The sequence below is a fragment of the Antechinus flavipes genome, chromosome 4 (genome assembly GCF_016432865.1).
Source record: "Antechinus flavipes isolate AdamAnt ecotype Samford, QLD, Australia chromosome 4, AdamAnt_v2, whole genome shotgun sequence".
NCBI lineage: Eukaryota > Metazoa > Chordata > Mammalia > Dasyuromorphia > Dasyuridae > Antechinus > Antechinus flavipes.
In genome coordinates, this window is record NC_067401.1 from 243,096,938 (window position 1) to 243,169,026 (window position 72,089).

Below are 72,089 nucleotides of genomic sequence, written 5' to 3' on the forward strand. Positions count from 1 at the left end.
TTTTATAAGGTTTAGTCTGTGATATTGTAAGAGTGTTCTAACATCATCACTTCTTTTTGACTGATTTTCAGCCTTGTCTATTCATATATGTTTAGAAAGAAATCTCAATTTTTTTTTCTTTTTTTGCTAATATTTTTGTTGTTTTGTTGCTGACCCCATAAATATCTTTCTCTTTTTAGTTCATCACCCTTATCTTCCTTGGTTTTTGGGTGCTTATACCTTTCATGCCTTTTTATTATCTGGGATGTTAACAAAGCAAAACCATTTATTTGTGATTGGTTTTCTTTGTAGGAATACTTACAATACCTTTTATTGAATTCCATCTTTTCTTTTCTATAATAATTAGACTCAGTTATGTAGAATATGTCACCTTGGACTTTATCTTGATCTCTTTGAGCATCTTGTTGCTCTTTGGAACACATTGATCCATTTTCTTTTTTTTAGTTTCTGGTAGGTGCAGTACAATGCCATATTATTTGAATCTACTTTTCTTTATATTAATCATTAGAACAAACAATGCTGTAATTCATTAGAACTATTGAATTTAACTACTATGTGTCCTGGAGTTTGCAGATTTTTTTTTGTTTCATTTTAAATAAAGGCAATCTATGCATTGTTTCAAGCAGTACTTTGTTGTCTGAGTTCAGAAGTTCCAGGAAATTCTCTTGCATTGCAGTGTTCAGATTTCTTTGTTAGTTTTCTTATGGAAGACCAATAATCCTTAAATCATTTCTATGCATCCTACCTACAAGAGAAAAATTCTTTGGTTATATACAATTCCTGTTTTCTTTTAATGTTATTCCTTTCTGCTTTTCTTTTTTTAAATCATTCCTTGTTTCTGTATATTTCCATTCCTAATCATATGTTCTCTTTTTTGTTTCTTTGGTGAGATGTCAGTGTGATTTTAAGTTTTTATATTCTGTTAATTATTTTTGAAGTGCATGCCATAAATTTTGCTTTCACAATTCTTATTTGTTTCTTTAACCATTCAGAAATACTTTATTGTGGCTCCATGCTCACTATACATGCTGTACAAAATCCCCCTCCTTTTCCTATGTTGATTCACTTTTTCTTTGGCTTGCAATGTTTATTCATATGTATCTGGAGTCATTTAAATGATCTAGAGCATATTTTTTTTTCTGATAATAATATTTTCCATGTTGGTTTTTCTGCTAAAGCTGTCTTTAGTTAATTTTTTTCCCTTCTGAAATATTTGTATCTTCAGACTTTTTTCCTTATTGCTTATTTATTTTATTTATATTATTCCTTATTTCCTCATTGCTCGCTTTGATTCACTCCTCTTTGCTAAATATTTTCCCAAGGGAAAATTCACCAGTTGGGCAATTTACTGGCTTCTTTGGGAAGAAAGAATTGGTCCCAGGAGGATATCAGTACCTTTTTTCTTCCTGGTTAGTGGGATCAACACAACAATATTCTACCCCAATTCCTTCTTCTGCTGTTTTATAGCTGAATGGTCTCTTAAGGACCATGCCTTAAAGAAAAAACATTTTGATTCTCATTGATTGACTACCAATAGATCCCAGGTCAAACCTCATTGGTCATTATTTGGATCTTATTTGACTCAGAATGAATGTAAATTGCAACCATTTCTACTTTGTCCAGAAACCTTGAGGGTTTTCCTCTCCCAGATTTATCTATTTAACTTTTTTTTTTGATTAGGTGAAAGAGGAGATTCTTTGTCTCAATTAATACCTCAATGGCTACCTACTGAATAGGTGCAACCTAAGTCAGACTAAGATCTGTTGAAGACCTTAGCTTAAAAAGACCAAGGTCTTCCATTGCATCCAGGGCCATCTCCAGTGATCCTGATCGATATCTTGCCATTGGATCTAGATGGCTTTGCAGGGGAAAGTGAGGCAGGTGATCTTACACAGCCTTCCTTCACTTAAATCCAATTCACTTGCACATCATGATATCACCTCCCTGTTGTCATGGTCATCTTAAAAAACAAAGGATAAACAACAACAACAACAACAATCTAACTAAATATTGTTATTGCAAAGAGCACTGACATACTATGCTCTAAGACATAACAAGGTTCTGCTTTTTGCTTTTCTGTGGCATGAGGGTACAAGTGGTAGTAGGGAATAGAGTTGAAGTCTTTTTCAACTTCTGGGTCCACTTTTGCATTCATACCAGAGAGTTGGTGTCAGGTCATGAGTGAACATAGTGGGGATTAGAGTTTGTCCTTCTCTGTTATTAGTTCATTGGATTGTTATTTCATTAATTTCTTGGAGCACACAATTTTTATTGTGAAAAGGGTTTGATAGGTTATAAAGATGAGACATTTCTATGCTTCCGTTTTGTTGTGATTTATGTGACCTTAGAAATTGTTTGATCTTTTTCGGTGTGTCCCTTGCTTCTTAAAGTTCTTTCCAAGACACATTCTTGACACCATCATTCAGCATTTTCTTCTTCTTTGAAGTTCATATTATCTAACTAAATAATCCAGTCCAGAACTTGATTGCTGTCATCTCCAACCTCCTCGTCATTTTCCCTTCTTTCTTAAGAAGTCTAATACCTGGTTTCTATTCCTATATGCAAAGACATCTGCATATATTTTGATGTTTCTCCAAATATTCTGGTCTCTGGCCTCTGATTTCATTAGCTTCTTAAGCTTCCTGAACATACAAAATACACAAACATATATATAATCAAGTTAAAGGAAAAAAAACTGTCTTTTGGCTCTGGAGTCTCTCTCTCTCTCTCTCTCTCTCTCTCTCTCTCTCTCTCTCTCTCTCTCTCTCTCTCTCTCCTTTTGCAGTTTAGTTTCTGATCATATCACTCAACTGAAATTGTTCTCTCCAACATTTCTCCAAAGATAACAATGATCTCTTGTTAAACTAATAGTTTTTTCCTCCTCTCATTCTTAATTCTAGTATTTTTCTCTACTTCTTCGATGTCTATCTAGATAGATAATAGATAGATAGATAGATAGATAGATAGATAGATAGATACCAGTCTCTTCTATGAGCCTCAGCCATTTATTACTATTTGTCTATTGGATATGTCAAACTGAATATACAGGCAGTTCAAGCACTATTTTTCTACTTGAAGCTTTATCTGATGCTTTCAATTTATTGTATTCTCCCACCCAAATTATATTGCATTTAACTATTTCGTGTATATTTCCTATTTATTAACTTTATATTTATGTTGTATATATTTTTATATGTACTTATCTCCCCTTTTAGAATGTAAACTCTTTATGAGTAGGGTTTATTTCATTCATATTTAGATCCTCAGCTTTTAGCACAGGACCTGGCCTATAGGAAGCATATAATATATATTGATTGGTTGATTGATTGGTTGATACAATTTTACTCTTTCACAGACAGAATTTGGGGCAGGCATACCTTAAAATCTTACAATTACCCTTAACAATTCCACTATTAAGATTTTGAATTTTGAAATCTTTTTTTAATCATAATATCCTTTTTGTTCATCTCTCCCTATATATTACTACTATAAATATATACTTTAATTTCATATCAACTTCTAATGCATTTATCCCTTTCTCTTTTTTCAATACATCTCCTAGATTTCGGCTTCACCTCCCACTCTTAATGCCATTGTTGACCAATCAAGAATACACTGTCCTCCAACCATGGCTTCCTCACAATAAGAATCTTAAATAACATAGTAAATAGCTTCATCATCTACCTTGTCTCTTCCTTTTTTATTTCTGTTGAGCACTGTGAGGGAGAGCCCTATAATCAAAAGCAAATTTAGTTTAAGTAATAGCAAGCAATTCTTAATTTCTACATAACAGTTCTTTTATTCTTCCCTGCACAGAGACACTGCACAGAGAGAATTCCAAATCTTTTTTTTTTTAATACCACAAAGTCCCCAATGACAAACCTTTTCACATATCTCTTAATAGCTGATTTTAACTTCTAATTATTCAAAGAATTCATTATAAGTCATTTCTTCTTTCTTTATCTCTACTTCAAATCCATTCACATCCTCAACGAGTCTTTCCTACTTCACCTTTGTCTCTGAGGAAAAGGAGAAGTTTCCTGTGAAGGTCAAACCCTCCATCTGACTTTGCTCAATCCTTTTTTCTCTTACATTTTATACTTCTGTCACCTAGCTTTTTCAATGTTTTCTCTTACTCCCTTGATTATGTAAATATGTATTTAATAATTATAAAATGGGGTTACTATGAATGATTTAAAAGGGCTTCAAAAAGAGTTTTCAAAAGTCAATAGAGCTATAACAGTTTTATTGCTCTACATGGAACTTTGGAGTATCTGTATCTATCCTTCCTTTTTTTTTCTGCTCACATTTTTATGAATACTAACTATATTCAGACACTTCCTTAATTTCAAAGTTATATTCAACTTTCAATTCTCCAAGTTTTGTCATTTCTCTCTACAACATTTTATCTCTTCCTTTTTAACACAGTCAACAGCTTAGTTTAAGCCCTCATCATCTTTTGTCTGGACTATTTTAGTAGACTTTTAATTGGCCTCCTTGCTCACAGTCTCTTCCTTCTTCGATTTATCTTCCACAAAGCTGCCTAATTGATATTTCTAGAATATAGTTCTAATTATGGCATTTCCCTGATCAAGAAATATGAAGGATTCCTTATTGCATCTTAGATTAAATAGAAACTTGGGGACAGGGGTGTCATTTAAAGCTCTTTATAGTGTGACTTCATGTTATCTTTCCTAATTGATTTCCTCTTGCTTTTCCTTATGTGCCCTGTTACCTAGCTAAACTGGAATAGCTTCTTTTGCCTATAAAAGACCTTCCATTATCTACCTTTGTTCCTTTCCTTGATTCCTCACAATAAGAATCTTAAATAACATAGTAAATAGCTTCATCATCTACCTTGTCTCTTCCTTTTTTATTTCTGTTGAGCACTGTGAGGAAGAGCCCTATAATCAAAAGCAAATTTAGTTTATGTAATAGCAAGCAAATCTTAATTTCTACATAACAGTTCTTTTATTCTTCCCTGCAGTCTCCATGCCTGGAATGCTCTTTCTTCACTTCTTTGATTATTTTAGCTTCTTTTAAAGTTCAGTTTAAATGCCACCTTCCATAAGAAGTGACCTTTCTTAATTCACTTAGATTTGATAGTATCATCCCCCATACTTTGTATTTATTATTTAAACATATTGAAATAACTTAATTGCACTTGCTACATAAAAAATGTCATTCTTGTCCATGTATATATATGCGGATATATAAATGCTTATATGTTTACATGTACATATATATTGTTTGTCCTTCATTCTAGAAAAGTACTATGACATCAGGAAGATGATGCCATGATTTACAAGTGAATTGGATTTAAATGCTGTACAAAATAACCAGTTTGACTTTCTCTCTCAGTACCATTGGGTTCAGTGCCCATATCCAGCTGTGCTTATCTATATCTTGCTCAGTGTCATAGGAATAATAAATGTCTAAAATAAGATGTAAATATAATTTTTAACTCCAAATCTTATACTCTAATTGAATTTGTTGATTTTCCATATACTTAAAAAGACAGAAATAGGGACAAATCAGTTATACAATTGAAGTTTGAATTCAGAATCCTCAATAAGTCAATGATGTTGGGGGGGTTTGTTTGTTTTTCTTAAATTTTTGCATAGTGTTTTGAATATTCCAGTATTTCTTTAGTGGAATGAAATTATATACCACTGAGAGAAGAGATAGGAAGTTTTCTATAAGGGACAAGGCAATCAAAATTGTGAAGTTGTCAAACTTGTCCTCTTTCTTTTCCTCGTATTGTTGCTAACAATACAATTTTCCTGTAGTGCTAACTGATATAGACTTAGGTTGCTACTCTATCTCAGCAATTTTTGTACTTTAACAGAAGAATCTTTGAAGATTATAAAACGTTTTATACTAAAATAAATGAATCTCTAAAGGAGGAATTATATGCATCAGTGAGGGATTTGAGATTGGTAATAAAGGGGAGCAAAGATCATATCTCTCAATACCTTTCAGAGTATCTGTAAGTACCCAACCACTTTGTCATATTTTGAAGGATGGCCTTAATACTGGAGTTGACATCTATATCTCTGAACACTGGCATTGATTTTCCTCTTAAGGAGCTTGGTAAAGTTCCCCAGACTCATTTTCTTGCAAAAGACAAATATCATATTAACTCACAATAATGTCAGAATTATGCTAGGCAAGAATGTTTATTAAATCTAATTAGCTCCTTGGAACAAAAATGTTCTATCAATTAAAGGAATAATCCCAATTATATCCCTAGTCTTTGGTTATCATTCCCACAAAGAAGAGAATGTTCATTTGTAGTGGCAGTCTGGTCATAACCCCCATGGGTGGCATATATGCCATCTTCTTAGTAATTGTCCCAGTGACTAATTATGGTTTTAAAGTCATTTAAATTTTTCAGATATTATATTTTCATAAATTTAAATTAAGCACCAAATGCTGTTTATCACAGTTATCCTTTATAATTTGTGTTGTTGTTGGCCTAGTTATATCTGATTTTAAAGACTGAAACACGGTCATAGACCTTTTTCTTGGGGAGGAGAAAAGAAAACAAAAATACCATAACCAAAAGCAATAAGAGTCATATTCAAAAAAGACTTCCTATTCCCTAAAGAACTATCTAATATGAGTGCCAAGAAAAGAAATATTTCATATAACAATGTTGCTATTCCATTATCAATGTCATTTATTAGGAGGGGGGAAAATATTTAAAATTTGTCAAATACAAAAAGTTTGTATGAGGACATACAATCCGACTATTTTCCCAGAAGGCATTAGGATACAAGCTGTGTGACTTTGACAGCTGGAAAAGGACTTGAATAATGATTTGTTATTCATGAACATCAAGAAAAATGAAAGTAATATGCCAAATTCACCATTTCTATAATTTCTTTAGACACTTCCTTTCTTGCCTGTCACTCATTTATTGTCTCCATATTTAACCTCTCCATTCCTCAGTTTTCTCATCTTTAAAATGAAACGGTTAGACTATAAGTTTCTAGAGGATTCAAAGGTGTCCTCCAGTTCCAAATCTATGTTCCTATCCTCCTCCTTATCAGAATATAATCTCCTTGAGGTTTTTATATTTACAATATTTAGTGCCTGACAGATAGCAAATTCTTATTAAGTACTTTTTTCATTCATTTACTAAAGGCATTTTAGGTCTATAAGTCCAAGCATGGATTTGGCATAGGCCTTGTAGAGGAAGCTGCACAGTACCTTCCCTCTCTATCCCAAGGAGAGTATTTCTATTGCCCACTATTAGTCAAATCTCTAGTCACTTCTATCCTACTCATGGTTTTTAGACCTGATCAAATCAAAGTTATTTTGGGGTGAACTGGCAAAGTTAGATAAGATAAGAACAGTTGACATTTACCTGGGAAAGTCATTTAATGCTGATACACACACACACACACACACACACACACACACACACACACGCACACACAGTCAAATACTACAAATGGTCAGGGAGCACAGCCCGGAAATCAATGGGAAAACAGGAAGCTGAATAATCTTTTGGAATGGATTTTTTAATGAACTTAAACTTATGTTCCTGAAACAAAGACCTTGAAAGAAAGCCTTATGATGGGTAGCCATGGAACACCATAGTCTCCAGAAGACAAAGAAGATATACAAGGTGGTATGATATTTTAAAAGGTTTGAGAGACATAGTTTCTGGATAACTTATTCATTATTAATAAAGCCAGCTGATTATTATTAAAAAAAATAGTCAGTTGGACATCTCTCTTAGACCAAAGATGACCATGGAAGGTCCTTTATATACCTTTCAAAATAATAGGTGGTCCATCAAATAGTAATTAAATTTAATTGGTTAATGTAATTGGAGGTGGGCTATATTAAAATGAAAAACTGAATATTTTTTTAATAGGGAAAGTATTGCTATACCAGACCGGCTGTCAATTCAAAGAATGTATCCCCCCATCCAAGCTTAAGCAAAATACAGTGGATTTCCCATCTTAGATTAAATTACTTGAAAAGTTGTATGGGATCTGACCAAGATTGAGCAGAGTTAATGCAATCTCATTATTAGTAATATCCTATAAGAAAATTGAACTTAAAGTCAGGGACTTTGAAAAAAGAAGGGAGAGCTCCAAATCTCCCCAAGATATTGGTTATTAATGATTTTTCTCCTGTGGGTATAAGAAGATAATATTAACAAAGAATCATGTAAAAGAAGCCATGCACAGGATTCCATAAAAGATATATGTGACTGAAAAAGAAGATTGTAGGTGTTTGAAAGATTTGTGACCAACTCTGGAAAAAAAGGCACATTCAAAGAGAAGGTATGGATAGATTGTGATCTGCATTAGTGAAAGGGTACCTTTCCCACTTAGATCACTTGAAGTTTCAAGAATATAAGTAATTATCAGATTTTATTCCAAGAGAAAAATTTTGATAGTAATCACAGTAGAGAAAGATTAGGTCAAAGAGGTTTAGCAAAGAGGTATCATGGATGACCTTAAAAAGAATGGTATTTTAGGCCTAGGAAATAAACTTCATAATTTTGCCTAGGCTCTGCCTAATGGAGGAAAGAGAAAATCCAATTTGCAAATTTCTGTTTTCACTCATATCTGCTTTGATCATTATTATGAAGTGCTGTACAAGGCAACCTGACCTTGACTTGCGTCCTTACACATCAGACAGAAAGAGAACATGGCTGCTTTTCTTTAAAATTGCTTAGATTTAAACTGCATTTTACATCAGGGTCATAGACAGATTATTTTTCTTAATAGGATTCCAGAAATACTCCTGTGGCATTAGAAATGTTGAGGAAAAAATGGTAGGGAGGGATCCTGCTTCTCATTGGCATTTAAGTATTGACCCCCCAAAAGCGGGTTGAGGCAAGAAGTTTCTTATTTAATGACTTTTTACATTTTAAGTTTCATAAAATAGTCCCAACTTACATATGCAAGATTTAAAAAAATATTTCTAGCTTTTAATATTTGATTTATTATGATCATTGCTTCAGTGGAGTTCAGAGAGAAGTGGTTCTGAAATAATTTGCTGTCTGGATATCATGCCCTTGTTTTTAATTTTCCAGTGGATAAAATAGCTACTTTTTGGTAATGATTGAAAGTATTCTGATATAAGCCACTTTCCATAATATGTTGAAAGTATGAATATTCAAGATAACTCCAGGAGCAGATAATATGGCAGGAAAAATATTCTATTCTCAGAATTTTGATATATCATCATCATCACTATTGTTATCATCAGTTATTGACAGCATCACTAGTAGCAGCAATACCAGATAAGTAGCATAATGCTTGAGTTGGAATTAGAAATACCTGAGTTTAAATTCAGTCTTAAACCTTACCAAGAGTATGACCCCGAGTAAAGAACATAATCTCTGCATCCTCAGTTTCCTTTCAGTAAAATGGAGGTAACAAAAATAGCATCTACCTCACAGAGATGTGAAGATCAAATGAAATTATTATTTCATAATAATTATGAAATTGTTGTACAAAGTATTTTCTAAACCTTAAAGTGTTATAACAGTATTAATTATTGTCTTTGTTCATTGTTGCCAGCTCTTTTGCGAAATTTATTTCTACCTCTTCTGTCTTTTCTTTTGAGACTCATCTCACTGGTAGCTATGACCTTAAGATTAGTAGTTGATTCTCAAGCCCCCCAGGACAATGGCTAAAGAAAAAGAATCAGGTTGACCTCATAGGATCATTGGGAAGTTGTTATAGATACAGATCAGCAGAAGCTGAAGAAGTCTTAAATAAATATGCATTTAAGTGACCTTGAAGGTTGAGCAAAATAATTTTAGAAAAATTTTAGTACACGAAGTATAAAGTTTCCTTTGTTTTTGTGCTCAGCCTTCCCTCTTCCCGAAGAGGAGTGGAACCTATTTCTGGCCAAAAACATAAAGATGATTCCTTAAAATTGTTCTTTAAATAAATTTTCCTTGGTACCTAAAAAAAAAAAAGAAAAGAAAAAATTTCAGCTCATCCAAGAGTGCAGAATCCATATGTGGTTAGTTTGGGATTTGCCAAGACCTAGTTTCTAAACACAGAGTTTACAAGGATGTGATAATAATCTGCCTTTTGAATCTCATCATTCTGTGCATTAAGACAAGCTTCTGCCACAGATAGTTCTGCTTTTGTGGGGATAGAGGTGGGGGTCAGATTGGAAAGGAAATATTGCTATAAATGTTGACTCGTGACTTTCAGCCCATTCCCTCTTGGCCAGTCTCTATTCAGTCAACCAACTAGTTTATATACTTGGCATTTAGTTTTATTCATTCCATCCCCTTTTTTAAGTCAGAGTTCACTTACTATTCTTACTCATTACTTCTAAGCATAATACAGACAAGTAAGGCAGGGGACCAGAGATTGTTTCCCAACTTGTAGTTCTTGTACCACAGAGGCTTTTGCAATGGAAGTTAGTGCTTGCATGAAAACATATCTGTCTACATCATCTTGAAGCTTTGTTAGTTCAGAAGGAGGAATTGATTTACTCAAGCAGCATGAAAAGTCAAAGTTATATCAAATACTTTTCTAGAAAAAAAAAGAATCTTTGTTTATGTAAATTGCCATTTGTTGATCAATGTCTCTCTTTAAATTACAAAAACTATTTCTATAGAAAATTCCCTTAGATTCCTAAATTTATGTGTTTTTAAATAAATCTGGTTCAGGAATTTTGCAGCTTTATTCAATGAAAAAGCATGAAATAACTGCATATTTTCATTCTTTCTTATATTTAGATTATTTCAAAATTAGAGTTTTATTGAATTTATTTAGCTAGAATAGAGATTTATAATGAACAGATAACTATTGTCTAACAATAATAACTCATTCAATAATAATTTTTTAATGTTTACTATAGTCATCCACAGTGCTAGGTGTTGAGAAAATAAAGACACTCAAGGATAGAGATAGATAAATAGATATGTAGATAGATAGATGATATGGTAATAGATAAATAGCTATTTATATAGAGATAGATAATTGTACATGTATTCGTACACACACATGTGTGTGTCTATGTATACCATGTATATATTTTTAACCAAATCAGTGATTTAAAACTCTCAGTGAGGAAATTGTTTCTGCTTTGCAATTCATGACTTCAGAACAAAGATTCCATCACTCTTCAATCCCTATCATACCCTGTGGGCTTTTATTAAATTTCTCCTTTACCTGCTCCCCATCAAGCATCCCTATTCAATAAGACAAGAAATAAATTCTAGAGTTCACTATGCATAGACTCTGAAAGTCTTCCTCCATATAAAGACTTATTTCAACATGTGAGATGTAAGTAACTTAGAGAAACTATAGAGCATGCATAAATATTCTATTTCTACTTCTGGTTTGTTAATCACATACTTTACCCTTTTGCATCTGGCTTTGTAGCCAGAACTGGGGCCATTTTTGAAAGGCTTTGAGTCATGCTTAGTCTGGACTTTTTTCTTATTCTCTTGGGCCAATCTCTGTTTTCTCAACTACTGGGTGAGAGACAGTGATATAAGGAGAGAGATCTTGGGTCTTTCTCTCTGAGGTCATGTGGCCCTGTAAAATATATCTTAAAATTATTACAACTATTATTTACACTATAGTAATAACTATTGGTAATCTCTCTGACACAACTTCTCCAGTTTTTCTCCTCCCAAGTTCATCATGGGACAAAGGAAAGAATAGATATTTTTAGACCCTGGTTTAAATTCCTGCCTCTGACACTTAAGAGATTTTGAGCAAATCAATTACTTTCTACAGAACCCAGTTTCTTCATTTGTGAAATGAAGGGGTTAAACCACATGAACTCTAAGGTCCCTTTCTAGCTCTAATTCTTTAATGTCATCTTTCTAATGGCATTCTTTATATGGCTTGGCTTGGCAAGTTTCTCATACTGCTTGGAAATTATCTTTGTGAGGGAAAAAAAAATCAACTTGCAATTCACAGGACTGAAAAAAACTTGTCATTTCTGAAAACAAAGAGGCTATCATCAAGCCAAATATCAGTAGAAAGATTAAACAAAAGAAGCAGTAGCATCTTCATTCTTTACAAATCATTCCCTCTGAAATCAACACTTTTCTAGGCTTGTGAAAGAACCAAGTTGGATTTTTTTTTTTGGTGGGGGCAGGAGAAAGCAGAAGAGCTAAAATTAGGGTGGGTGAAATGAGAAATGTTTTATTCATCATTCCTAAATGAAGCAATTTTCTTGTTCTAGAGATCCCAAGAATCACAGAGTGTCTCCTCTATATTTTGGGCCCATGCCAGGGAAGTTTGTACCTTATGTGTCACTTCCTCCACAGAGATACTCTAAAAGTATATTCTTTTGTAAGATTGTAGAAATCTGCTACTACTTGTTCCATATACTTTTCCTCCAGTGTTGAATCTATATCTTGGATCATTTTTGGAAATGATCTTGAAGGATAATAAGTGCTGCAAGTATAGTAATAGTTTCAATAATAGAATAAATTTCCTTAGACATAGGGAAGAAAGTAGTAAGATGTGATCAAGAAAATGTGATGATATGGTAGCAGTGATTATTGTTTTAATGGAGAACCACGGAGAAAAAGTTTCCATCTTTGAGAGACTCTTACAGATAAAAGATGCAGGCTGGGTCTTGGAGTCAGAAATAGCAGACACTTTCTCATATACTTACTGGTTATGTGATTCTGGGCATATCACAACTCTGATGCCTAAATTTTCTCATCTTTAATATCCTATATGTTTTGGTCACTTTCATACATACTATAATTCCTTTTTGAGTATATGATTTCTTTAACTCACTAAATATTAGTTTTTTAAAATGTAGATTTAGATAGATTTTTCTTTTGTTTTCATATCACTTGTATTTCCAAACACATTCTTCCCACTTCTGTCACCAGAGAGTTATCTCTTATAACAAATATGAGAGACAGACAGAGTTAAAAAGATAGATAGTAAGAGACAGAGAGAAGAAACAGAAAGACAGAAAGGAGTAGAAGAGAGACAGATAATCAGACAGGGACAGAGAGACAGAAAGACAGATAAATTTAATAAATATAATAATAAATAAAATACATAAGATATGACACATAATTGTGTCATATATTATATAATACAATTAAATACAAAATGTAATATAGCTAAATATTATATATTATATGTATGACATTATATAATATATATAATACACACACATAATAACTGATTCTGACAGAATATGCAATGTCCTGCACCCATAGTCCCCTATCTCTGCAAAGAAGACATTTGCATTTTTCTCACTTCTTTAGGGATAAATTTGATCAGGACAATTATCCAAAGTTCCAATTACTCCAATTTAGGATGGTTATTGTTGCTATCACTATTCTTTTTCTTTACATTATTATAGTTTCTGTAGATATTTTCCTGGTTTTGCCAACTTCACTTTGCTTTAATCTATGTAAGTCTTCCTATTTTATCTGTATTTTTTATATTTGTCATTGTTTACAACTCAGAAATGTTGTTTTATGCTTACAAGTATTATATTTAGCCATCTCATAAGTAATGTGCAGTTACTATGTTTCTAATTCTTTGCTATTTTTTTAAAAAAGGTTGCTATAAACTGTTCTAATTTTTCAATCGCAAGCTCTTTAATTTCTTCCCATATATGTAGACAAGTTAAATAAGAAATTTTAAGATGAAGCAGGAAAGCAATTTCGAGACGATAATGCTGACGTGTGTGTGTATGTGTGTGTGTGTGTGTGTGTCTATGTGTACTTTTATGTGTGCACAACTGTGAAGAAATCACCTTCATGGGATATCTAATACTGTACTGTTCAGATTTGCTGGTTATAGAAAGAATGGTGCTAATAAAACTATCTCTTTTTTTTTTAGAAGACATAATATATTTGGAAAATCCCAAAGACTCAAATAAGAAGTGAGTTAAAACAATAATTTTAGCAAAGTACCAAGATATAAAGTAATCCATGTATATCATTAGCATTTTTATATATTAAAAATGAAACTGAAAGAAGAGATAATAATAACTACTCCATTTAAAAACTCTATTCAATATAAATATCTAGTAGTACACCTGTAATAACATACCCAGGAATATATAAATAAAAATTTTTTTAATTATACAAATAAAATCAGATTTAAATAACTGAAGAGATAATGCTTATTTATGGAGAGACAGTGTCAATATAATTAAAAGGATAAATTTACCTAAATTAATTTATATATTCAACATAATCCCAATTAAATTTCCCCAAAATGATTTTTTTGAATTAAAAAAATAATGGAAAAGCTCATTTGAAGAACAAAAAATCAAAAATATCCAAGGAAATAATAGGGAAAAATTGGAAAGGAGAAAAGGTTTAGTGGTACCAAATTTTGGTACTGTATTATAAGACTGTAATGATCAAAACTATCTGGGACTGGCTAAGAATTTAAAAAGTAGATTAATGGAATAAAGTAGACATATAATTTACAGTAGCAAATAAAAACAATAACCTTATATTTTAAAAGAACAAATACTTAACATTTGGGGATAAGAATTCATTATTTGGTAAAAAAAATTATTGGGAAAACTGGAAAGCAGTATAGCAGAAAACAAGCAGACACTAGTACCTTATACCATTTACCAAGAAAAGAGCAAAATGTACACAAGACTAGACATAAATCATTATTACAAGAAAATTAGAACATGGAACATATTACTTATCAGACTTATGGATAGGCGAACAATTTATAAACAAAAGAACAGAAAGCAAAAGTAGATATGAAATGGATAATTTCAATTATATCAAATTAATAAGCTGTGACTATTTGGTGGTTATAGGGTTTTTTAAATAAATAAAACTAATGTAGCCAAGAACAGAAGGAAAGCAGAAAAAAATTGGGGGGGCGTGAGTTTATAGACAGGTTATCAGATAAAAGTCTAATATCTAAATTGTATAAAGATCTGGGTCTAATCTACAAGAATACAAGTCATTCTTCAACTGATAAATGGTCAAAATGAAGAGGCAGTTTTCCAAAGAAGACATCAAATCAATTTTTAGTCATATTAAAAATGTTATTGATTAAAGAAATGCAAATTAAAATAACCTTGAGAAATCTTTTACCTCTACCTAATGGGCTAAATGGTTGATATAGAAAGCTTCAAATGTTTGAATGGATATGTAAAACTTGGGACATTAATTCATTGGTGTAACTGAAATTGATCTAACCATTTTGGAGAGCAATCTGGAATTATGTCCAAAGAGATGTTAAACTACCTACACCTTTTTACCTAGCAGTGTATGGTCTATTTCCAAAGATGATTAGGAAAAAAAGGAAAAAAAAACTGATGCATTCTAAAATGTTTATAAAGACTCTCTTTGTGATGACAAAGAACTGAAAATTGGAAGGATGCCTCAATTAGGAAGTAAGAAATGGTTAGTTCAATGATTTTAGGAAAATAATGGAAGCCTTGAGCAAAATAATGAATTGTGAAAAGAACAGAAGCAAGAGAATGTTATGTATAGTAAAACAATATTTTTTTAAAGAATGATTTTGACTAAATGAGTTATTTTGACTTATAAATTCTCAAATTAATTTTAAAGAACATATGAAGTGAGACATCTGCATCCCTGGAAAGAACTGATAAACAGAAGTATATATAGAATAAATTTGTGTATGTATATGTAGGTATATATTCATATCTAATGATAACAATATCTAAGGCAGTGGAGAGAAGAAAAATAAAAGAAAAAAAGAAATTTGTGTGATAATTTTGTTGTATATTTGAAAAAGATAAAAGTTGTGCATAATAGATTTACAGTTTCATATACAATCTTTTTTATTGTGCTGTGTAATTAAAATGTTTTTTTTAATTCCTTAAACAAAATAAATTTTTAAAAAAATTTAAAAGAAAGATTGTTGAACTTTAGAACAAGCTTATTAGAAGCATTTTTTTGGTGTCTAGTGCTAAGTTCCTCTTGCCTCACTTTGGTTATGATTTGGTATAGATAGATAGATAGATGGATAGACACATGATAGATATAGATAGATATAGATATATATATATGCATGCATATCTATTGATAGAGATACCTATTTTAATAGAAATACATGTAGATAAAATCTATATTTATCTCTATAGATAGAAATCTATATTTATACCACTATATAGAGATAGAGATATATGACTATGCTATCTAGCTGTCTATCTAATTGTGTGTGTGTGTGTGTGTATGTGTGTGTGTGTGTATATATATATATATATATATATATATATATATATATATATGTCTTTTATATAAGTGTGAACCTATTCATATTCACAAAGATATCTCAAACCATGACCAGTGTGAGATAAGAGAGACTGTCAAAAATTGTACTGTATTATAAGACTGTAATGATTAAAACTATCTGGTACTGGCTAAGAATTTAAAAAGTAGATTAATGGAATAAAGTAGACATATAATTTATGCTATGCTAAATGTATAGAAAGGCTTATGCTAAATGTATAGATAGATAGATAGATAGATAGATAGAGATATATGCACCAATTGCATATATATTTATAAATAAGATATAGCTCCTATATATTAGAAATAAAAATCATTATCATTATTATTAATATTGTATACATATTTTTAAAGCATTAAAATTGGAATCTGAATAGTTTTATTTAAACCTTAACATTCCTGGAACCCTCTACTTTGGTCTGCTGTCCTCACAGGATTATTATGAAGATTAAATATCAGTTTCAGTGGAAAGAGTATTGTGTGAACATTATTCATTAGTACATGTATGACCTGAGACCTCTCTGGGCTTCAGTTTCTTCATTTGTAAAATAAGAGTACTATATTAGATAATCTATCAGGGACTTTCTATATTTAAATTTCATGAAAAATAGTATATTATATATATGTATGAAGGAAATGTATTAATCATAAAACACTATATAAAAATTTCTTGATATATCATTGGTTTTATTAGTTATGAGTCTTGCTACTGTTCATTTTATTGTATTTTGGAAACAATTGGGAATCCTTATGGTATGAATAACAGAGAGGATACCACTTGTTTCTCAGAAAGGTATCTATTCAGAAAGAGGCTTTTTATGCCTAAGAAATTAATTGCTGAGCACTGTCCTTTTTGTTCATTCTTATCTCATTTTAAAACTCTGCTCACAAATACTTAAGTAACCTAGTTACAAGATATTCAATAGAAAAATAACCAGTTAGTGAATCTAGCTGCTGATCTTATAAGAATTGAAATATGAAGTAGAATCTTAAACTTACTATTATATGCAAAGTATATGCTTTTGTATTGTTTAAAATAGTATAAAAATGTACAGAAAACTATCTGAATCAACAATATATCACTCATTTTTGATATGCCTTAACTGCTTAACTTGTTTCTCTAAGATGTCAATCACTGTTTGAAATAGGATTGAATATTCAGTCATCCAGACAGAAAGTCTGAATGATTAGATTTTTAATTTTAATATTTGTCTTTTGGCATTAGTCAAGAGGCAGTGTGGCATAATAATTAGAGTACTGCATTGGATAAGAGAAAGGCTATAATCAAATCTGGCTCCACCATTTGTAAACTGCATGTGTCTTCTTGGGCAAGTTATAGATTTGTTCAGTTTCCTTAAGTATATATATATATATTTTGCACAAGAGCCATGATTTCATTGGCATTTGAAAATTACAATGAAGAATTGCTTCTATCAGCAGAGATCAATATCTGCTGAACAATATATAGTCTTCAAGATTTGCATTGGGCACTAAAGAATTAAAAAGTTTTGTCTACTATATATCATAGACAAGAATTGAAATGTGGGGCTTTCTGAAAGCAAAGCCAACTCTTTATCACATTGATTGTCATATGTAATAGGAGGGATAATAATGCTTGTTATATATTCATAAAACCATAAGTTTAGGGCTATAAAAAGCATCACATTTTACAGATGGGTAAATGGAGTAGCAGACTTACTCCAGATAAAACAACCAGTATGTCTGAGATGAGATTTGAATGTATTTTCAAGTCTACTGTCCTGTCCCACATGGCATGTTACCTGTCAATGGAGAAAGAAGAGGGGTTTCTCTTTACTGTGTTATTGTAAAGATCCAGTAAAGTAATGAATTACTTTGTGAATTTTAAAATAGTAAACAAATGCCAAATTTTATTATTGGAAGCATCCTTTTTTGTTCCTTCCTTTTGTACCAGAGTCACATATCATAGAGTTAGAATCGGAAGGAACATTAGAAGTCATGTAATTCAAACTCTTCATTTACCTGATAAAGAAGCAGGCAGGGAACAGTTAAGTGAACATGTTTTATATTACATTGATTTTAAGTGGGAGAGTTAGAATTAAAATCCAAATCCTCTAATTTCCATTCCAGCAATGTTTCAACTCTATCAACTTCTTTCTGAAAAATGGGCTAGGATGTAGAATACAATAAATTTTCATTTAATTCCTCAAACTTATATATTTCTGAAGCCTAGAAAGCTCTTTAGGGATAGGAATATTATAAATAGATTGATATTAAAATTTATAACTAATGTTTGCCTAGGATCTTTCCCTCCAAAATAATAAGCACATAATTGGCATGGGTTTGGAGTGGGAAGCCATGGGAGTTTCATGTCCAGATTGGATGGGAGGATGGGAAACTGTCAATTGTCCCAGATATGTCTATTACAATTCATCTTATTTCAATAATTGGCATGTATCCTGGGATAAGTTCTCATTAGCAAACTGTGTAATGAAAGTATCCTTTAAAATGTAAGAACTCCATTCCTATTAATTTACAGATTCCAGTATAGGTATCCCAGCTACACACTGAGTCATTTCCCTCCCATGTTGGAAGAACATTACTGTTTTATTCAAGGTGATTTTCATAATCTTTGCCTTGATGTATGTTGCATACTTAGCCTTTTAAATATTTGTCTGGCAATTTCCCTAATCAAACTTCTACATCTTCCAAATTCTGACAATGTTTTCTTTAGTCTATTTTTTAAAAGATTGGATAAATGACAATTTAATTCACTGGCTCCTCAGTCTAACCCAAAATTCATTTTACAAATGTCCTAATCTGTTGTTTTAGCATGGTATAGAGATGAATCTGGATTTTCAAAACATGCCTTCAGAACAACTTGGGCAGAACTCTGCCAGAAGGGAAAGGTTTCAAGTGCTATGAGTCTTTTATCTAAGGACTAGCCAATTTGGAAAAAAATTCTGAAGGCCAAACAACAAATGATTATTTTTGGCTATGGCAAATGATCTCCAAAGGCCAAACATGGTTGTTATAATGAACCAATAGAGGGTGTCCCCATATCTGTAAAGTCTCAGATAATAGTAACATATATAAGAGCTGGAAGGTGTCCAAGAAGTTATCTAATATGACTTCATTTTGAAGCATAAGTGGCACAGGTAGATAGTGCACTGAGCTTTGGAATTAGGAAGACTTAAGTTCAAATTTGGTCGCAGACTTTTACTAGTTGAGTCAAGTTGGGCCATTCACTTAGGTGTTATTTGCCTCAGTTTCTCAACTATAAAATGGAAACAAGAATAGCAAAGGTTTGTTGTGAGGATCAAATGTGATAATATTTGTAAAATATTTAGCACAATGTCTAATATACAGTAACTCTACAAAAATGCTTTCCACATCATCATTGTCATTGTCATCATCATCATCTTCTTCATCACCACCACCACTACAACCATTATCATCATCATCATCAATCATCAATCATCATTATCATCAAAATCTGAGACTCAGGTAATGATTCAAACAAGTGGAAAACATCAGAAGCAAATTTGAATTCAAGTTCTCTGTCTCTAAAACTGATATCATTTTCAGTACACTGTATAAGAATAATATCTCCATCTGACATCTATATTCCAGGAAATAGTATTGCTAACTATAGCATATGGCAATGAGAAGTATAACTTCATGAGTTTAACTATTCTGATTCACTAAATTAAAAACAAGGAGATAATATCTTTCTACCTACAGAGTCAAGATTTTCATATTAGATGTTCCTAGATTCATTGAATGTGTGTGTAATTATTAAGCATTTATTTTAGGGGCAGCTATGTGGTGAAGCAGATAGAGAACTACCCTTGAAGTCAGGAGGACCTGAGTTCAAATCTGGTCTTAAACACTGAACACTTTCTATCTGTGTGACCCTGGGCAAGTCACTTAGCCCCAATTGCCTCAGGGGGAAAAAAGCATTTATTTTCTTCTCCCTTCCACCTTTCCCAACTCAGTGGAAAAAAAAAAGAAGAAATGAAGGAAAGAAGGAAGCAAGGAAGGAAGAAAATAAGGGAGGGAGGAACAGGGGGAGGAGAACCTTTGTGAAGTAAAAGTAAAATAAATCCCCTCATTAGCCAATTCCAAAAATGTGTTTCTTGTTCTGCATATTAGTCTAAGCTTTTTTCTTTTAAAAACACTGTTCCAAAATAGTACCTTCAAAGAAAGAAACCAAACTTTGTTTCACAGATCTATAATACATGATTTATATATGTGTATATTATGTGTATGTGTGTATATGTATAAATGTATGCATGTGTGTGTATATATGTATGTGTGTGTGTGTGTGTGTGTGTGTGTGTGTCCAGAATCCCAAAATTTCACTTGGAAAGACTCTCAGAAGCCATCTATTCCAATCTAAACTTAAGTAAGAGCCTCTCTACAATGTGATCAATACATGTTCATTCAGTCTCTACTCAAAGTCTTCTAACCCATTTCACTTTGATATAGCTCTAATTCTTCCTTTTAAAGAATTTTGTTTTCATTTCTCCATAGCTAAATTTGTTTCTTTTTAAGTTCTACCCACTGCCACTATGTCTGTGCTTTGGAGCCTAGAAAAATGAACTTAATCCACTTCCATCTGATAGCCCTTCAAATATGCAACTATCATGTTCCCCTGATTCTACTCAGTCAGTCAAATAAACAAGTATTTATTATGCATTTTCCATGTGGCAAATATTTATTGTGTTAGGGATTTTAAAAAAAGGCTCAATAACCCTAATTCTTTCCACTAATTCTCTTTTGGCATTATCTCAAGACCCTTCATCATCTTCATCATCTTCTCCTCTACATGTTCTTTAGTTTTTCAATGTCCTTTCTAAAATATGCTCAGAAGAGAATATAATACTCCCTATCTGATCAATGCAGGATGCAACAGGATTTTTTCAATTTCTAGATACCCTGCTTCCCTTAAAATAGACTTCTACAATTATCCATTTTATATCACAGGGGTTAGGAGTATGCTATCCCCACAATCTGGAAAGTCAGCATAAAGTTACTTGATCTTTAAAGAAGAGAAGATCAAATAACTTTATAGCTTCATAACAGTGAAGAAATCTAAATTTTTTTCTTTTTATTTTAGGGGTATTTATAAAACCTTATTGTAAACTTTGGGTGGTGTTTGTTCATATGTTCTCTATCATCTGCTGGCCTTTTTGTGTCATCTGTGATTTTCATAAAACTCCTCAAAAATTCTCACATAATTTCTTATGCAACTCATGATATAATTAAACCATAATGGAGAAAATCACCATATCCAAAGGATGACTGTATTATATTACCTTAGCTTAAGTTAACATTAATAAACCTTCATTATCCTTTTTCAAATGAACAACTGCTGAGTCATGTCTTTTATATTAATTAATGAATCAACAAGGAGAGAAAGGAAACAAGCATTTATTAAGTATCTGTTAAGTGCCACATATAGTGACACTTTACAAAGAGTATCTTATTTGATCCCATTTTATCCTATGAATAATTTTAAAATGCTTAATATTCTAGTCACTGAGCCAGGGTCTAGGGGTAGGCAGAAAAGATTGAAACAGTTCCCAATCCTTAAAAAGATAAAATGATTTTTTTTTCTAACCCAAGGTAAATTTTTGTATTTCTCCATTAACTTTTTTTTCTCTTTTAAAATTGAGCTCAAAAATTTAGTCTGTCACAAATTTTTTCAACATTGATCCTATGGTGTCAAATGTATTAATTATATTTCACAGTTTAGTCACATGAGAAAAATTGATGTGCATGCCTTCTATATCTTTGTCCAAGTAATAGATAAAATATTAAATAGCACAGGATCTGGAACACTTCATTTAAAAAATCATACACATGTGTATATGTGTACATATGTGCATATACACATATACATGCATACACATATATTTATATCTCCTTGCACTTTATTACCAGTCTATTAATCTTATTTTTAAGAAGCAAGCAATTTAACAAATATTAAGTACCTACTATGTGCCAAGCACTATGCTAAGCACTGGAGTTACAAAGCAAGGGAGGGGGGGAAGTGCAGTGCATGATCTCAAAATCTGATGGAGGAAAATCATGTGATCTTGTACCAACAAGACATATGCAAGATAAACTAAAAATAATCTCCTAGAGAAGACACTACTTTAAAGGAGACCAGAAAAAGGGTTCTTAAAGAATGTGGGATTTGAAGGAAGCCAGGAGACAGATATGAGAAGGGAGAGAATTACAGGCAAGGGAGACAGTCAGTGAAAATGCAAAGACAAGAATTGGAGTATTTGGGCTGAGTATCAAGCAATCCATTGTCCTTGGATTATAGAGTACTTGGAGGAGATTAAGATTTGAGAAGAATGAAAGGTAGAAAATGGATATGGTATAAAAATCCTTAAAAGCCAAAACAGATTTTATATTTTTTTTCCTGGGTTTAATAGGGAGTCACTGATATTTCTTGAATGGAGTTATGGGATGTGACAAGTCAAAACTATCCTTTAAGGAGAAGACTTTCATAATTTAGTGGAGTTGGGAAAAGATTTATGAGGTGATAAGAGTCTGCACCAAGGTGCTGCCAGTATTAGTAGAGAGGGCGAAAAAAAAAAAAGGAAGTAAAATGAATATGTAATGATTTCTTCATGATAAGACCATGATCTTTTTGACACAATTTCCTTTTGTGTGTCAGTCAGTCAAAAATTAATTAAGCATTTACTGTATGCTGGGAATTATACATAATTTATCAATTATTCCTAACAAAATATTGAGATTTTTAGGAATTGACACCAAGCTCACTAGTCAAAGGTTTGAAAACCCCATTCTTTTCTCTAAATGTTTTTTGATTATTCAGATAATAACTGTTTTCCATTCCTGTGTTATGTCTCCTATTCTCTGTGATCACTTATCATCATTGATAATGACTCAGAAGTCAAAATCTGATTCTTTCAGCACCCTTAAGATGTAGTGTATTTGGAATATTTGTCTTAAACTCATCAAAAGTAGCTAGATTCCTTCTTACTCTTCCTGCTTATCTTAGGTAGGTCTGTCAAGAATGGATCACTGAATGGATAATTATGTTTTTATAGGGGAAATTAGGATCAGAAAATATTGGAGTCACTTTCACCCAAAGATCCCAAGGCTAGGAATATACCACAAGAAGGTCAAGGTTTGCACTAACAAAGAACTAGAAATAAAGTAGATGCCAGTTAACTCTAGAATATCTAAAGAAATATGATATAAGAATATAATAGAATATTACTACCCAACATAAGAAAAGATCAAACAAATAAATGAATGAAAACATTTTTAAGAAATTTATTGCATACAAAGAACAGTGATAAACACTGGGAATACAAGTAGAAAATTGAGGCATTCATAAACATCAAACATCTTACATTCTAATTGGAGAAAGACCACACAAATAAGTTTGCTTGTCAATGGTATAGTGGCACAAATTATGACAATGACTTTTTCTTAGTACCATTTCACTGGATAAAATTATATTTGCTTTTCATAGTGAACAATGTTCACTATGAGACAGTGGCAAGGATTTTGGCAATGAGAACTTTCTTTTTTTTTTTTTTTTTTTTCTTTTTATATTTTTTTTTAATTTTTTTATTTAATAATTACATTATGTTTACACTCATTTCTGTTCCGATTTTTTTTTCCCCTCCCTCCCTCCACCCCCTCCCCTAGATGGCAAGCAGTCCTTTATATGTTGGATATGTTGCAGTATATCCTAGATACAATATATGTTTGCAGAACCGAACAGTTCTCTTGTTGCTTAGGGAGAATTGGATTCAGAAGGTATAAATAATCCGGGAAGAAAAACAAAAATGCAGATAGTTCACATTCGTTTCCCAGTGTTCTTTCTTTGGGTGTAGCTGCTTTTGTCCGTCATTTATCAATTGAAACTCAGGTCTCTTTGTCAAAGAAATCCACTTCCATCAAAATATGTCCTCATACAATATCGTTGTCGAAGTGTATAATGATCTCCTGGTTCTGCTCATTTCACTTAGCATCAGTTCATGTAGGTCTCTCCAAGCCTCTCTGTATTCATCCTGCTGGTCATTTCTTACAGAACAATAATATTCCATAACATTCATATACCACAATTTACCCAGCCATTCTCCAATTGATGGGCATCCATTCATTTTCCAGTTTCTAGCCACTACAAACAGGGCTGCTACAAACATTTTGGCACATACAGGTCCCTTTCCCTTCTTTAGTATTTCTTTGGGATATAAGCCCAATAGAAACACTGCTGGATCAAAGGATATGCACATTTTGATAATTTTTTGGGCATAATTCCAGATTGCTCTCCAGAATGGTTGGATTCGTTCACAACTCCACCAACAATGCATTAGTGTCCCAGTTTTCCCGCATCCCCTCCAACATTCATCATTATTTTTTCCTGTCATCTTAGCCAATCTGACAGGTGTGTAGTGGTATCTCAGAGTTGTCTTAATTTGCATTTCTCTGATCAATAATGATTTGGAACACTCTTTCATATGAGTGGTAATAGTTTCAATCTCATCCTCTGAAAATTGTCTGTTCATATCCTTTGACCATTTATCAATTGGAGAATGGCTTGATTTCTTATAAATTTGAGTCAGTTCTCTATATATTTTGGAAATGAGGCCTTTATCAGAACCTTTAACTGTGAAAATGTTTTCCCAGTTTGTTGCTTCCCTTCTAATCTTGTTTGCATTAGTTTTATTTGTACAAAGGCTTTTTAATTTGATGTAATCGAAATTTTCTATTCTGTGATCAATAATGGTCTCTAGTTCATCTTTGGTCACAAATTTCTTTCTCCTCCACAAGTCTGAGAGATAAACTATTCTATGTTCCTCTAATTTATTTATAATCTCGTTCTTTATGCCTAGGTCATAGACCCATTTTGATCTTATCTTGGTATATGGTGTTAAGTGTGGGTCCATGCCTAATTTCTGCCATACTAATTTCCAATTATCCCAGCAGTTTTTATCAAATAATGAATTCTTTTCCCAGAAGTTAGGGGCTTTGGGTTTGTCAAACACTAGATTGCTACAGTTGACTATTCTGTCTTGTGAGCCTAGCCTTTTCCACTGATCCACTAATCTGTTTCTTAGCCAATACCAAATGGTTTTGGTGACTGCTGCTTTATAATATAATTTTAGATCAGGTACAGCTAGGCCACCTTCATTTGATTTTTTTTTCATTAATTCCCTTGAGATTCTCGACTTTTTATTGTTCCATATGAATTTTGTTGTTATTTTTTCTAGATCAATAAAATATTTTCTTGGAAGTCTGATTGGTATAGCACTAAATAAATAGATTAGTTTAGGGAGTATTGTCATCTTTATTATGTTCGCTCGGCCGATCCAAGAGCACTTAATATTTTTCCAATTATTTAAGTCTGACTTTATTTGTGTGGAGACTTTTTTATAATTTTGCTCATATAATTCCTGACTTTCCTTTGGTAGATAGATTCCCAAATATTTTATGGTATCAACAGTTATTCTGAATGGAATTTCTCTTTGTATCTCTTGCTGTTGGGTTTTGTTGGTGATGTATAAAAATGCTGAGGATTTATGGGGATTTATTTTGTAGCCAGCTACTTTGCTAAAATTATGAATTATTTCCAATAGCTTTTTGGTAGAATCTCTGGGGTTCTCTAGGTATACCATCATATCATCTGCAAAGAGTGATAGTTTGGTTTCCTCATTGCCTACTCTAATTCCTTTTATATCTTTCTCGACTCTTATTGCCGAGGCTAGTGTTTCTAATACGATATTAAATAATAATGGTGATAGTGGGCAACCTTGCTTCACTCCAGATCTTACTGGGAAAGGTTCCAGTTTTTCCCCATTGCATATGATGCTTACTGATGGTTTTAAATATATGCTCCTGACTATTTTAAGGAAAAGTCCATTTATTCCTATGCTCTCAAGTGTTTTTATTAGGAATGGATGTTGGATTTTATCAAATGCTTTTTCTGCATCTATTGAGATGATCATGTGGTTTTTGTTTGTTTGGTTATTGATATAGTCAATTATGCTAATAGTTTTCCTAATATTGAACCAGCCCTGCATTCCTGGTATAAATCCTACTTGGTCATAGTGTATTATCCTGGTGACAATTTTCTGTAATCTTTTTGCTAATATTTTATTTAAGATTTTAGCATCAATATTCATTAGGGAGATTGGTCTATAATTTTCTTTCTCTGTTTTCAGCCTACCTGGTTTAGGTATCAGTACCATATCTGTGTCATAAAAGGAGTTTGGTAGGACTCCTTCAATCCCTATTTTTTCAAATAGTTTATATAACATTGGAGTTAATTGTTCTTTAAATGTTTGGTAGAATTCACATGTAAATCCATCTGGTCCTGGGGATTTTTTCTTAGGGAGTTGATTGATAGTTTGTTCTATTTCTTTTTCTGAGATGGGACTGTTTAGGATATTTACTTCTTCCTCTGTTAGTTTGGGCAAGCTGTATTTTTGGAGGTATTTTTCTATTTCATTTAAGTTGTCGAATTTATTGGCATAAAGTTGGGCAAAGTAACTCCTAATTATTGCTCTAATTTCCTCTTCGTTAGTGGTGAGTTCTCCCTTTTCATTTTTAAGACTAACAATTTGATTTTCCTCTTTCCTTTTTTTAATCAGATTTACTAAGGGTTTGTCTATTTTGTTGGTTTTTTCATAGAACCAACTCTTAGTTTTATTAATCAATTCAATAGTTTTTTTACTTTCAATTTTATTGATCTCACCTTTTACTTTTAGAATTTCAAGTTTAGTGTTTGACTGGGGGTTTTTAATTTGTTCCTTTTCTAGCATTTTTAATTGCAAACCCAATTCATTGACCTTCTCTTTCTCTATTTTATACAAATAGGCCTCTAGAGAGATGAAATTTCCCCTTATTACTGCTTTGGCTGCATCCCATACATTTTGGTATGATGTCTCATTATTATCGTTTTCTTGGGTGAAGTTATTAATTATGTCTGTGATTTGCTGTTTTACCCAATCATTCTTTAGTATGAGATTGTTTAGTTTCCAATTATTTTTTGGTCTACTTCCCCCTGCTTTTTTGTTGAATGTAATTTTCATTGCATCGTGGTCTGAAAAGGATGCATTTACTATTTCTGCCTTACTACATTTGAGTTTGAGGTTTTTATGTCCTAATATATGGTCAATTTTTGTATAGGTTCCATGAACTGCTGAAAAGAAAGTGTATTCCTTTCTGTCTCCATTACATTTTCTCCAGAGATCTATCATATCTAGCTTTTCTAGTATTCTGTTTACCTCTTTGACTTCTTTCTTATTTATTTTCTGGTTTGATTTATCTAATTCTGAGAGTGCAAGGTTAAGATCTCCCACTATTATAGTTTTACTGTCTATTTCTTCTTGCAGCTCTCTTAGTTTCTCTTTTAAGAATTTAGATGCTACCCCACTTGGTGCATATATGTTTAATATAGATAGTGCTTCATTATCCATGCTACCCTTTAGCAAAATATAGTGTCCTTCCTTATCTCTTTTAATTAGGTCAATTTTTGCTTTAGCTTGATCTGAGATCAGGATGGCTACCCCTGCTTTTTTGACTTCACCTGAAGCATAGTAGATTTTGCTCCAACCTTTTACCTTTAACCTGCATGTATCTCCCCACTTCAGGTGTGTTTCCAGTAAACAACATATTGTAGGATTCTGGCTTTTAATCCATTCTGCTAACCGCTTCCTCTTTATGGGGGAGTTTACCCCGTTCACGTTTATGGTTAGAATGACCAATTCTGTATTACTTGCCATCTTGTTAACCCCGGTTTATGCTTTCCTCCCTTCTTTCCCCTTTCCCCCCCTTCCAAGTATTAAGCTTGTGAGCACCCCTTGCTTCTCACAGCCCTCCCTTTTTAGTGTCCCTCCCCTCGCCTTAGAGTTCCTCCCCCTATCTTACCCCTTTCCCTCCCAGTTCCCGTATTCCCTTCCGCTTAGCTTATTCCTTCCCTTTCCACTTTTCCCTTCTCACTTTTCAATGAGATGGGAGAAGTTTCACCATAGATTGAATATGTCTTAAGATTTTTCACTTAAAGCCAATTCTGAAGGCAGTAAGATACCCACTATATTCATCCCCCTCCATTCTTTCTCTCAGATATAATAGGTTTCCTATGCCTCTTCATGAGATGTACTACCCCCACTTTACCCTTTTTCTGGTACAATGTCCTTTCCACATCAATTTCTAGAACAAGGTATACATGTATTCTTTATACATCTATATAGTCAAAATATAGTTCCCAAGATTAATCTTTACCTTTTTAGATTTCTCTTGAGTTCTATATTTGTAGATCAAACTTTTTGTTAAGTTCTGGTTTTTTCATCAGAAATAGATGAAATTCGCTTACTTCGTTGAATGTCCATCTTCTTCCCTGGAAAAAGATGCTCATTCTCGCTGGGTAAGTTATTTTTGGTTGCATACCAAGTTCCTTAGCCTTTCGGAATATCATATTCCAGGCCCTTCGATCTTTTAATGTGGATGCTGCCAGATCCTGGGTGATCCTTATTGTGGCTCCTTGATACTTGAATTGGGTTTTTCTAGCCGCTTGCAATATTTTTTCTTTCACCTGAGGGTTCTGGCATTTGGCCACTATATTCCTTGGTGTTTTGATTTTAGGATCCCTTTCAGTGGGTGATCGATGAATCCTTTCAATGTTTATTTTTTCCTCTGTTCCTATGACTTCTGGGCAGTTCTCTTTGATAATTTCCTGGAAGACAGTGTCCAGGCTCTTTTTTTCATCATGTTTTTCTGGGAGTCCAATGATTCTCAGATTGTCTCTCCTGGATCTGTTTTCCAGGTCTGTTGTCTTCCCCAGAAGGTATTTCACATTTTTCTCCATTGTTTGATTTTTTTGGATTTGCTTGACTGATTCTTCTTGTCTCCTCGAGTCATTCAATTCCACTTGTTCAATTCTGATTTTCAGTGAAGTATTCTCTTCACTCACTTTTTTAAAATCTTTTTCTAATTGTCCAATTGAGTTCTTTTGTTCTGTGGAATTTTTTTCCATTTCGCCAATTTTGTTTTTTAGAGAGCTGTTTTCTGTTTCCAGTTCACTAATCCTATTTTTCAAGGATTTTACTTCTTTATCCACTCTCTCTTTAACTTTCTCCAGGCTCTTTTGCCAAGCCTCCCTCTCCTTTTCCCAAGCCTCCCTCTCTTTTTGCCAAGCCTCACTCTGCTTTCCCCATTTTTCTTCTAGCTCCCTTGTGAGAGCCTTTTTAATCACTTCTATGAGGTTCATCTGTGCTGAGGAACAGACGATCTCCTCCTTTGGGGAATCACCTGGGGACTGCCTGTTTTTAGTCTCCTCAGGATTTAGAGTCTGCTCTCTATCTGTGTAGAAGCTGTCAAGGGTTAAAGTCCTCTTCAGCTTCTTGCTCATTCTGTCTATTAATCAGAGACAAACTACCAAAGAAAAACAGAAAAAACTGGAGTCTTTCTTTGGGGGGGGGGGACTGGGTGTGTTATCGAGCTTCCTCTACAGACTGCAGGGGGCAGCAGTGAGGCACTAGCAGGACTGTGCTGCGCCTGCGCTCTGAGATCCCAAAGCGTGCTGAGTCACTGAGGGGGGGGAAGGGGGGGCGGCCAGGTCCTGAGAGACTCCAGCTGTTTGCGGTTGTGTTCTTCAGCCCCGGTGTTTTTAGCTTCTCTGCTGGGCTGTTGACTTGCTGCAGGTTCCAAACCTGTAGCGAAGCTCTCCCCGCAGAGACGGCTACGATCACTCCCCACCCCCTCTCAGCTCTGCTCCCGTGCTCTCACTGCCGCTGCCCTCAGCCTGCGCCCGATCTAAAACCACCCCAGCCCTCCAGTAAAGACAGACCTTTCTTGGTGGATCTCAAGGATGGCTTCTCTTGGTAACTATTTGTGGGTTTTTTTCAGTCAAGCATTGATTCAGAGGCTTGTAATGAAGTGGATAGTGAGAGAAAGCGTGGAGCTTATGCAGCTGTGAGCCTCCTCTCCGCCATCTTAACCGGAAGTCCAATGAGAACTTTCATATCTAAGACTTTAGTTCTATGGTTGCTGAGCAGACAGTTTCCAGACCACACCACCACAACAATTGGTTTCCTTGATGATGGCTAAGAGTTAGATTTGGGGACTAGAATGGAAGCAGAATTGGTAGTTTTGGGGCAAGTAGCTATTTTAAGGTTTTTGAAGTTATATCTATTTGGATCTGAGTGTTGATGAACTGGAAAAGAATTCAGAGAAATAGAAAGATTTACATAAATTGATTCAGAATATCTCTCTTTCTCTTATGTGCATGCGTGTGTGGGTGTGTGTTTGTGTTTATGTGTCTATGTGTGCTTATACAGTATTAGTTGCTGAACATGGGAGTTGGAAAGGAATGCTTTCAGGAAAGGAAATGTTTTTAAAATAAAAATCCAATACTTTTTCCCCCAAAAAACTGATAAATAACACTTGATTATGGTCAATTGATTATAATACAAATAAATGGAATTTTGCTAAACTTTAAGATAAAAGTGGCCTGTTATTCCTTTTTGCTCATAATATATACTTATTTTCTCTCCATAGATTCTTTTTTTTATTCGATTGCTATCTCTTAACGAAATGTATTTTCACAATTTCTTTCATAAAGTTAGAATGAAATTTCAATCTTTTATTTCCCCTTATTTTTCCAAATTTTCTGGCAGCCACAAAAGCTAACATATAGTAAACTGGATTAAGTGGGAATGGGAAGGGGAGGGGGAGGGAATGAAAATTTATTGAATACGTACTAAATGCTAAACAATGTACCAAGTACCTTATTAGGTCATATCATCCTCACAATAATTCTGTGGAATAAATATTGTCTCCATTTTATACTGAAAATGAAATATTTTTATTCCTCCTAAAATATTATATGAAATAATTATATGTATAGATAAATATATGTGCATTTATTTATTTATATATGTAAATGTGTATATGTGTATATGTACATACACACATGCTATACACATAAGATGTTTACATATATATGTGTGTGTATATATATATATATATATATATATATATATATATATGTATAAACACAAACACACACATTGAAACTCAGATATAAGTGACTTCCCTATTGTCATACATCTCACAGATTACATCTCATCAATTCCAGGTTTCAAACCTGATTTCTACATTCTGAAATAAGCGATCTTTCATTTTTTCTTTCAAATTGTATTAGGTAAATGTAATTAAGATTATCAAAGAAGCAGAGTAGAGCATATAAATGTTTGAAGTTCTAATAGTCATTTTTGAACTCCATATATAAAACTTTTCTTGACTGGAATCCAACATGACCTTAAAACATCCATCATTCTTTAAGATTACACACTTCATCAACTCTCTCAAAATTATCTAACCTTCTGGCTGAAAGACTAGAAGATAGAGTCCCAAAGTCCCCTCATAAGAAGGGATCCAGGATAGCCTTCTCTTTTCTCACTAGGTACACATTTTTGTAATGGATTCTATTATACACGCTCCTTGAACTTTTTGCCTTCTTGCCCTTTTCATCTTTTGTGTATGGTCTTCATTCAATTGTAAACTCCTTGAAGGCAGCAACTTTCTCTTTTATCTTTGCATCCTTAGCACTTAGCAAAGTGTCTAACACACAGTAAGTGCTTAACATATATTTTTTGATTGTCTAAAATAATTAGAGAGTAGTTCTAAGGCATTTAGCATACCAGTTTTATGACAAATTACATATGGGTACACATATTTACCTGTAAAGTTTATAAATATGTATGCATGCATACCTATGCACATGCATATACATATGTATATGTACATGTGTGTTGTGTGTGTTTATATTTAGATTGATAGATATGTAGCTATATCTGAAGACCATGGATAATATAATGAATGGCCTCTCCATATGCTTTTTTTTTTTTTTTTTTTTTTTTTTTTTTTTTTTTTTTTTTTTTTGCTGCTGTATGGAATTTATATTAAATGAAAAGTCAAAAATACAAGCAGGATCCCTGAGTTAAGAAAATTCCTAAAATGTAGATGCTTAACTCAGCTTTAATTTACATTTATACTTATCTCTAGTTAACTGCTGGTTTTTGTGAACAATGAAAAATTCATATTAATGGAAATCTTTGAATGAGTTGCTTTTCAAAAAATATATTATTATTTAAAAATACTTGTAAGGGAAGTTGTGGAAAGAGCAGATCTTTCCTTGGAACTTTTCTCAATCATTGTAGGAGGTACAACTGGTATTATCAGCACAAGAGTTCTCCAAAATACACGTAGAGCAATTTCTCCCATTTCTGCTATAATTCATTAGTATCCTTTTTTTTTTCTCCTTCGCTAACAGTGTCTGCTCTACCAATTCTTTCTGACTCAGCTATTTACATTTCCCTTTCTTTTGTACTGCTGAGTCCTTGAAATCTATCACCACCTGAGATATGCCATTATTTCATACAAAATTTTTATTCAGCTACTACTAGTGGAGAACAATCTCCCTAAGCTTACCCTCTGGAGAAATATATGACCTTATCTGAGGAAGAGGAAGAGAAGGGAGTTTGATAATTCTTTTTTTTCCCTTTTGTTTCAGAAAACATAAGAGGAAGTGGGAATGGAGCATAGAGGGAAAATCAGAAGAATATTCTTTTTTAAGGTATTTCCAGGGGTAGAAGAGATTTATATATTACAAATAAAATATTTTAAAATGAGATATACATTCATATGTCACAATTTATTTAACCAGCCATTCAGCCAGCCATTCAGACATCCACTTTGTTTCTATATTTTTCTCAATCAAAAAGTGTTACTAAGAATATTTTGATACAATTGAGACCATTCCCTTTTTGTATTATATGTTTATGGGTCCTATCATTGGATTAAAGTGACTTTTGGGATATAGTTTCAAATTGTTTTCCAGAATGGTTAGGCCAATTCCTAGGTCTATCAAGAAGATATTACTGTGCCTATCCTCTCTGACCCTTCTCAATACTCATCATTTTCATACTTTGTCATCTTTGTCACTCTGATGAATATAAAGTAAGATATCAGGGCTGTTTTAATTTTTTTTTCATTTCTCCTATTAATTAATTCTTCTTGTTAACCTGATAAGCTGAATTATTTCTGAAAAAAAGGTCACAAGTACTTTCAGTGACTTTTATATTTAATACCATAGGATTCACCTCTAATCACCCTGTGCTTATTCTAGATATTAATCTTTGGAGAAATACCATGTATTTTTAGCCTGTTCCCATCAACCTTGGTCCTAGGACGAGTTTTCATATAATTAATAACATTTCAAAAGCTATATGTAGAGTGAGGGGGAAAATTCTCCACATGTAACTATGGATTCATTGGTCAAATGCCATATAAATAGGACATTTATTTTCATTAATTTGGAATGTTTTCTATTTAGTGCTGTATTGGACTCTTATGGATAATTGTTATTTTATGCATTATTTTTATTCTTCTTAAGCCAAACATGAATAACATTTTTCAACAATTTTGCAATTTACCATATGTCATCCTTGGAGTTCTTGTAATTGTTTGTATTCAGAACTTCTTGGTGTTAATGTTGAATAGATTTTCTGTTGAAAATTGAATCAGACATCTGAGGAAATTCTTGTACGATTTTGGTGTCAAACTACATAAATTATTCAGTGGTTTCTCCTGCTTCCATTTATGGTTAAGTCATCATAATATATCACAGTTGCCAAGGAGATTATTACATTTCTAAGATCTGAATTATCATTTTCTTTTCATATCCTTTTTATACATTATATTAGCACACATGTTATATACTAAAACTTATTCTTAGTGTCAAAGAATTATTCATTTAAAAAGACATTTTTGGAACCATAATTTTATAGGGAATATAAATTGCAGATGCCCTATACTTACATTTGTAAACTTTAGTTTACATGTCATTTTGAGTATCAAGAGACAGCATGTCATATTAGAAAAGCATGGGATTTTTAATCAGAAGACCATGATTTGAATTCTACTATTCATGCTCAGATATTGGACAAGGGCAGCTAAAATGGCAGAATGTATAGAAGCTCAGGCCTGAAATCAGGAAACTCATCTTCTTGAGTTCAAATCTACCCTCAAAACTTATTAGCTCTGTGATCTTGGATACTTCACTTAACCATTTGCCTTAATTTTCTCAACTGTAAAATAAACTAGAGAAGGAAATAGAAAACCAATATAGTATCTTTGCCAAGAAAACACCATATAGGTGTCACAAAAAGTTGGATACTACTAAAAATATTTACTTTTCTCTGTGTATATTATATCCCCCCACTTCCTATTAGAATGTAAGTTTTTGGGGGAGTAAATATTCTTTTCACATTTGTTTTTATATTACTAGTACTTACTAAAATACATAGGACATACTTCTTTAGTTGAGCATCCTCATCATATTAGTGCAAAAGGTTGCATCATCATTTTCTTAGAGAATTTCTTAGAAACATGTATTTAGTAGGCCTCCAAAATTTCTAACAGTTGTAATTAGGGAGTTCCTCATCTTCTATCCAAAGAGAATACTTAGCTATCCAAAAAGCTACCAATATTGTCTCTTCAGAGGTTACTATGGGGCTAGTGGTATGGAATGAAGTCCCTGTTGAAATGTACAATGGTAGGAAGGTAGTTCAAATGAAGAACAATCAAAATATTCAAATCCAACCTCAGACATAAATTATGTGACCCTGGACAAACAATTTAATCCTGCTTGCCTCAGTTTTTTCATCTATAAAGTGAATTGAAGTAGGAAAAGGCAAACCATTTGAGTACTTATGCCTTGAAAACCTCAAAAAGGGTCACAGAGAACTGAAATGACTGAACAACAAAATCCCTGGGACTTACCACAGTGCCTTACTCATAGTATGTGATGGATAAATAAAAGAGAAAAATAATTGTTACATCTATATGCTTCACTACACATATATAACACTTAGAATAATAGGATCATAGATTTAGAATTAGAATTGATGCTAGAGGCTGTTTGAGGCAGCCAGGTAAAAGGTTAGGGGGAAGTTGGTGTATAGAATTCTGGGATTGAAATCAAGAAATCCTTTCAAATATTGCTTCTGTGACTTACCCAAAGTGGCTCTGGGTAAATAACTTAACCTTTCAGCCTCTGTTTCCTCATTTGTAAGATGATGGGATTGGACTAATGGATACTAGTCCCTTATGGCTTTAAATCTATAAGATACTTAGTCTAACAACCATCTTTTATGAATAAGAAAACTGAAGTCTAGAGAAATCAAATCATTCTGTTATCTCATTTAGCCCCCATCCCAACCCTCAGAAGTAAGCAATGCAAGCTTTCTCTTCTTCCAGATGAAGAAACTAATACTCAGAGGTTTTGTCTCACCCGTGTTCATACAGCTAAGAAGTAGAAGATCCAGGAACTGACTCATATTCTGGCTCTTGTGTCTTTCCAATACAACATACTTTTAGAACTGATCTTGAGTAAAAATTTTAAGAAGTTTGAGGAAATTTTAGAAGGGAACAACAAACCCCAAAAAGGTCCTTTTCTGTCATTTATATGGCTATTCTAAGGAGAAAAATTGTTAATTTGGGTTTAAGCTGATTATTTTAGGAACAGTGTTTCATCTCCACTCTTTAGATGAAAACTCATTCTAGGTAGTTAGGACCATATTACTCCTCATCTGCAAACCCAGAGTTAGACTCCAATAAGGATTTCTTTACAAGCATCAATGTAAAGAGGGGAGGAAAAGTTCTGCCTTCCAAAATTTGTTTTACCATAATGTTTAAATTCAATAGAACGAATAGGTGTCTTCTGTTTTGTTCCATCCTGAAATACTCTAGTAGAGAGTTCAAAGGCAAACTGGCTTTCTAAGGAAAATAATGACAGCTTTTAACATTGGTAAAATGTCAACAGTAGAAGGAAAAATAATTCTGAGACAAGAGAAATAAATTTGCTATTCCCTTCTTCAGCACTTCTACTTTTCACACTTTGCTCTCAGATATTCTTATCCCTTCACCACTATTTAACTTCTAGGTCCAGGGAATAGGGTATTAAGCCCAAAGTCAAAAAGACTTGAGTTCAAATATGGCCTCAGATATTTATTAGTTATGTAGCCTTGAATAAGTTACTTAATGTCTATTTGCCTCAGTTTATTCCACTGTAAAATAAGGAACATAATGATATCTATCTCCTAGAGTTGTGAGGGTCAAATTAAATTATATTTGTGAAATGTTTAGTACAGTATCTGGCATATAATGATTGTTATATAAATGCAAGCTGCTGCTGCTACTACTACTATTACTATCTCTACTACTACTATTATAAAAATAACAGCTGCTACTATTACTATTACCACCACAACTATACTGATTACTTACTACTACTATTACCATCACCACTACTACTGCTACTGCCAACATCAACACACAAAAATCTCTCCTATTATTCCTTCTTCCCTTACTAATACTTACTACTACTTCCCTTACTACTGCTACTACCAGCAAAATCACCACAAATACTCCTCTTTCTCTTTTTTCTTTCTTCTCCTCCCATTATTCTTCCCCTTCTATTACTTCCTCTATTAATATAAGTGCAACAACAAACACTACTTCTACTATTAGTGTACTATTCCTCATCCTCCTATTACTGTTACTGTAACAGTACCATCACCACTATTACCATCAGCATCATGTGGTCACATCAGGATCAGCACAACCTAGTCAAGATTAGAATTTTCTTTATTCCTCAGAATCAATGGCAGTAACATATTTAACATATATAGGACTGCTTGCCATCTAGGAGAGGGGGTGGAGGGAAGGAGGGGAAAATCGGAACAGAAGTGAGTACAAGGGATAATGTTGTAAAAAATTACCCTGGCATAGCTTCTGTCAATAAAATGCTATTATAAAATAAATTTTAAAAATTAAAAAAAAGATTCAATGGCAATAGAAGAGCTGAACAAATGCGATTGGACACGATAGGAAAGTCTCATGCATCTACAGAGAAGGGGAGGAGATAATTAGAAAAAAAATTGAGTGAAAGGAGTATTTTAACATAGTAGGAAGCACAGTGATTTCATCATTATCTGCCTAATTTTCCTCAAATGTAAAATGAAAATAATAGCACTACAATATTGTGAGAATCAAATGAAATATTTGTAAATGTATTTAACACAATTCTTGGCACATAGTATGGCATTTAGTTTCCTTTTGGAATCTGATATTCCCCAACCCAATGAAGTCTCCCTAATAAGTTACCAAACTGAAGCTTAGGCAGAACATGGAGAGATATTCCCATAAAGAACTAGATTTGATCTCTTCCCAGGGAAAATTTTCTAGTAAACGAGAAACTTTACAACAGATCCCTCAAATGCAAGATCATGGAAAACTAAGACTCTAGGACAACACACCAAAGTTAATTAAAATATAGAGATGCAGGAAGCCTATGTTTCAAGTGTTTTCTACCATCTGAGCACATCAGAGGATATTTTAATGTTTATGGTTATTCTTAAAATGATATTATTATTATTTTATATCCAATACCAATTTATGAAGCTATGAGATCCGTATTAGGTAATGTCAGTCAATGATGTTAAATCAGGTTAAATTTTATACCACTGGGATGCTGTCTCTGAATAAAAAAGGAAAAAAAAAAAGATTTTCTCATGATGACAAGGTGATGTTAGACAGGGTACCAGACCCAAGAACTATTAAAGAATGGGGTACTTATATGTATACATAATTTTAAAAAGACAACTACATACACAATTTATATCACAATTTTCTATCACGATATTTTGCAAATTCTGTTCTTCCTGGTTTCAATCCCATGCATTGCATTATTTCCTATTGCCCCACCCTGCTTTTCTTCCTTCTTTTGTGCTTTCTCTCCCCTTTTATATTGTGAGCATTTTGTGGAAAAGAACTGTCTTTATTTTAATTACTTGTATGCTCAGCATTTAGCACAGTATCTGGCATATAACTGACTCTTAATAAAGGTTTATTACACTGGATTAGATTAAACTTCTCTGTCTCTCTCTGTCTTTGTCTCTGTCTCACACTACAAACACACACACACACACACACACATACACATACACACACATACACACACACACACACAAACACACACACACACATTGCCTTTAGGGAACAGACTCAATATTTAGATATGGGTAGATGTGTGCATAGATAAGGAGAGAGAAAACTCTCCACATGTCCCCTACTCCAAGGAGATGAAATGTCATTATGATTGCTCCACAAATAACATTGGTTTCATTTCTCAGGATGAGTTCATTTTCTATTGTCTTGATAAAAACAAATGATTATAAGGTAACTAGTGAGGCTGACCTCATCACACAGTTTCTTCTTGGTCACATTTTTTTCCTTATTAGGAAGTTCTAAGTGATTTAATTTAGCTATACAGAAATAATGATCATCTAAAACTTTTCAGTGTTTTATATATAAACTGAATTGAATTTGTTTGTAAGCTCATTAGCAAACATCTAGAAAAATCAATGCATTGTGTTTGAGTAACCAATGGATTAAATAGGCTGAATGTCTACAATTGGGAGATGGGTGGAAAAGTGTGTAATATGTTAATAATAACAACAAAAACACTTTCCCAGATTGTTGTGAGGATCAAACGAGATAGCCATTATAAATATGCTTAGCATAGTCCCTGACATATAGTTATCATTTAATAAATATCTCCCCTCTTTGGATTCTGATGTCCCCAATCCAGTGAACCCTCCTTAGCAAGTTACCAAATGAATATATGATTATTATGATTAATGTATGCCTCCTGGAGAAACTTTAGCTCTGATGACCAGATAGCATTTGCATCTCTATTTGTGGAAATGGGAAGATGGGTTGTAAAGAAATGGTCAATAGAGACCTTTTTGCTTAAGAAGAAAGAAAGTTTTTGATTCAGACCTTGGACTGATTACCCATTAAAGGGAAAAGCTATTTAATCCTAAATAGTCAATCTACATACAATCTGTATTGATCATCTGCAAAAAGATGTGATCAAAGAAAGGTACAAGAAGGGATGTAATGCAATATGAAGAGAGTAAGGAAAGAGAAAGTAGTCTATAGAACAAAGAGAAAGCTTCTCAAAGAGAGTTTCTTATACTGAAGAGATGACAAATCCAGACCAAAATATTGGGAATGATAAAATCATCTAGCTTATAGGATTTTTATGAAATAATCTGATGCTTTTGTGGGGTGTTATTAGTGTTCATGTTCCTTTAGTATTAGTATTCAGTGTTCCTTTGTGAACAAAAAAAAAAAAAATAGAAGAGTGAGTGAGAGTGGAAGGCATATTCAAATTCTTATTCCAGTGAGAAAGATAACCAGTAATGGCCAGTGGGTCAGACTATTATTTAACACTTAAGAACTTACTAAGTGGAAAGCACTGGGCTAAGAATAAAGGATATAAAGAAAGATAAAAGACAATTCCTCCATTCAAGGTACTCAGTCTAATGGGAGATATAACATTGAAACAACTGTCTGCAAACAGGTTATATACAGAATAAACAATAATCAAGAAAGGAAAACACTAGAATTAAGGGGGATAGAAAATAATCCCTGTAGAAGGAAGAATTTAATCTAGGATTTGAAAAAAGCTAGAGATGAAGAGAGGAGGAAAGCTACACATGGGGAAGTCAGTAAAAATGCTTGGAATCCAGAAATGATTGTCTTACAAACAATACCAAGGAGGCTTTTCACAACCACTGATAACAGAAGTCGGGGGGGGGGAGGGGTTGTAGGAAAGAATTGAAGAGTGGGCTTTAAAGTATGAGAAAACCGGTCAAGTTATGAAGGGCTTTGAACACCAAAGAGAGGATTTGATATCTGAATTTAGAGATGAGAATAAACTCCTGGAGTTTATTGAATAGGGAAAGAGTTACATGATCAACTTGAGAAACTTCCCTATTTTTTCAGGGCAAGGGAAAGACAAATAGTTTTAACTTATAAAAAATTACTAATCAGCCCAAAAGGCATTATTTCATCATTTGCATCATAATAAGCGATATTTTATAGTGATTTAAGGTCTATAAAGTGGTTTCCTGACCACAAAGTTATGATACAGGTAACGCAAATATTTTAAAGATGAGGAAATTGTGGCTCAGAGAAGGATGTGATTTCCCTCTGGTTTCACTAGTCAATGTCAGAACTAGAACTCAAATAATCTAACTATAAAGGTGATGGTTTTTCTACTACCCTAACAATCCTGTCTCTCTTCATCTTGCCTTCAGAAATGATGTACACAGAGAAGGATGATTAACAAATGTACATTTTGGTTTTTTCTTCCTTGCTGTAGACTTCAGCCATGATGAATGTAGCTTAGAGAATACTTAAATTATATTCAAATACAATATGCTCAATCAAATTAAGAAAATAAATTATTTCTCCAAAGTTGGTCATTTTTAAAATTGTATCTACTATATGCCAGACATGGGATAAAGTATTGTGGCCTCAGAAAAAACAAAGAAAAATCACATATATACCTATATGTGTATATTTGATTAAGAAGTCCTAAAACATAATTCCTATAATTCATAAACATGTGAAACTTTAAAACTCTCTAAGTAAGATTAAACTTTTTAGTATACTTTTTAAAATCAAAGTTTTCATTTTGCATGGTAAATTTTTATCTTTAACATATATTTTTCCCTAAGAAATATTTTCACAGTATTAATTTCTATTTTCAGGTACTCACAAAGTTTTGTATCAGAGTAAAGCTAAATTTAAGACAACATTTTAAGAGGATAATTAGAAGAGGGCCATAGAAAGTCAAGGGACCAAAAAAAAAAAAAAAAACAACCTCAGAGACTGGTGTTGTGTCAATATTTGTGTTCTCATCCTTTATCACAGTGTCTGTCAGTAATAAGTGCTTAGCAAATGCTGAATTTATTTAATTGATACACATTGTTTCAAAGTATTTCTAATAATTGGCATTTTTGAAGTTAAAATAATCATCAATTTAAGTGTCCATTTAATAAGATTGGCCAAATTAGATTTGTTGTAAGAGATTAAAGTAAAAATACCTTTCAGTAAGCATAGTTTTTGTCTCATTTTTCTTAGTAGATACTAACGTTCCACAGGAAGGCCAAGAGAAAAAAGGCTATAAATCTTTAAGTCACTGAAAAAGCAACACAAATAAGGAAAATGTGGCCTAAATGATTTTATTCTGTGATATTTCCCAGATTATTACAGGTTAAGTTGTTATCAATGTTATTTTTTTCTCCCCCTTTTCCCAATCATGATTCAAAATAAGAAGTAGTATTGTAAATTCAAATGTTTATGCAGATCTATTTTTTAGACACTGCAAGTGGTGCTAGGGAAAGCTGAATCTAAATATTGAAAGAATTTAATAGACATAAATTCCAAAAGATCAATGTGTCATCTAATCACTGTGCCAACTTCCCAGTTCAGTGCTTTGCACATAGTAGGTACTGAATAAACTTTGTTCACTTGTATTTACCTTCTTCTGTTTCTCTTTATTTTCATATTCATATTTCAAATTTTGTGCTCTCCTTCAAGTATTTTCTCTCTCTCAGGAAAAATGTTCATTGCTTAGCCGCATGCTTATATAGTTTTTTCTTTGAGAATGTATATTTTATCATCTTTACCCCTTTCAGGGGCAACTGATAAATCTTATGTCATTACACCTATAGCATGTCTCTTCCTCCCAATAGCATGTAATCTCTTAGTACAGGGATTATTTGTTCTATGATTCTAGAACATAGGCTCTTTCAGTCAGTCAGTCAACAGAATCTATTAAACACTTACTGTATCCATATTGTCTAGATCTTATTAAAGTAAAATAACATATTTTGAGATGATGTGGTTTTTTGAATCTTCTAGTTGAATATCTTCATTTTATAGATAAGGAAATTGAGAACCAGAAAGGTTAAGAGATTGCCCATAATCACATGGATTGTAAGTGATAGAACTAATTCATGAATCATATTTTATGGTCCTAAATCCAGTAGTTTATGTCTCTTGAATGAAATCAAGTTGAATCTTTTATTTTTTTTTTGATGAGAGGTCTCATTACTCATCATAAATTTCTAATTCCCATAAATAATAATCTTCAGGATTTTTCCCTCTTGAGTGGTTTCTAAGTTTACATATAATTCATGTTAATAACAGGAATGAAAGTCCAGCAATTAGCTAGAAGTTACCAGTTACCAAAATTGTAGTTCAAAAATTTTAAATTGTATTTATAATGTGAAATAAATTATTACATTAGGAGAGCTTTAGTTTCTAATGAAGCTCTGGTATTTGGTTTATTTAAAAATCATTATAATTATTATGTAAGAAAGACCATAATTATGTAACAAAATACTGATTTACCAAATAGTTTTACCATGAAACCAGCCCTATTTTGACTTCCTTGGTCACTGAAAAGTCAAGAAATTTATAGAAAGAAAGCTAAATTTGTCTTTGTGAATACAGATTACGAGCTGATTCCCTTATTTTAGAGAAAGATTAGAATGTATCTCACTGAAAAAAAATATAGACACATAAATAAGATTAAGATTATTTGGTGTTCATTTAGAAATAGTTCTAAGGACAAAGAAAACACTGTTTAGAGGAAAACTTTTTATTTGGTTATTTTTTAAAATGATAATATTATTTTTGTTTTTCAAAATGCATGCCAAGGCAGAGCCAAGATGATGAAAACTAGAGAGGTCTTTGCCTGAGTTCTTCCTGGCTTCCCTCAGATCAATACCAGATCAAGCTTCTGAATGGGTTTTGGTGTTCATATTTCTTCAGATAGATAAGCACAAGAAATATCTGATGACTAAAGTTAAATAGAATATGCAATTCATCAAGTATTTATCTATTATACATAACTACTTTGTTCTTTCCCAATTAAAAAAAATTATAAAAGCTTTTAGCTCCAAATTCTACCCTTCTCTTCCTAAATTCCCCTGTCCCTAAGATGAAAAGCAATCAAATTTAATTTATGCATGTGCAATTACATGAAATATTTCTATATTATTTTGAACAAAAAGATAAGCAAAAAAAATAAAAGAAATAAAATGAAAAATATCATGCTTCAGGCTGTCTTCAATTACTATCAGTTCTTTCTCTGAAGGCAGATAGTATGCTTCATCTTTAGTCCTGTGGTATTGTTATGGATCATTGTATTACTGAGAATAGTAATAATTCACAGTTCTTTATCAAACCATACTGCTATTACTGTGCATAATGTTCTCTTGGTTCTTTTCATTTTTCATTGGTTTATCTAACTCTTTCCAGCTTTTTCTGAAATAATACTGCTTGTTATTTTTTATAGTACAATAACATCCCATTACAATCATATACCACAGATTGTTTAGTTATTCCCCAGTGGATGGGCATTCCTTTGACTTCCGATTCTTAACCACCACAAAAAGAGTTGCTACACACACACACAGAGACATACATACACACATACATGTGTGTATGTGTGTATGTATGTCTCTGTCCCTGTATGTATTTGTACAAATAGGTCCTTTCCTCTTTTTCTTTTTTAGATGTCTTTGGGATATAGACATAGCTGTGGTAATGGATTAAAAACTATGCATAATTTTACATATGACATAGTGAAAAAATTACTTCCTAAGGTGTTGACCAGAGATATAGAAAACCAAGACATTTTAATGGCTTTTAAGGATATTCATTCTATTGGAAAGAGATGAAAAATGTATAAATAATGACAACAAATAATAGATAAATAATTATTCCAGTTTGGATAGTATCTAGAGCTAGAGGAGAAAGAGAATATGATACAAGGTTGTAAATATAGATTAGAACTAGGTTCTGTAGGTCCTTGAAAGACATTTAGTCTATGTCAGTATGAAGTGAAGAGACAATGAAGGATTTTGAGTATTAGAATGATGTGACCAAATCTTTATTTTATGAGGATTAATACAACAGCTGAGCATAAGTTGTGAGGTGTGATTGATGGCATTAGAACATAGCAAAGTTGCTTGGTCAGGAAATAAAGTTATTATCAACTGAAATGATGAGCATGAACCCTTTCAATGATGCTTGTTTTGTCTTCCCACACTGGGAATCCATTGCTCACAAATCTACTGTCATTATGGAAACAGCATCTAATTGTACTTTTATTACTATAACAATGCAATAAACTTCTTTATTTCAAAGTGGTCAGATTGGGATAGGAAGTACAAAAGATCCTTACTCAGCATATCCTGCTCTCTCCCCCCCGCCACACACACACTCCTTTTTTTAAAGTCAGATTTACTTTTTCAGAGAGTACCATATAGAAGGGATCACCCATGGAACAAGAGTCCTGCCCCAGTTCATCCTGTTTTCTTCTTCAGCATTTTCTACTATTCACTCAGCCAGTAGATATTAGCACTTAAATCATGGATTCTTCCCCAATGCCCATTCCTCTTTTCTCTTTTATTGAACATCAGAAGGAGTTTTCCTGCTCTTGCCATTTCTGGAACTGATTTGAAGATCCCTTTGCCCTGAAACATTGATGTTTTTGGAGCATTACTTATGACATCCTACATATCAGTTAAATAATACAGCTTCAATCTTCCTTAAACTTAGAGTACTGAGCCTCCTCGTGTTTTATTGCCATGGCTAAATTTAGGAATAAGGCTCAGCATAGGGGGTTTCCCAAGAGTCATGTGCATACTCAATCATGTATGTCATATTTTGGATGGACATCATCCTCACTAATCTTGGGATGAATCAGAGATTTAAATTCAATCAGATCCTTGAAGACTCAAAGTCTAGGTATATTGTGATAAACATGTTAGTTTTTTTTTTCCTTTAAATTGTGTTCTAAGCTTAAGAAATGAAACAAACATTCTCATGACACAGTAGAATGGGGAAGGGGAGATGATTATACATAAAACTGCAAATCTATTGTATATAACTTTCTATTTCTTTTAAATATTAATAAAGTTACCATGTAACTTTCTTTTGTTCTTTCTTTTTTCCTTTCCTTTCCCTTCTACAAATGGCAACCATTGGATACAAATATTTGTGTGTATGTATTTATATATGTGTGTATATCCATGCTTCTATTATCAGATCTTTTCCTGGAGTCAGATAATATATCCCTTCATATGTCCTTTGTAGTTAATTTGGGGATTTATAATATTCAAAATGACTTATTCACTCAAAGTTGTTCTTAAAACAATATTGCTTCTACTATGTACAATTATTCTCTTGGTTCTGATCATTTCATAGTTTATTTCATGCAAATCTATCTATGTTTTTCTGAGATCATTAAGCAAATAATTTCTTATAGCATAGTATCTATTACAATCATATACCATAACTTGTTCAGCCATTCCCCAGTGACCAAAAAGCTATATATATTCATGTGAGAAAAAATGTTCTGTCATTATTGATTAAAGTTGTTGATGAGTTGTTTTAATTGTGTCCAACTTTCTGTGACCCCATTTAGGATTTTCTTGGGAAAAGTACTGAAGTGGTTTGCCGTTTCCTTCTTAATTCATTTTACAAATGAGGAACAAAGGCAAACAGGGTTAATTGATATGCCGATGATTCACACTGCTAGTAAATATCTTAGGTTAAATTTGAACTCTGGTACTCCTGAGTCAGCTCTTTATCCTTCATAGCACCTAGTTGTCTCTTTAATGTAGGAATTCTTAAACTTCTCTATTATCAGTTCCTTTTGTGGTTCAATGAAGTCAGTGGTCTCCATCTCAGAAACTAGTTTTTAAATGAATAAAATAAAATGTATAGGATTACAAAAGAATTGAAATTCTTTTGATTGAAATAAAGATATATTGTTTTTCCTCATCCAAATTCATGCAAACCTTGCAATATATCCATGGAGATCATTTAAGAGCTGTAGGAATAAAATTTTAGTCATCTTTCCAATTTGCAAAATAATGTTTGCCTATTATTTTTACTCTCATACATTGACTCCACTAAAATAATGTATGTTTATGATAAGGACATTTGATAACATATTGTACATATTTGACATAGATTTTAGAAAAAAATGTTATTAAAAACAGTTTATTCATAATGATTGATGGGGCAGTATTGCCTCAAATAAAAAGAAAGCTGTAAATTGAAAGCTTTTATTTACTGAAATATTATTTCATACAGTTTAATTTTATTGTAAAGAGCAAAAAGTTACATTTATCAATTTTTAAAAAATTATTATTATTTAAATCTTTTGTTTTTAAATACACTTTCCCATAAAGATTATGTAAATATTCTTATGAATCTGTCAAAATGTGATTTGTGGGAAGGCGTGATTTACAAAGAGGATTTTTGCTTCCTTGCCTTTAGGTGAGCTGGAGAATGCACCATAAGGCTGCTTCTACTTGGAGAAGGAATACCACACTAGAATTAGTCCCCTCCTAAATATTGTTTCATTCTTTATGTTAAAAATGTTGGTTATTCCTTAAAAAAAAAAAAAAGGAAGGGTGCAAATATCAAATGGCTTGGGACTGCTTTTACTCTTCTTCCAAAAAATTTTAATTACACAAAGTTCATGAAGAATATAGATTACTTAACAAATATATTTGTCCAAGCTATCAGCAAATGGAAATCAGAGGATTTATATAGGTTAGAATATTTCAGATAATATATACAGTGAATAAATTCTCCTACTGCAAGAAAAATATTTCTCTGTATGGTATCTGTGTAAAATATGGAAAGACAGAAAGAGGAGGGGACAGAGACAGATTCAGTGACAGGGAGAGTCTCTGATTTCACCAAAGGGAAATTCTTCAAAATCTCTAGGTACCCAAGCTGATTATTAGATATGATAAAGTACCAAATCTTTCTATGTCTACTTTTTAAAAATTGGTTTCTGTACTTCTCTCAGAAGAAGTCCTGGAATAACATGTATCCTCTCTTGAAGCAGAAAACAACAAGATGAATTCTCTCTCAGTCTTGCAGCTTCCATGATTCTATTTATCAGATGGCCTTTGGTGTAAGATATTCCATATAGAGAGAGATATAGATATTATTTATGATCTATTTATATATATGTACATATGTATATGTGTATATATATATATATATATATATATATATATATATATATATGCACAATTAAGTAGTTCATGCAAGGCCCACATAGCATAATTCAGATTTTACAGTTTAAACACACAGAGTCCACTTTTGATGTCAATGCATGGTATAGTAGGACATGAATATAAAGAAATCTACTACATGGAAGCAAAATGAATTTTAGAAAATAACTGAAAATCATTGCATTAAGATCTCAGCATTGCATTTATTCATCTGAATAATTTATAAAATATATAACATAACATAATTTATATAACACAATAACTATATGCTGAATAAATTATAACAATTTTCTGTTTTAGGATATCCAGAATTTGTTTTTTACCAGCGGATAAAAGTCTGGATGAACTGGAAAGAATATTTTGTATAACTGGCAGCCTGCAATTGGAAGTATATTCTTTTAAATATGTGTTTGGATTTCTACATTACTTGAAAGAGCTTTTAAATTTTCTTTCTGTAAAATCTTTAAAGATCTTTGTGAATTGATATAAGTGAAATGAGTGGAACCAGGAGAGAAGAACACTGTACATAAGAAGAGAAATGTGTGATGATCAAATCTGAATAACTTGGCTACTCTCAACAATACAGTGATCCAAAACAACTCAGAAGGACTTTGATGAAAAATGCTTTCAATTTCTTGGGGTTTTAGTTTCATCTATTTTTTTTGGTATGACTAATATGGAAATATGTTTTGTATGATTATACATGTATAAATTATATCAAATTGATTCCCTTCTCAATGGATTGGGGAGGGTGAGAGAAAAGTTGGAACTCCATTTCAAAAATAAATGTTGAAAATTGTTTTTGCATGTAGTTAGGGGGAAATAAAATACTAAAGTAAAAACTGAAAAAAATAACCAAACACATTTTCTCTTTGCAACACAGTCTTGGGACTTTTTCCACAATGATACATCAATATTCTCGCCCTTGAAATTCATTCCATCACTGCAATTGCCCAGGACAGCTATATACTCTTCTTCTTTAGGAATCACTCCGAGTTTTTTTGTTTGTTTGTTTTATTTTGTTTTATTTTTATTGGAGTCAATTGGGATTGTGACTTGACCAGGATCACACAGCTAGTAAAGGTCTGAAGTCACATTTGAACTCAGGTCCTCTTTATTCCAGGGCTGGTGGTCTATATACTGCATCTTTAAATACCACTTGATTTATTAAACTTTCTCCATCATGTGACCATGTAATGGAGGTAGCATTACCTTCACCACATCCTCCCTCCCCTTCCTTTATTAGAATATGTATTTGAAAGCCTTGACTATAGACTATATTTCTTTCTCCTTGCATTTTTATTCCTGATGCTGGGCATATAGTATGTGCTCAATAAGTGTTTGTTGACTTGATATGATGATGACAGCAATGCTTGTGAAAAAATTGGTAGCAATTCACCCAACCTAACCATTATCATGGAGCAAAAAAAAAAAGATTAGATATCAGGCCCAGTTTTTTTTTTTTTTGAGCTTTTTACTAAATTCAACAGTATATCAGGCATTGAATCAGTGAGTCAATCATCTTGCCAGACCATAGCATAGCTCTAACATAGAAGTTGCAACATTAGATTTTTCCTTTTGGCAGGCTTTTCCACTATTAAGTTGATTTATTTTTCATTTCTTATATTGCTGCTATGTGTCATAATTAGACGTTTGACAGAAAGACTCACTAAAAGAGTTCTGAAGGAAATTTTCGCAAAATGGAATCAGGAATGATTATAATTTGAATGAATAGTCAGTGTTTATGGGATGTAACAACACAGTAAGCACACTTACTCATTTTTAGTAATTAAACCTGTAAGGTATGTTTCTAAGCAACATCAGAACAGGAACTACTATTGATTTTTTTCTTTTTTCCCCTCCAGACAGTTTTAGTGCAAATGAAAAAAAAAAATTGAAAACATGTATTCCCGGTACATGATTCATAACAAAAATATTTACATTTGTACTATTTTAACTTCTCAACATTTAACAACCACATAAAAGGCAAAGATTACATTACATACCTAAGCCATATGTTTTAGTGAACACAACTTTGTTAAATAAAATACTTGGGCAGCAGCACTAGTTCTTCCTAAACTTTCCAGTTCTCAAGATGCTTAGTTTACTTTAAATAAAAGTGATATATCTAACATATCTAAAATAGGAATTCATTTTGAGATAATATTCTTTATCATTAAAATAACTTAAAGTTTCTTCTAAAAAGTTGTAAATTAGTTCATCATGGCAAAGGTTGGCATAATAATAATAATAAATAAATAGTCTGCATTTATTGAATATTCCTTTTCCTCTTTAAGGAATAGTGACCAAGAAAACAAACATAAAAATGAAATCACTGCCCCTGAACCAACAATATTTAGGAGAAGACAAATAGTTTTAATTCTAAATTATGATTAAGTTACACTTTTATAATTTAAAATTTACAAAGTACTTTACATATATTAACTAATTAGATCTTAGCAACAACCCTGAGAGATAAGCACTTTTATTATCTCCATTTTTCAGATGAGAAAACTGAGACAGTCATTTGACCAGGGATACGTAATGAGTAAGTACATAAAGCCAGATTGGAATGTAGGCCTTCCTGATGCAATGTCCAACTAGGTGTCCTCTTCATGGTCAATCAAGGAGGAGTTTCAGGGTCAGGAAGAACTGGATTACAGACTTGTCCCCGCCACATATTGGTGGTAAGGTGTTTGCTTCATTTTACTTATCTGTAAAATGAACCAGAGAAAGAAATGACAAACAATGGTATCTTTGTCAAGAAAACACCAAATGTGGTCACAAAGAGTCAGACTTGATTGAACAAGAACTGAATACTATCTGATGGGACCCAGGCTTTTACATCATTTCTAGCAGTGATTCTGATCCTTCTGTGATCCTGAAGTAGTCATTCCTTTCACTAGTCTTTTCACCACTTTTTAACCCATCAGACTATCTGCATATATGTATATGTATATACACACAAAAATACACATGTAGATAATTATACTCTCACAATGCACACATATATGAATAATGTACACACATGTTTAAGCATTCATAAATATAATTTATGCATATATGTGTACACTATGTATAACTTGTGTAGATATATATTGTATATGCATGTGGGTTTTGTATATATGCATGCCCACTAATGCAGATATTATGTACATATATAAATTAATAATTAACCCTTTAAGATTTACATTTAGGAAATAATTTATTTTAGGAAACTTGTTCATATTTATGTCCTTATCCATGAGTGAAAAGAAATCTCTTTTTACATACTATAGTGTGATAATAATAATATCTACCAGGTTTTCCTTAACATTTGATAAAGTCCAAATATGTTTTTCAGAGGTAGGAAAAAATTCAAACTATATCTACTTGGACCAAAAAAATCTTGGTAGTCTTGGTCATACAAAGTCTCTTTCATGTTGGGTTGAGGTACTTAAGACTTCCAAGATTATTCTGATTATCTATATGGAAATACATGGAGAACCATATCTACCTACCTAAACTTCTAAAGCCTTATTGAATAATTTTTATATGTTAGGGCTAAGTATATTTTTTTAACTCTTTAATGAGACAGGAGTGTTTCATTTTGTCCCAAGGTAATCATGAACAGGGTATTAACCTGAATCAGGCACAGCAATATGCCATATATTATACCATCAATTCCAACTCTTTTGAGCATGAAAAATTAATGATTTTTAAGTGTACAACTAAATATAATACACTTCTTTTGACATTTCTATTGGACTTATAGAAGCAGTTTTTCAAAGCACATAGGGTGCTAGTCTTGGAATCAAAAAATAGTTCATTTCACCTTTCATGTTTTCTAGCTAGGCAACCATAAGCAAATCATTTGATTACTTTATAGCTTAGAAAATAATTTTCTATAAATAATTCCATCATAAAGGCCTCATTTCCAAAATATATAGAGAATTGACTCTAATTTATAAGAAATCAAGCCATTCTCCAATTGATAAATGGTCAAAGAATATGAACAGACAATTTTCAGATGATGAAATTGAAACTATTACCACTCATATGAAAGAGTGTTCCAAATCACTATTGACCAGAGAAATGCAAATTAAGACAACTCTGAGATACCACTACACACCTATCAGATTGGCTAAGATGACAGGAAAAAATAATGATGAATGTTGGAGGGGATGCGGGAAAACTGGGACATTGATGCATTGTTGGTGGAGTTATGAATGAATCCAACCATGCTGGAGAGCAACCTGGAATTATGCCCAAAAAGTTATAAACTGTGCATACCCTTTGATCCAGCAGTGTTACTTCTGGGCTTATTCCCAAAGAAATACTTAAGAAGGGAAAGGGACCTGTATGTGCCAAAATGTTTGTGGCAACCCTGTTTGTAGTGGCTAGAAACTGGAAATTGAATGGATGCCCATCAATTGGAGAATGGTTGGGTAAACTGTGGTACGAATGTTATGGAATATTATTGTTCTGTAAGAAATGACCAGCAGGATGAATACAGAGAGGCTTGGAGAGACTTACATGAACTGATGCTAAGTGAAATGAGCAGAACCAGAAGATCATTATATACTTCAACAACAATACTATATGAAGATGTATTTTGATGGAAGTAGATTTCTTTGACAAAGAGACCTAACTCAGTTTCAATTGATCAATGACGGACAAAAGCAGCTGCATCCAAAGAAAGAACACTGGGAAATGAATGTAAACTATTCACATTTTTGTTTTTCTTCCCGGGTTATTTTTACCGTCAGAATCCAATTCTTCCTGTGCAACAAGAGAACATACATATATTGTATCTAGGATATACTGCAATATATTTAACATATATAGGACTGCTTGCCTTCTAGGGGAGAGGGTGGAGGGAGGGAGGGGAAAAATCGGAACAGAAGTGAGTGCAAGGGATAATGTTGTAAAAAAATTACCCTGGTATGGGTTCTGTCAATAAAAGTTATTATAAAATAAAATAAATAATTCCATCATTTTTACTTATCTTTAACACCATCAGTACTAAAAAATTCTACAGTTTATTGTTGTTCTATATTTTTTCCCTTTACCACAACCAATAATGAAGATATTCAATCAGGAAATTTGTTTTCTGTATTCAAACAACTAAAGTAACTAAAAATATTACATGACTTTCAGTGAATTCCAATAAAAGCTAATCTGTATGCAAGATAATTATGCTAAATTTATAAAGAAAGCAGTTATGGTCTCAGATTAGTATTTTAAGTTTCCTCTATGTTCATAAAATACACCAAAGGTAAAGTCTAGTCTGCCCTTGAGAAGGGAGACATGCGTGTGTACAATCCCTATTCCCTTACATAATGCTAACATCAAGTAAGAAATTGTTTTACATAGAAAGCAACACATTAGAATTGGAAAATATATCTCACTATACAACTCAAATATGCACACACAGCATATGTATATATGTATATGTATATAAGAATACAAGGGAAAAAACTATCCAGAGGCAGACTGCTTTTATTTTTGGAATGAAGAACCTAATACAATCACCTTTAGATTTAATTTTCTTTTTTATTCAGAGAACACAAACCACTTCTTTAGAAGTTTAGAAGTTATTCTAGATTTAAAGTGAGAAGGAATCTTAGAAAACTCTTCTGGTCTATCATTTTGCAAATGAATAAATCAAAGTATAGAGTTTAAGTAAATTGTCCAATAACACAGTTAATAAATGAGGCAGGATTTAAACCCACAAATTCAGTATAGTATGATGACGGCATCACTTCAGAGCACGTGGAAATAGAAAATTATGAAGGGACAGTTGGCTAGATCTTGGGTCAATTCCAGGCAGGATGAACCCGTGACATCATAATTCACCGTGTGTGTGTGTGTGTGTGTGTGTGTGTGTGTGTGTGTGTGTTGCATTTTCTGTCTTTTCTCATCACCAGATTTTTTGGGTTCTTTTTTTTTAATGATTCATGGAAAGAGTCACTGATGTACCTTGAGGAATATTCTCTGTCAATTTTCTAACAATTTAATTTCTCCTTCTTTTCTATATCTCACCTAAAGGGAAGAAGAGGCTTCAATAGATTTATAATAGTTGAAGATCTAACAATATATAACATATACTATGAAGGTTTTTCCCATTTTTTAAGCCAGTGAGGATTCAGAATATTTTTCTTTTTGAAATATTAATAACAAAACATACAACTGTTTCTAAATAAATCATATTCACTAGCTTGTCAAATGTAGAACTGTTGAATTATACCTAACACTGATTTAGCCAAACTCAAGGTAAATCTTGGATGGGATTTTGTGGTTTCTCTATATGGAACATCATTTCAATGGATATTTCCTTTTTGCCCTAGTAAGCAAAAAATAATTGACTTTCCATGTGTGGAGCTTGGTTAAGGATTCTCTTTTCATATGGAAAACATTTTAATTACACAACTGCTGAGATGGTAAAAGAAGCCTTAGCCTTTCAAGTATAGAATGAATCTGCTGAAACATTTGATTAATTATATTATGAAATTATCACTAAAATGTAATAAAATACTTCATTCCCATTTCATCTCAACACATACAATAAAGGATCTCTTTTATACTGAGCAGAAAAAAAATCTTTGAAATATCTCACTTTATGGACAATTAAATATAAGCATATATTTAAGGGACCTACATTTCTTTCAGAAACAGGAGGGCATAATCTCTGAATCAGAAAGATGTAAGCATCAGCTCTGCCTTGGGTTATGACTGAATGACTCTGGACAAGTCACTTAATTTTTTATACCTTCTAGACAACTCTCTATGTTGCAAAATAACTGATGATCTGTGTCAGTAGGGGGACTTTTCACAATACATGTTATATCTAACAATGAAATCATGGTTGTGGAAACTCCTCTCTCCCTCCACACACTCACAAACTTTTTCAAAGCAATGACCTACATTACTACTTCAATTAGACTCTTAAGAAACAAATTATGGATGTTTAATACATAGGGCTGACATTTGATTCCAGAGTACCTTGTCCATTCCCTACTGTTCTGTCCATTTTATTCTTCTATAAAAGCTGTTTCAAAACATACTGTTAGATAATTTGAATCAGTGTTGTATACATGCAAACCAATATATTTTCCCATTGTTTATCTCCTTCCACATCACATACTCTCTAAATCTATGATCCTATAATTGAGTTCCTGTCAATTCCATTTTTATTATGCCTATTAGTCATGAAGGAAGCAATTTGGCATATTGGAATATATACTAGCTCTGAAATCAACTACTTGGTAATAGTAAATAGTAAATATGTGATTTACTATTTCATATATGTGTGACCTTGGTAACTCATTTAATCTTTTCTATCTTGGTTTCCTCATTTGTAAATGAGGAAATTTAACTAAATCCAAGAGGATTTCAAAGTTACCTTTCAACTAATAATAATAACTAGTAGAAATTAAAGCAAATAATTAGGATCTGTTTTGCTCAACAATTCTGACAATCTAATTGAAATAGGTAAATATTTACAGAAATATAAATTGTCTAAATTAACAGAAGTAAAACACTTAAATAACCCCATTTTAGAAATAGAAATTGAACAAACTAGTAATGAACTTCCTATGAAAAAATCTTTAGGGCCAGATGAACTTACAAGTGAATTCTACCCAACATTTAAAGAACAATTAGTTCTAATACTATATAAACTCTTTGGAAGGAAACCTGCAAAATTCCCTTTATGACACAAATATGATGCTGATACCTAAACCAGGAAGAGCTAAAACAGAGAAAGAAAATTACAGTTTCTGCAATGAATATTTATTCAAAAAATTTAAATAAGATATTAGCAAAGAGATTATAGGAATTTATTATGAATATAAAATACTGCAATTGAGTGGGATTTATATTAGCAATGCAACATTAAGAAAACTATCAGCATAATTGATCATATCAATAAGCAAACTAACAGAAATCATAAGATTACCTCAATAGATACAGAAAAATATTTTGGTAAAAATGCAACATCCATGACTAATGAAAACACCATGGACATTGGAATAAATGGAATTTTTTTAAAAATGATAAACAGCATTATCCAAAACTATCAGCAAGCATTATATGTAATGATGATAAGTTAGAAGCATTGCCAATAAGATAAGGGGTAAAACAAAGACGTTTATTATCACTGATATTATTGAATACTGTCCTAGAAATGTTAGCTTTAACTATAAAAGAAGAGAAATTCAAGAAATTAAACTCGTTAATGAGGAAACAGAACAATCACTCTTTATGGATGATATGATGGTATATTTAAAAAATCCTAGGTGTTATGGGCCAGAACTTAAAACAAGGTGCTAAGTCAATGGAATTGATAGAGACAATGGTTATTTAGCATGGTACTTAACAGTTCTCTAGTTCAGTACATGTGCTTAGTACTTACTATAGTTCTACAAGATTCACACCTTTGATAGGAGACCATATAAGCTGGGACAAACTCAGCCAGAATCAGAACTAAGGAAGACAGAGAAGTGGTGGTAGGCTGTTCTCCTTTGCTTCTCCATTGAAAACAAGACTACAGAAAGCCTCTAAGAAAGCTAGCTGAAGCCCCAGAAAAAGAGACAAGACTTTGAAAGAGAAAATAAGGATTTGGATTTTAACCCCTGGCTGTAGTCTTGTGATTACTGAACTGAAATGAAGGCTGCTTCCAGAGATCTCAAGGAAACCTCAACAGAGAATATTACATTTTAGAGAGAGTATTACACTAGGGAACCAAATAAAAACCATTTGAAACAATTTATAATTTTTGCAAAGTTGCAAGATATAAATTAAGCCCACATAAATCATTAGCATTTCCATATGTTACCAACAGAACTCAGAGATAGATAACCAGAGATAGACCAATTTCATTTAAAATAACTGTAGAAAATATAAATATTTTGGGTGTTTACCTGCTGAGAAAAAGCCAGGAATTATATGAACACAATTTCAAAACACTTTACACAAATAAAGCTAGATTTAAATAACTGGAAAAATATAAATTGTCCATGGATAGACTGAATGAGTATAATAAAACTGACAATTCTACCTAAATTCGTCTACTTATTCAATTCCATCCCAGTCAAATTGCCAAGAAATTACTTTATAGAGATAGAAAAAAATAATAACAATATTCATCTGGAAAAAGAGAATGTCAAGAATATCAAGATAATTAATGGGAAAAAAATCAAACCATATTGGCCTAGCAGTACCATACCTATAATTTTATTATAGAGCTTCAGTCATCAAAACTATTTAGTACTGACTAAAAAATAGAGTGGTGAATCAGTGGATTAGGTAAGGTACACAAGACACAATAATCAATGACTATAGTAATCTACTGTTCCATAAACCCAAAGACACCAGCTTTTAGGATAATAACTCAGCATTTGAGAAAAATTTCTGAAAATAGTAAGTCAGAAACTTAACATCAACATACAATTCACACCCCATAACAAAATAAGCTCAACATGAGTGCATGATTTAGGTATGAAGGATGATAATATAAACCAATTAAGAGAGAGATGGACAGTTAACCTATCAGATTTGGATAAGGGAGAAATTTATGGCCAAAGAAGAACTCAAAAATAGGATATGCAAAATGGATAATTTTGATTGCATTAAAATAAAAATGCACCAAAATTAAAAGAGAAGCACAAAACTGGGGGAGAAGAGGAATTACAGCCAGTGTTTCTGATAAAGGCCCCATTTATAAAACATATAAATTTTTAAGACTATAAATCATTTCCCAATTGATAAATAATCAAAGGACATAAATAGATAATTTTCTGATGAAATTCTCTAAATTCTCTAAATGACCATGATTAGGGAAATTCAATTTAAAACAGTTCTGAAGTATCAATTTATATCCATCAGATTTACCAAGACTGACAGAAAAAAAAATAATGATGAATATTGGAATGGACGGGGGAAATTTGGGACACTGATACATTGCTGGTGGAGTTGTGAATTGATCCAACATTCTGGAAAGCAATTTGAAACTATGCTCAAAGGGACATAAAGCTGTGCATTCCCTTTGATCCAACCATGTCACTATTGGATCTGTATTCCAAAGAAATCATAAAAGAAGGAAAAGCACTCACATGTGTAAAAAATGTTTGCAGCAGCTCTTTTTGTGGTGACAAATACTTGGAAAAGGAGTGGATGCTCTTAATCAATTAAGAAATTGTTGAATAAATTATTATGTAAATAAGAAATGGAATATTATTGTTCTATAAAAATGATGAATAAACTGATTTTAGAAAAGCCTATAAAGATTTATATTAACAGATGCAGTGGAACCAGGAAATAAGTGGAACCAGGAAAACATTGTACATAGCTACAACATGATTGTGTGATGATCAGCTATTATAAATCTCAGAAATTCAATGATCCAAGATAATTCCAATAAACTGGATAGAAAGCACCATAGACATCCAAAAAGAGAACTATGGATACTGAATATGGATCAATGCATACTATTTTTACTTTTTATTTTCTTCTTTTTTTCTCATGGTTTTTCCCTTTTATTCTGATTTTTCTCTCTCAATATGACTTATATGTAAAAAATGAAGGTACATATGTAACCTTAAAAAGTTTTTTTTAAAAAGCTAAAGAAAAAATAGCTAGAATTTATATTATGCTTTAAGATTTGCAAAAAAACTTTACAAATATTATCTCATCATTAGATGATAGCAAAGTTAGGAATTATATATATATATATATACATATATATATATCCCTATTATATATAGCCCTATTAGGCTATATTTAAACTCATCTTTTTAATTCCAGGTCTAGTCCTCTATCTAGAGCTCTCACCTAGTGAGACACACCTAGATATAAATCTTGTGAACTTTTGGAATATAATAGAAACATTGAAATATTTAATCCTAAAATAGGTTATCTATCAATAAAAAAAATTCTAATAGATAAGAATAATAACCCAGTTGCCATTGAGAGGAAAGGTGAATTGAAGGTATAACGCTAAAACAAATTCTGAAACTTATTAGGTCATTCATACACATAAAATGCCACTGAATATGAGGAGTATGACAGGTCTTCTAGGGCAGATATGTTTATATGTATATATATTTTTTTCCCAGTAGTTTTTGTCAGTGACAATATATATAATATAGCTTTTTATTTACAAGATATATGCATGGATAATTTTTTAGCATTAACAGTTGCAAAACTTTTGTTTCCCAATTTTTCTCCTCCTTCCCCTCACCCCCTCCCCCAGATGGCAGATAGATCAATACATGTTAAATATGTTAAAGTATAAGTTAAACACAATATATGTGTACATGTGCATACAGTTATTTTGCTGAAGAAGAATCAGACTTTGAAATAGTGTACAATTAACCTGTGAAGGAAATCAAATGTTAAGGCAGACAAAAATAGAGGGATTGAGAGGTCTCTGTAGTGATTCACACTCATTTCCCAAAGTTCCTTCACTGGGTGTAACTGGTTCAATTCATTATTGTTCTTTGGAACTGATTTGTTTCATTTCATTGTTGAAAAGAGTCAGGTCCATTAGAATTGAGCATCATATAGTATTGTTGTTGTTGAAGTATATAATGATCTCCTGGTCCTGTTCATTTCACTCAACATCAGTTCATGTAACTCTCTCCAGGCCTTTCTGAAATCCTCCTGCTGACCATTTCTTACTGAACAATAATATTCCATAGCATTCATATACCACAATTTATTCAGCCATTCTGCAATTGAGAGGCATCCACTCAGTTTTCAGTTTTTGGCATTACAAAGAAAACTGCCACAAACATTCTTGCACATGCAGGTCCCTTTTCCTTCTTTAAGATCTCTTTGGGATATAAGCCCAGTAGTAACACTGCTGGATCAAAGAGTATGCACAGTTCGATAACTTTTTGAGTATAGTTCCAAATCACTTATACAGAATGGCTGGATGTGTTCACAATTCCACCAACAATGTATCAGTGTCTCAGTTTTCCCACATACCCTCCCACATTCCCCATTCTCTTTCCCTGTCATTCTAGTCAATCTGACAGGTGTGTAGTGGTATCTCAGAGTTGTCTTACTTTGCATTTCTCTGATTAATAATGACTTGGAACATCTTTCCATATGGTTAGAAATAGTTTCAATTTCTTCATCTGAGAATTGTCTGTTCATATCTTTTGACCATTTATCAATTGGAGGATGGCTTGATTTCTTATAAATTAGAGTTGTTTCTCTATCTATTTTGGAAATGAGGCCTTTATCAGAACCTTTGACTGTAAAAATGTTTTTCCAGTTTATTGCTTCCCTTCTAATCTTGTCGTTTTGTTTGTACAAAAACTTTTCAATTTGATATAATCAAATTTTTCTATTTTGTGATCAATAATGATCTCTAGTTCTTCTTCGGACATACATTCCTTCCTCCTCCACAGGTCTGAGAGATAAACTATCCTATATTCTTCTAATTTATTTATAATCTCATTCTTTATGCCTAGATCATGAACCCATTTTGACCTTATCTTGGTATATGGTGTTAAGTGTGAGTCAATGCCTAGTTTCTGCCATACTAATTTCCAATTTTCCCAGCAGTTTTTGTCAAACAGTGAATTCTTATCCCAAAAGCTGGGGTCTTTGGGTTTGTCAAACACTAGATTATTAGTTATTGACTATTTTGTCCTTTGAATCTAACCTATTCCACTGATTATCTAGTCTATTTCTTAGCCAATACCAAATGGTTTTGGTGACCACTGCTTTATAATATAATTTTAGATCTTATACAGCTAGGCCATCTTCATTTGATTTTTTTTTCATTAGTTTAGGGTAGATATGTTAAACACTCCTGAGGGTTTGCATGTGGCCCACCACAATTCCAAGAATGGCCTAAACCAGATTAAAATGTAATTCCTGTCTGATGTTAATATGCTAATTTATTAATAATACCTAACCTTGTATGGTTTGTCTAAATCAATATGTGGCCTAAAATCTTATTTCAGTTTGGTGTCCCTTTCCCCATATCTGTTTTGAATATGACATCATTGTGCTAGGACATTTTAAGAAAAGTGAAATGTATTAATTTGCTTTGAATCTTTTATTGCTCTTGATATTTCTATAGACAAATATCTCAAATTAGAAAAATAAATCCATATCTCAGTACATCATGCTGCTTTATATAAAATTCATTTTGTGAAATAAAAAAGAAAAATATCAGCTATTGGTTTCTACACTTACTTTTATATGTTGTTTTTTTAAATTCATTTTCCTGACTTCCTCATTAGTTGTAAGTTTTAAACAACAGGAACTTTATATCCTGCAGCTTTATTCCACAAGAATAGGTACATTTGTGAATAGCTGATTTTAATATTTTTTGTCGTTGATAAGCTGTTTCAGTCATGTTCAACTTTTTGAAATCCTCTTTAAGATTGCTTTTTGGCACACATAGTGGATTGCTTTGCCATTTCCTTCCCTAATTCATTTTAAAGATGGGGAAACTGAGGCAAACAGGCTAAATTACCCAGGGTCACATCTACCAAGATATGAGACTGAATTTTGATATACATTTCTGTAAATAGAAATATATTTTCACATACCGTAACACATCAATACATTCATGATGTCACTGATATAAGTATTTCCTCAAAGAATAAATTAACTGATCTGTACTTTTTTGTCTTGAGTAATTATTGCTCATGTGTTCCCACATGAATCCTTTATTCAAAATAACTTGCCAGAGATCTTTTTCTAAATCTTATAACATTCCCTGAGTATCAGTGTGTACAGATCTAATCCCTTACTCTCAGTACCCAATCACCTCATCACTCTCTTTTTTAAGCCTATTTCTTGAATGTTGCTTTTATAGCACACCTTGCACATTAGTTATACTTGGTAATAAGCTGAGGCCAATTTATAACTACTGTGCATGTTTGCATTACCTTTTGGATTATCTACATGTTTAAATCTTCAGAGATTAAAGTATTCGTTTATCTGCAACTATATTAGATGAGGTACATTGGTAGTACAAAGCTATGTTTTTGTTTCAAAAAATATCTGGAAATCATTGAAAAATGAAAGTAGTTTCCTAGGTACAATTTGACTAACTCTTTCTCTCTTCCTATGCAATTTGGGATCCAATTCTTTCCTCATGCACCATGTCTATCAAACAGATTATAAATATCTCTGAATATTGTATTTAAGTATATGTTATCAGTGCACAGAATAGTTATACACCCAGCTTGCCCACATGAATTGCAAAAGTAAGGCAACAAATGAATGCAGACATGTGATCACCAAGGTATTGCATTCATGTTTAGACATAAGTGAGACTAAGGATATTCTATTCATTTACCATCATCAGTGGAATTGCTTTTAACTTCTGCTAATCTGCTCAGAATTTTCCCTATCATTAAAAAATCCTTATCCTCTCAATTCAATAATCCACAAAACTCTAACAACTCTTTCTATTTATTTAAATTTTATGCCTTCAATTTCCACTCAAACTGCCTATCTCTTCCAATGTTTCCTCTGAATTCATAATCAATATATTTCATCTCATTGTAGATAATTCCCTTTGTTATTTCTTCCATCTGATGGCTCTCAGTGGTATTTCCCATATGTCAATTCATTGCTGAAAGGTCTCTCCAGTATTGGTTGCACCTTCTCATATAATTTTGCACAGTGGACCTAGAGGCAAAATCTAAAAATGCCTTATAATTTCCAGATTCTCCTTTTGCTACCATTATTCAGCAATATTTCTTTCCTATAGTTCATGCTATCTGAATGCATCACCCAATCCAGATCCTGACCATGAGTTCTCTCCCAGCAATCCCAGCTTTATTTTCCCTTATTTCTTAAGTAGTTCAATACCTTGTTCACGTTCCTTTTTACCTCAATGTTTTCCTTTATTGTAGGGTTCTTTAATACCTTTGTTCATGTTTCCTCAAATACTTCAATTTCATAGTTCCTTAATCTGTAAAGTTCCCAATGACCTATTTCCTTATTTTTCAGTTACACACAGGGACAGAAACATTCTTGATTTTGCCATCACCCTCAATTAATCTGCTTCCACACTAAGAATTCAAGTTTTTAAATCTAATTATAACCAACTACCATAGCATGTCTTCCTATGTCATTCCTTCTAGACTTTTGGTCTCATTGTGAATTCTAATCCTTCCTCCCCCTCAATAATAAGTATATCATTTGTCCTATTCTTTCTTCACTTTCCTTCATTCCTCAATTCTTCAATTAACCATTTTAATTTTATACTGGCAGCTAGATAAGTGAAAAATATCTCCATTGAACTTGAGAGGGATGAAGTTATAAATCTTAAATTACACAACTGCCAAAATGAGTGTCTTACAAAATAGCACATCTGGAATCAATACACATGTCTTTTTTCCACCCTGTCACACAAAATTCAAGTGCCTCTTCTGACTCACCATTGACTAAGTATGTAAAATACAGGCTAGTTCCTTGGAAAGCCTCAGGGTCAGCCAGAGTCAGGATAAATTAAAGTCCTTGTCTTTAGGAAGAGAAGTGAAGAGACAGACAAACTGCCACAAGGCTTGTCAATAATGCATCCTGAATTCTCTAGTACAAAGTTACCAACTTTGCTTCTCTTTGTCCTGCCACAAAGTGACTCTGCCTCTCTCATCCCACCCTCTAAGGCTTTCATAGGATTATCTTAACACCAAAGGCTGATCCAGCATCAACTGTGAGAAGAGGCATTTATCCAAACATATGTTAATAAAGTCATTGTCTCATATTGAATAGGTAATTAGCCTTAAGTGCTTGGTTGTCTGATTCGAGTACACCTATTCAGAGTTTCAGCCCTCTACAACTCCTGTGTTCTTTTGTTTTAGAAAACAGATGGTCAGACCATCCCTGACTTCTCAGGCAGGGAGGTGAAAGTACTAAAAAGGAAGTGATCATATCCTTCCTGACTTCTCAGGAAGAGAGATGAAAAAAGAAAGGGAAGTGAAGAGTCAAGCCAGATATTGTTAGCGGTTTTCTGGGCTGAAGAGTCTTACTAGAAACAGGGATACACAAACCCATCAGCATGAAAGGTATTACAAGCACATAACAATAAAGCACAGGCTAACAATGATGACTCTCCCCACAGCTGATGCAGGCTCAACGTGGTGTAACAAACATGAATTGTACATGCAAGTAGTAACAGAACAAACAATATGAAACAACATGGTATTGTAAAAGATTTTTCAGAAGTCCTAGAAGGAGGGCATGTAAATAACAATCATATATATGCCTCCTTCCACAACCAAGAGGTAGTCCAAAACCAATCTATTGCCTATTACTTCATTGGATTCCTTAACATATGATGAGACTGTTTCAAGACTTCAAAATCTGCAGGAATCATTGGATTCCCTAACACAAAAAAAGACTGCTGCAGGACTTCAAAAAGTTTTATAAAAGACACACAACTATTTATTGATAGAGCCAGGTCTAAAATCCAAGAATTAATTGTTTGTATGGTTGAATAGAGATATCACAGGAATAGTGGGAAAAAAAGTTGATTTTGGATTCAGATGTTCTGGGTCTGAATCCTGTCTTTGCTAATTAGAATTTATTTGATCTTTAACAAATGATTCACTTTCTCTGTAAAATGAGTATGCTGAAGTAAGTGACCTGAAATAGTCCCTTCCACGTGTAGATCTGGGATCCCAGGAAAAGTTGGCTGATTTATCCCAACTCTTCACTATTGAATTAAAATTCTAAGATTTCCAGAGAAATAGAGACAAATAGAGAAAGAGACAGACTAACAGAGACTGAGAAAGAAACATAGAAACAGAAAGAAATACAAAACAAAGATAAAGAAAATCAGAAAGACTGAAAGAGAGGGGAAGAAAAACAGAGAGAGAGACAGAAAGAGGAAAAGAAAGAGAGAAGAGAAGGAGAGGGGAGAGAAGGTGAAGTGAGAGGCTGCATTGGAACACAATTCTCTCTGATCATAAGTCCAGCATTCTATCCACTATGTCACATAATTTCATAAGATAATTGAAGCATCCATGATTTTATGGCTTGGTGCTCCCTTCTCACTGAATGATAACTCATCCAAATCTTGGTCAACTGGGTAATGAGTTACCTTAAGGAAATAAAACAAAACATACAAACAAAATTCCAACTCATTGGTAATGAGCCTTTCTCAGCAAAAACGACCAATTATATCTTAAACCTTCTGCTGCCAGCAGAACTCACCAGTATGGAAGAATGATTTAAAATATAATTTCTTTTAGTCATGTCTAGTTTATGTCAGCCAGACAAGAAACTGACAGGACTAAGGGAATGAACAAAGTTAAGTAGGATCCTTAGGCCTCCATATTACTGGAAACTATTTCTCCTGGCATACCAATTAAGACAAATGCTTGTGACTGCCAGAAATAATGAAATTTTGGACTTTTGACGAGGAACTAAAAGTTATGCCCCATTTTATTTTTAAAGGTGAAAGATTTATGGTCACTGAGGTTTAAACTAAGGTCTAAAGTGATGTGTCTCGTGCATTCCAGATCTGTGGGGTAGTTGGAATGCAAGTATGAAGCCAGAAAGTACTATTGTATCCAGGTAAAAATGGAACCATGAAAAGAAGAAATGAACAGAATGTTTTGAAAGATTTTATATGAAATGCAGAGAAGCTTTAGATACCCTGTAATATGTGGCATCTGTTTCCTTTAGCTCAATCTTACCATTTTGATTAGATAAGAATAATATGTTACCACAGTGAATATTTTTTTTTCCTCTGAGAAATAATAAAATCCTAGAGAAAGTTTTTGCCCTTTAAAAATCTTAAGAAAAACACTATGGTCACTATAGCAAAGTTGACTTTACATTTTCTTTGATACTCCATATAAAATTCATCTCATATTCTTTACCAGCTCGCCATGATTTTTTTTTTCTGTCCTTTTTCTCAGTATGCTCCTATGTGAAATGGTTTGACTAGCCTATATCCTTATAACTCAACCTCTTCCTTTGGGAAAAGTGAGGCAGCTGCAATAGCTATTATTTCATTCTTCTCATTTGTCCCACATATTTCCAACATTTGCTTTTAGATTTCTTTGCATTTAGGTAAATGAATTTAATTTATTTTCCAGTTTCCTGGAAAATGATCAGGAACACGTTCCTTACTTTTCACTGTTTAACAAATGATTGCCTGCTGTGATATCTGAGCCAATGACTTATCTATCATAGCTACCATATATTTAGACCCAGGGAGTTCATGAGGAACAAAGTGCTTTATTCCCATTTCTCAAGCCAACATAAGGATTTCCCAAGATTAGTCCATTTACTACCTTTACTTTTCTTATTATATTAATACAAAAGATGTTATGAATAACTCCTTTATGCCCAATACATTAGAGATGAAATTAATTAGGAAATGTTCATAGGATGGCCTTAAAGCTTCTAACAATGTTGATTTTTAAACACAACATTTGATATTAGAGTACTACCTTAACTGAATGTTTGTAGAATAAACTAAATTTTAAAAAGTTTTAGAACTCTCTTCCTTTCCCCAAATCTACTATAGTGAAAACAGAAGCAAAAAGGAACCAGAAAAGACAGAGAATTACCATGTATTTTACATTAATATTATATATGTGTTGATATATCATGTTTTTATATATAATTTATATTGTGAAAACTATCTGCAGATATATGTAACATATAGGATTATCTGCATATAGCATTGCCTATGCTCAAATTAATCAATGAAACCTTCAAGGGAATTACTAGATTTTGAATTTTTAAAAAAAGATAGTAATTTCAAAGTGAAAAAAGTAAATTCATAACATTAAGTTAAAGAAAATCGTTGTTTTAAAAGAACCCTTAAAGTTCCTTTTTCTATTAAAACTCTCAATTTCTGATTTGCCTTTCATAAACTTAATAAGTTTATGTTCATTAATTTTTTCAAATACATGTAAAAACAATTTTAACATTTTTTTTTTACATTTTGAATTCAAAATTTCCTTCTTTCTTCCCTTCCCTTTCCTCCAATTGAAAATCTAAGCAATTGGGGCAGCTATGTGGAGCAGTGGATAGAGCACCAGCCTTGAAGTCAGAAGGACCTGAGTTCAAATCTGGTCTCAGACACTTAAAACTTTTTGGCTGTGTGACCCTGGGCAAGTCACTTAACCCTAATTGCCTCCGCAAAAAAAAAAAAAAAAAAAAAGAAAAAGAAAATCTAAGCAATTTGACATAGATTACCCATGTAAAATCATGCAAAATATATTTCTATATTAGTCATGTTGTAAAATAAAGTTTTGACCCTCCCCCAAAAAAACATGAAAAAATGAAAGTGAACATGGGATGTTTTCATCTGCATTCAGTTTCCATAAGTTCTTTCTCTGCAGGTGCATAGCATTCTTCATTATGAGTTCTTTGAAATTGTGTTATATAATAATAATTAATTATAATTGCTGAGAATAGTTGTCATTCACATATAATCATCTTACAATATTGCTGTTACTATGTACAATTCATTTTGCAGCTATTCATATGTCTTTCCAATTATTTCTAAAAGCATTCTGTCAATCATTTATTATCATACAGTAGTTTTCCATTACAAATTTATGCCAAAACTTGTTCAGCCATTCCCCTATTGATGGGCCCCAATTTCCAATATTTGGTCAACAGAAAAGAGTTGCTATATATTTTTTTTTAATATATAAAGGTACTTTTGCTTTTTTTAACTTTATGGAATACAAAACTAGTAGTGATATTGCTTGGTTAAAAGGCATGCATGGTTTTATGAACCTGTGGGCATAGTTCAAAATTGCTCTCCAGTTTGATTGAATTCAGTACTCCACCAAAAATATCTCAATTTTCCTACATGACATTTGTCATTTTCCTTTTCGATCCTATTGAACAATCTGATAGGTGTAAGGTGGTACCTAAGAGTTTTTTAATTTGTATTTCTCTAATCAATAGCAATTTAGAACATTTCTCATATAACTACATAATTATTTCATGTGAATTATTTGTTCACATCATTTGCCTATTTATCATTTGAAAAATGACATATTCTGACATATTTGAATCATTTCTCTCTATATCTCTCTCTGTACATATACACACACATACACATACATACACATAAACATGCTACAAGGTAAGATAGATTTCTGTAACCAGCTGAATGATTATATTATTTCCTCTTTGAGCCAATTCTGATGAGTAAAATTTAAGCATTCTTCCCCTTACTTGTATAGTCTTTCTCTATGCCACAAAATCTCTTTCATACTTCTTTTATAAGAGATAATTTACTTCATTTGACCTCTCCCTCCCTTTCCTTCAATGCATTAATCTTTCTCACCTCTTAAGTTTATTTTTATCAATGTAAATTTCTTTTAACTATCCTAATAATGAAAAAGTTCTTAGGAATTACAGGTATCATTTTCCCATGTAGGAATGTAAATAATTTAACTTTATTGAATCCCTCATAATTTTTCATTCCTATTTACTTTTTATGATTTTTTTGAGTCTTGTATTTGAAAATTGAAATTTCTATTTGGCTCTGGTCTTTTCATCAGGAATCTTGAAGGTCCTCTATTTCTTTAAATATCCATTGATTTCCCCTGAAAGATTATGTTAAGTTTTGCTGCATTCTTGGTTGTAACCCCAGGTTCTCTGACCTCTGGAATATTATATTCCAAGCTCTCTGATTCTTTAATGAAGAATCTATGAAATCTTGTGCTATCCTGATAATGACTGATGATATTTGAATTGCTTCTTCACAGTTATTTGAAATATTTTTCTCCTTTACCTGAAAGCTCTGAAATTTGGCTATCATATTCCTGGAGCTTTCATTTTGGGATCTTTATCAGGAGGTGGTCAGTCAATTTCTATTTCACTCTCTGGTTCCAGGATTTCAGAATAGCTTTCCTCATAATGCCATATAATATTAAGTTTAGGCTTTTAAAAAAAATCATGACTGTTGATCAATAATTCTTAAATTCTCTCCTTAATCTATTTTCCAGGTCAATTATTTTATCAATAAAATATTTTAAATTTTCTTCTCTTTTTTTTTGTTCTTTTGAGTTTATTTATTGTTTCTTGATGTTTCATCAAGTCATTAATTTCTACTTGCCCAGTTCTACTTTTTAAGGAATTATGTTCTTCAATGAATTTTTGTACTTCTATTTCCCTTAAATCTATTCTATTTTTTCAAGAAATTCTTTTCTTGGGTGAATTTTTATATATTCCATAATTAAATTTAATTTAAAAATGTATTTAAGTGTCAGTAATGTGCAAAGCACTGTGCCAGACATCAAGGAATAAAAAAGAAAAAAAAAAAATAAAACATTTCTTGTTCACAAAGAGTTTATAATTTAAAAATACAATAACTATAAGAATCAATTCATATATTTTAGAGATACCCACAAAACATAGCATTATTATTATTTTGCATTGTTTGTTAAGAATAGTTATAATATCCATAGTCACTGAATTGGAAATTTAATGGGGAGATGAATGGGACTAAAAGATACAATATATTATAATAATATTATCTGAATATAATAATATGCACCAAGCATGATGTGTGATCATTAAAGCAGTTTATATAGCTTTAATGGTATATGGATATAATATATATAATAGTATAATGGATAAAATGTTAGAGGTGGAGTTTGGTACATCTGGAGTAAAAAAAAAAAAATCTTCTTCTAATACTTACTGGCTCTATAAGTGTGGTTAAGTCCCTTAACCTCTCTGAGTATAAATGATAACAATAACAACAATAATAGCACTTATATGTGCCTATTGTGTGCAAACATTATCTTACTTGAGCCTACTGAAAGGGAGGTGATATTATCTCCTTTGAGGAAAAACATGTTTGTTTGTTTTCAGTTGAGAAAACTGAAGAAAAGTAAAAGAGATTAAATGAGATTATGTCTTTATCTCTTTGATGAGAGAACCTTGAAACTGTCCTCCTTGAAACTGTCCTTCTTGACCTTTGGGGTGAGCTCTGAAACTCTCCTGACAAGGACCCACCCTTCAGGGCAGTTAAGTGTTCTCATATAGCTGGAGATCTGAATCTAATATCTCTATTGAGCTGAAAATTGACTCAGGACCACTCCCAGTAAGTGGTCTCATTCAACTGGAAATCTAGGCCTGGAGGCAATGACAACATTGAAGTAATCTCATCCAATTGAAACTTCAGATCTCCTTTAAAGGGCAAATTGGGGCTCATTTCTTTGCAGAGGCCCAAAAGCAGGACCATGCCTTGTCAAGGAACCCTTTTCTCTCTTTGGCATAGCTGCCTGCCAAGACCTGCTGAGAAGACACTCTCTTCTCAGTGTTAACAACTCTCTTTATCTCTCTCTCTCTCTGCCAGGATTTCTCTGCTACATCTTTACTTCTCTGTCGGGACCTTGCCACTGAGGAAGTCAACCTCCTAGCAAAAGCTGAATTTCAGTTCTTTTTTGCCAGTTCAACTTCTTGGGTTCATGAATTCTTTCTGTTGGACCTGCGCTAACCAAAGAAGGGTTCTAGTCACTTTCTAATTATCTTACTAATCAGCTTTCAGTTGCCAATGTTACCTGTTTTGCTGCAGTTGAGGGTGTTTTCCATTGTGAAAAAAGGAATATAGGAAAGCTAAGCTTCACAAAATGCAGCACTAGTACCTTAATAGCATACCTGAAACTTACAAAATTAATTTTTATTAGACATAGATTAAGTGCAGCTAGATGGTTCTAGTGGATAGCTTATAGGACTTGGAATAAGGAAGACTCATCTTTATAAATTCAAAGATGGCCTCAGATTTGAACTTATTAGAAGTATGATCCTAAGTAAGTCACTTAACCCTGTTTATTTCAATTTCCTCATTTGTAAAATGAGATGAAGAAGAAAATGGCAAACCAATCTAATATCTATGCCAAGAAAATCCCAAGTGGGTTCTCAAAGAGTTGAATATGATGGAAATGACTGAACAACAAAACAAGACAGAGATTACATATAAATATTATGGACATTTCATTGCAATGTGTGTTTCTTTTTAAGAGTAGTTCTTGTGTATTTGAATGAGATACAAAGTAAGGAAATTTTGGTCCATTAGCAATGATTTCCTCAAATAGATCAATATGTGAATTTTTCAGTCATGCTGGGGATCCCCACAGGGCTGAAAGAAAAGAAATAGATGTATATAGATACATCCTGACTGGAAGGATAGGATGATGATCATATGTCAAGAAAATTTTGTTTACCTTGCTGAAGTATAAGGTGTAGGAGATAATTGAGATTAAATGATAATAAGTGAAATAAGATTTACAATTAGTGAGATAAGATTTATAACAAGTGAGATAAGACTTATAATAATTAAATAGGACAGAAAAAAAGATAGAAAATCTTAAAGGCCCAAAACAAGTATCTGCCATTAATCTAAGGGATTACTTAATTGTAGAGAATCTCATAAGACTATGAGCTCTTTAGAACTCCTCTTTAAAAAACCTTTCTTTGTATCCCCAGTACTTGCATAGTATTTCACTCATAGAAAACACTTAATAAAGACTAATTGGTAATGAAGGGACCATGATATCAAAGTAAGCATCTTTCTTTCAAATAGCCTAATCTCACTCAGGCTTTAAAGTGTCTTTGCAGTACCTTTCTATGTAGTTTTCAATTAAATTAATTTTAGTTTTGTAATATCTTTGTGTAGAGAGCCAGTATCGAATAAGTCCATGAACAACAAGAGTCCAATCCAGGTATTACTTGAGATCTACTCTCCATTTGAGCAATTCAAACTATTGGCTCACTATCTCCCTAACAATGAATTACAAAGACATATTTGATAAATTTAGGATAATATTGATGGAGAATCCATGGAACAGAAACAAGACATTTTAACTACATTATTTATCCCTTAACAATGAATTAAAGATACTAAATATATTAGTATGGTAATTTATACTATTTATTGCTCTGTTTTGACAAGTACTTTGGTATTGATAAGATCACACTATTCTTTTGGTATTGATGAGCATCATAACTATGCTATTTACAGTTTTGTGTTGATAAGTACCTTGGAATTGATAGTTAAGGTGGATACTGAAAGGTCAAAGTATGGATTGTGCATTAATCTTGGAAGGTATATAATGTCATTTGAAGATACCTAGTAATAATGCAATACTAGCACCATAATTTTGACTTACCCTATGTAAAGCAAATAAACCAAAATAAAACTAGAAAAATTCAATGACTTATGGCAAAGACAAGTTTCTCCCTGATAACCCCAAAGTTATTAGCATCAAAACAGCACTCCTCATTTAGGGAGGCACACAGGCCTCCCTGTGACAGAAATAGCAGGTCCTCTGCAATTGGGGAGCATCTCAGCCAGAGAATCCAGTTTGAGATAGACAGTTCACCGTGAGTTAGGTCTGTAGTCATTTGTGCATTTAACTCAGCCTCTGCTTATTCAAGGAGTATCAGTGCTCAAGACAGTCTTGCTACACATCCTAAGAGGGACACCCCAAGTCTGTCAAGGACTCCAAAAGAGGGAAAAAGTGGTGCCTGGAGTAGCTCTATCTGCCCCCTCTCGATAGAACAGGAGCTGCTGCGAGGAATTCTGAGCGGATTTATGCAGTTAGACCAAGGCAGGTAACCCCAAACTATTAGAAGCTTGATACCAGCCTTTGAGAATGCTGAAATATTAATTAAGTAACTGGAGTAACAGAAGTGGAGAAACAGATCAGAGAGACTGCCAGTCCCCAGACAGTGTGATTTCTGGTTGTTTCTAAAAAATAATCTCAAAAACTGAGTCTGCCAGGGCAATTCTAGCAGAATAAGGGATTTCAAAGTTAAAACATAACCAGCAAATCATAGGCCAGTAAATTTTAAGCAAGGAGTAAAAAATGAAAAGGACTGTTTAAATAATTTCCAACTCA